At 37.7% G+C, this 63,559-nt stretch overlaps 1 protein-coding gene across 1 annotated transcript; it reads right to left on the reverse strand.

Moving 5' to 3' along the window:
* Positions 1–2,262: 2,262 nt before the first annotated feature.
* Positions 2,263–35,066, reverse strand: LOC128108778 (transmembrane protease serine 11F). The gene is made up of 10 exons (XM_052735822.1): positions 34,897–35,066; positions 34,045–34,199; positions 29,286–29,404; positions 18,672–18,739; positions 16,860–17,023; positions 13,929–13,967; positions 11,940–12,141; positions 8,332–8,591; positions 6,248–6,390; positions 2,263–2,421 (listed from the first exon to the last, which is right to left on the reverse strand). The coding sequence occupies exons 1-10, from the start codon at positions 35,064–35,066 to the stop codon at positions 2,263–2,265; spliced, it is 1,479 nt and encodes a 492-aa protein (XP_052591782.1).
* Positions 35,067–63,559: the final 28,493 nt, after the last annotated feature.

Here is a 63,559-nt window from a genome sequence, read left to right on the forward strand (position 1 = left end):
AACTTTTCAACTTTTTATTATTTATCAAGAATGTCTCACAGTAAGGCCATGAGGTATACAGCTTAGTAACCCATGTGTCAGGTGGAAAACACAAAGTATAAGATCATGTGACTTCTATGATTCAATCAATAGGTCAAATACCGAACTTGAAATAAGACATACAAACACTGTTATAAAAAGTACACTTTCTATTTTTTTTTTTAGAATTCAAACAGCTTTTTATATTTATTCCTCATGTGTTATCATGGAATTCAATCTAACATGGAAATTTGTAAATCAGTATACATAGTTTCACAGATGCTTATACACAAAAAGTCGTCACAGTCTTATGAAATATAAATAAAATGACACATAATGAATCTATTGTCATAGAATTTACAAAGGAAAGAATGAGTTTTTTGGTAGACACATTTGCTTTCACATATCTATCAAAAGGGAGTTTATCTTAAATTAAAGGAAAAATCCAGTACCAATCAAGCCCGTCTTTAAGCTTTGACTCTGCATTTTCTGATGCTGTCGCTAGCCATCAGCTCATGAAGCATGACCTTCCTGTGCTTGTAACTCATTGAGATGCAAGTCAGAGAACTCAGAGGCTTTGAAAGCTGTATTTGTCTTGGCTACGTATGTTACATATAAACACAGTTACATGTAAACTGAACCAAAAACAAAAGTTTTAGCCACTAAAGAATGGCTTTACCACAGTTTCTGTCTGCTAAGTCAGAGTAACACATGCAGGTCTCACATCTGAGGGCTGGAGGTGAAGACAGGTGCATGGCTGTAGTTCTAAGTAGGGTGATCATCATCCTCTAACTACTTGTCTACAGCAGACAGCTCAAAATAAACCTGAGAAACAATGTAAAAGTGATTTTGAAAGTCTGATACTTCATCTATTTTTTAATGATGTAATTTAATGTATTTTGAAATTATTTGCATTTCTTTTAAGAAGTAGGGGCATTTAAAAATATAAATAGTGTGTTTTTAAAAGCCCCCAAACCATTAATATTGATAGTAGCTTGTTCATCCTGCGAACTTACTGTGTGCAGTTGCTATTGCAAATACTTCACTTGTATTAATACACGTAATCCTCAAAAAAATGAGGTAGTATTTTATTCACACTTTACAGATGAAAGAGCTAACTAACCATGAAATATTGGGCCATTTGCATAAAAGCAAATAATTTGCATATGGCAGGGAGACAAAGTTCATGATACATTGGCTTAGCTCAGGCAATCTGTGCTCACTAGCACTATGCCTACCACCAGGCTTTGAACTATAGTTAAGCCCTTTTGGTGGGCAATTCACTTACTTTTATTTAGTGCTCAGTATATAGTAAGCACTATCCTAACTGTTTTTCATAAGGCACTCCCCATCTGACATTTTGATAGACATATGACTTGGCAATGAGTGATGATTTACAAAAGCATTGGTAACCATATGCTCATGTTGATACTTCCAAATAAGTATTTGGATAACACACTCCATCAAAAGTTTAGTGTGCCCTGATACTAAACATTTTTAAGCCAATTCTGCTTTCATTTGCTTCCTTTTATCCTTCTAATACTAGTGGGAAAATCCTTACAATGGTTTTATTTTTTCTCTTTTCTGGGCTGATCACGATTGATATGTTGATGGCAAGATACTGCTAAAGAATAAGTTAGAAATGCTTCTTAACAATGCAAAAGTGCTTCCTGAGGCTAGTGCTTGAGGGCATTTTATGGTGTTATGGCAAGCTCATATGCATTTAAATAATGACAGTTCCTGTGCTTGGGAATAATGCTCTGCTCTGTCAGATGCAAACCCAGGTTAGAGTTCAAGTTTTACTGCAGGTTCCACGCGCCTTCATTCTAGTAACTGAATGTCCAGTCGTGAGTTCTAGAATGCTGGTGTCTTGAATCCCTAGGGAAGATGTTAACTGATGTTTGCAAGATGAGCCCTGGAGCTCTGTGTGTCACACGAGGTAAGGTTGCAGCAGCCTGGCAGCTCTTATGTCCTGAGGGAAGCCATTTGTAAATGTTTGTCACACCGAGGAGTCACCCTTATGAGTGAGGCATTGGTGCTACCTGTCATTAGCCATGTCTTCTTCCTTCTTGGTAGAGAGTTTATGTACACAAAAGCCACCTCATGATATGAAGTTGGCTTAGGTCTGACGAGTTTCTTGATATCTGGCAGAAGCACCGATTTAACCCCCACGACTCTAAGTAATAATGTACAATCCGCAGGCATCCTGCTCTGTGCGCCATGGCTCTGTCTCTTGAGTCTGCTTTAGATGCCGGTCTTGGAGGTTATCCAGTCTCGATACTTAGTCACTCTTGTGTAGACTCCAGGCTTATTTGGAAGAGCACATGATTGTCCCCAACTTACTATGCCCACAATATACCAGATGTCCCGATTGTCATAAACCAGAGGTCCACCAGAATCACCCTGGAATAGAAATAAAGGCTCAAATTCAAGATCATAACATTCATCTCTTTTTCCACAGACTTTGTCCCCCCAAAAAAAGAAAAAGAAGAAGAAAAAAGAAATTGTTATATGGACTACAGAGACAGACTGTGAATAGATTTTATGTGTGTTTCAACTGAGTAAAGTATTTTTTAACTGTAAAGTACATTTTCTTTTTTTAGTAGAAAGACCAATAAGCATTCATATGTAATGGTTACATTATTTCTGGCTGATCATCCTTGTATTTTTTATTTGCTTGGGTAGACATGTTCTACATATATGCTGGGGTTAGACAACAGTTTGTGAACATAAAATGTCAAATATGAGATTATTATTTATAGTAGTAAAGAAGAAGTTCCAAAGGTCACTTTTGAATACTACTGGCTTGATTCTGCGTTACTGCCCAGCTCTTGGTCTCCGTTTCTTTAGCTCATTTACTTCTCATTTACATTTTTTTAGTGAATTATAAAAGCTCCTTTTTTTCTTTTATGTAGTGAGAGAGATTAATTAGACAGATACTCTTATTGAAGGCAAAAATATGTTTTCAGAGGTTGAAATGCCTCAGTTTCAGGCCCATTTCTGTAAATTATGGGCTATGTGATCTTGAGTAAAATATTTTAACTTTCTCTGTCTCTTTTACTTCATTCTTCAATTCACTTATCTTGCAAAAAAGATTTATTTGTATGTATGTGGTGTGGTGTGGGGTGTGCGTGCATGCGTGTGTGTGTGTGTGTGTGTGTGTGTGTGTGTGTGTGTGTGTGTGTGTGTGTGTGTGTGTGTGCAGGTACCTGTAGAGTTCAGAAGAGGGCACTGGATCCCCTGAAGTTGGAACTACTGCTACTGGTGGTTGTGGGCAGCCTGAGATGGGCACTGGGATTCAAATTCAGGTCTTCCAGAACTGCCTAGGCACTCTTAACCACTATGCCATGTTTCTAACCTCCTCCATATACTCTTACCAACCATTTGTTTAGTTCCTATTATATGCCTCATGAATTTTGATAGTTATTGGAGATATAATAATGACCCCCCAAAAAATGAATGTTTCCTTTGCTCACAGAGCTTGAAGTATACATTGAATAGGCTAATATTTAAATAAATCCCAAACAAAGACAAATCATAACTATGGTTACTGACAGAGAAACTAAAATATGAACATTTGATTGTTCAGGGGGTACCCTCCCAGTACAGCCCTTGGGAATGTAATGGTGGTGGTATGAGAAGGTAGAGGGGTTGGATGTGGATCGGGAAGTGGTAATGTATTGTATTCTAGACAGAAGGAGCATTTTCACAAATGCTCCATGGTGTGAAGGAATCTAGTATATACAAGGATAAAAAAGATGGAATAGGGGAGTGAAAAAATGGCAGGAGGATGGGATCAGAGGTGTGAGGAGACTGACAGATGGGGGCAGGAATTACGGACTTCATTTAGAAAGCTTTGTTTTATATTTTTAAGAACAGAAAACAGCGACTGAAATATTTTAATGAGGCACTTGGCATAGCTAGAGCAGCATATTATAAATATTGCTGACGTTTATCTGGCAAACACGCTAACAAAGTTCAAGAGTGAAAATGAGATGACTAGTGAGAAGATGGAAGCTATGTGGCGAGTGGAAAGAAGAGAGCAGGAAGAACAGTACAGAACCGGTGAAACAGAAATTACAACAAAGGTAAAAATCCAACAGATTCAATCAGCAACCTGATACGGGGCATGAAGAGGAAAATGGTCTGGAAATCATTAAAGACTTGAGAGAAGACAATGCTTCAAGAAAGGAGGTAGTAAGCATTATTAAATGCTGTTAATGGGCTTTAAAAACAAGAACAATGTCAAAGATGCCTATTAGAATTTAACATTGATGTCACTGGTGAGTCATTAGGAAGGACTATTTGGAAAAAAATAATAGGGAAAATCCAATACATGATGGTTGAAAGCATTAGAAGGAAGTGAGAAATAGAGACAATAGGCATAGACATTCTTTCCAAATATTATATAGCCAAGCCACAAAATAGGGTAATAGCTGGAGGCATCTAGCTAGAGATTTCCCCGCAAGACATCTGAACAACAATAATAAAACAAAACCAGTTAGTTGCAAGGTAAATGTAAGTAAGAGACTCAGTCAGAGCTACTGTGAACTTTCCCCGAAAGGCCAGTGAAAGCAGAAACTTGAGTGGAGAAGGGGGAGTGGGCTGTAGAGAAGAGGTGACTTACAGAGCTCTCCCTTGAACAAGAGTGGCTTGAAACTACAAGTCAATAAATGGAAAATCTGTACAAATTCACAAATATGGGAAAAATATACTTATAGACAACCAGTGAGCCACAAGAGAAATACAAAAGAAAATTAAAAAAATACTGAGACAAAAATTGAAACAGTATCCCCCAAAAATTATGAGATGCAGGAAAAATAGATGCATAGGGAAACTTACAGTGTGGAACGGCTAGATCAGAAACAAATAACAATCTTAATTAAATATAACATTACTCCTTGAAAAGGGGGAAAAACGAACAAACTAAGGTCAAAGTTGGAAAACAGAAGGAAATGAAGTACAGAGCAGAAATAAATAAAATATATACTAGAAAAACAGGAAAAAGGCATGTACATATTGTTCTTTTTACCATTCTACTCACAATAGCTAGAAAATGGAAGCAGACTAGATGCCTTTCTACTGATTAATGGATAATAAAAATATAGTACAACAGAATTCTGTTCAGCAATAAGGAAACACAAAATTATGAAACTTGCTGTTAGACGGATGGAACTGGAAAATATGCTAGTGAAGTAACTCACACTCCAAAAGGAAAACACCACATGTTCTCTTTGTGGATCTTAGCCATGAATCTTGAGATCTGAGGAACCACAGAAGCCAGGGCAGTAGAAAGGGACCATGGTGGGTGGGGGGGTGGGCGATCTAGCTCTAAAGAAGATGATAGGGCAAAGGTGTTATCAAAGAGGAAATGGGCAAATGGGGAGGAGGAACTTAATTGGAGAGGAGGAAAAGGAGGATAACACAGAGGGAGAGACAGGAAGGCAGGATAAATAACACCAAAGATGTTTGAAAAGCCACAGGAAAATACATCATTTTATAATGTATTATTTTATAAGCTCACTTACACACATGCACACACATGCATACATGCCCACACATAATTAAGTTCATAATATAGGTGAAAGTGTTCCCCCAAGAGCCATACACTATCTAACAAAAACCTCAATTCCTGCCAAGGGAAACCTGCCTTACAGTTGTTGGTCAAGAGGTTCCAAGAAAACGAGTTATTCAGAGGAGTGGTTCTCTGTCTTTGGGGCTTGATTTAAAGAAAATAACAATGGAAGTCAAGCGTGGTGGTGCACTCTTATAACCTCAGAATTTGGATGGTAGAGAAAAGAAGGTTAAGAGTTTAAGGTCATCCTCAGGTACATAGCAAGTTTGAGGTTAACCTGTACTGCTATATGAGACTCTTATCTCAATCTTCCACTCCCATCCCTCACCTCAAAGAAGGAAGGAAAAAGAATAATGAAGCATAAAGTAATTGTGTGGGCCAAAAGAGGGGACAACTGAGTTTATTTTCCTGAAGTGTAGAACAGGGAAAATTATATAGTTCTGCATATATCTTGCTACATTGAAAATCAATAATAATATAAGAAAATAATAAGTATAAACAATAATATAACAATAAAATGCTGTTCTAAAGGGGCTGTACTTTGGGTCTGTGCACATTAAACACTCAATACAGTTTTCCTACTAGTATATGCTAAGCTCAGAAAGAGCCAATAGAAACTTCTTTTAGAAGGATTGACTTCAACTTTCGACTTACCTTACATGCATCTACTTTTCCTTCCATGAATCCAGCGCACAGCATCCCTGGAGTTATCAGGCCGTCATATACATCCTTTCTGTTACACACATCAGTGCCTATGGTTTCCACCCTGGCTTGCCGGAGTTTATTTTGTGTAGGTCCTATTACATACACACAGATAAATAAGCAAAGAAATAATGTGCTATTTAAATATGACTGTGCCTCTGCTACAGACTAGAGGTAAACTGTGTATACCCAGGAGCCAAGGCACAAGTATTTTATTAATATTGGTTTTTGCTGAATTGTATCTGCTCTATCCTAAGTGTCTGCATGAAAGAAATCAAATATACAAACCTCAGAACTGTATCATATTAGTGGTTCTCCCAAAGCATCCTTTAAAACTACATGCAGATATTATATGTATACAAGAGTTTCCATGAGGATACACTCTGCACTCTTCACTGGATGCTCAGAGAGATCAATCACACTGACCTAGTTCAAGTTGCATGATAAATAAATTTGCTGGGTTTTTTTTTTCAGCTAATATTAAAGCAGAAACCAGGACACAACACAGAGAAGCATTCTTCCTGGTGTCACTCGTAGTGTGTTATTTATGGCATTTCATGACATGGAAAGTAAAATGGGTGAAAAACTCGTGCCAGCTGTCTGACAGCAGAGTGGTGATAAGGGCTAGGAGTGGAGGATGCTGCATGGTTGAACACAGATGGGAAGGAGCTTGGGGTTTGGGTGACCTAGGGGTGAATAAACATTAGTTAGTGAAAATGAAATTCGTAAGAAACTCTTAGAAAGTCAAGTTGGATATATATGGGATATATGAGAAAATTTTTCATAACAAAACTATACATTCAAAGAGCTAGTCTAAGTGTTTTAGCATGTGTCCTGTCTCCTACTTCCTTCAGTGTACTCTTTTTTGGGGGGATAGGGTTCAAGACAGGGGTTTTCTCTGTGTAGCCCTGGCTGTTCTGGAACTCGATCTGTAGACTAGGCTGCCCTTGAACTCAGAGATCTGCCTGCTGCTACCTCCCAGTGCTAGGATTAAAGGCGTGTGTCACCATACATGGCATCATCAGTAGATTCTTCACTGAACATTAAATGTGTCACTTTTAAATATTTGATTCATCTCTCTGTGTGTAGCAAATTAGTACTTAGAATTCTTTTTTTTTTTTTTTTCCGTTTTTCGAGACAGGGTTTCTCTGTGTAGCTTTGCGCCTTTCCTGGGACTCGCTTGGTAGCCCAGGCTGGCCTCGAACTCACAGAGATCCGCCTGGCTCTGCCTCCCGAGTGCTGGGATTAAAGGCGTGCGCCACCACCGCCCGGCGAGTACTTAGAATTCTTAAGGTTTGATTTTCAATTTATGAAATTCTTAGACTTGATATCTTTAAAATTTTCTAAAGAGAGGATAAAGGGAAAATAAGGAAAAGATATCATCAAGAATGAGATTTAAAATATATGCTGATCAAAAGGATTTACACCAAGGAAGTATGCAATTTGTTTATAGCTACTCCTGTATGTGTCCTTTATTATATTATCTAATGTACTCTTTTCTTCTTTATTAATCTCTGTCCTTTCTTACTACTCTTTCCATTGTGAACTCTGAGACAAGGTTATTTCATTTACTTTTCAACATTCAGCACCCCATTCCACCAAGGACCACATGTGTAAGAGCTTTGCCATCATTATCAATATCATCATCATCATCATCATCATCATCATTTGTGTGTATGTATGTGTATGTGTGTGGGTCGTAGCATTTGTGTGAGTATGTGTTTGTATGTGGGCACATATGAATATGTACACAAGTGTGTATCTATGTACATGCATGTGGAGGATAGGGGCTGCTGGTCATTGCTTTCTTCAATCACTGTCAGCTAACTTTTTGAGACTGTTTGAGTTTTAGGTTTTCTCACTTAACACTGAATTCATTGATTACAGGTTTGAGGCACACAGTTGGCTTACATGTGGGTGCTGTGGACCCTAACTCATAACCTTTTGCTTGTGCAAAAAGATATAAGTTTTCCCCTGCACCAATATTTTTATGAAAATATTTTTGTATCAAAAAAAAATAGGGTGGAACTACTCACCATCATCTACAATAGACCCAAATCCCGTGACAAACACACTTGTTTTTGGTGGCAGTTTCATAGTCGAATCTGGGAGGCAGACTCTCTGAACCACATTTGAAAACTCTACACGGGTGGTGAGCTGGGCCAGAGCAATGTCGTTTTCGTTGCTTTCTCTGTGATAATTTTCATGGATGATAATCTTGCCAACACTTCGTTTCACTGCAGGTGGTGTTATAGTTGTACCAAAAGTAGCAATCCATTTACTTGGGTCTCTGTTTCTACAGGAAATTAAAGGGTAATATTTGTGATGGTTCTCATTACCTTCTTTAAAAAAAAAAAGATCAAAATCATACTTCTACCCGACTTTTAGAATTAAGCTCTTGAAGAATTCCTATGGTGGAAGAATCGACAGTTGGTGCCACTCTGAGAAAGGGGTATCCTACGGTTAAACCAAATAATTGTACATAATTTATCAATCAATTAGCATGATCAATTTTCAAAATTCAAAGTTGTGCCTTGTTAGAGTTCATTGGGTTCTCACTCTTTGATTTCAATGATTTATGCAGAAACTAATTTGCTCTCTTTTCAGTAATGAACGTACTAGCAGGAAAGTTCCCTCTGCGTCAAAACACCCATCCTGATTTGACAACTTACTTGTTGGTTCTTGTTTACTCTGATCTTCGAGGCTGAGCAGAATGTGTCCACTGTGCCCTTCCTCATATGCACAGAATTGTTTCTCCACCCAGGCCCACACCCCTTCCTGACAGTCAAGGGCTAAGCTGCTCTTACTGGAAGCCAGGCTCACGCAGCCCTTTGCTGTAGTCTGTTCCCTCCCGCTCTTACCAGATCTTCTTTCACATAGATGGTTTTTTCTCTTTCAGGGTTATGTCACAAACTCCATCCAGCCCAATCAGCTCTTACCTGCCATAATTCTTCCCCAAAGTCCATTTCAGTTCTTCTCAAATTATTCACATCACAAATGATTAAACATATACAGAAACCAGAAACTGACCCAGTCAAGGGAAGTTGGGTAGAAGGAAATCACAGAGGAGAACTCAGAAAAGAAATTTCCTCGTTTTTAAGGGATTATTATGTTGGTGAATCATCGACTTTTTTTTCTTTCTGAAATGATTTTTTGTGTTTGCCTGTGTGAGGCTATGTGTACATGAATACAGGTGTCAGTGGGGGCAAGAGGCATCTGATCTGCTGGAGCTTGGGGTCACAGGCAATTGTTTCACACTTATTATGTCTGCTAGGAATGGAACTTGAGTCCTCTTTGAGAGTAGAATATTTTCTTAACCACAGAGCCATCTCTCCAGCCCATGAACATTACATTCTATATTGCCTGCTCTGAAGTCAAAGCTCTCCTTTCCTTCCTTCCTTTCTTTCTTTTTTAGAAAGAGTATTTATTTTGTATTTTGAGATTACCATATAAGTACACCATTCCCCCTTCCCTGAATCATCAACTTTTAAGAGTAGACATTTTCAAAGTGCACTAGACTTCCCAGGGATGACCAGACAGAGCAAGGAGCAGAAAGAGAGTTCTTCTCTCATCTATTTGTTTATTTATTTATTAATGGAAAATTTGTTCGATGTAGACACTAGGACAAGAACCTTCATTTGATACCTAGAATTCTAGGGGAGATAATGACTAGGGGAGAACATGACTCCAGGAGTTAAGGAGATCACAGTTTTGGACAACAAAATAGAAGGATCATCCTTTTGTGTATCATCAAAGACCCACAACGGGCCTAAACATCCTGCTTTGTGAATAAGAACACTAAGAGATACTCAGGCCTTGCTACATCTTGTCTTCCTACATCTTGTCAAAAACTTTTTCTGACTCACATTGTTTCTTTAAGACTGGAGTAAACTTTCCTGGACATGAAGCACTGGGATTGTACTTAAACACCATTTTAAAAAATATTATTTTTATATAGAAATTCATTTATTAAAATATGAAGACTATTTGGATAACTTCTATATTATCTTCAAAATATCCCTTTATTCATTTTCTAAATAGTATTTCAAGTATACAATATACAAAATTATGGCACTCTGAAAACATAATCCCTTTTCTTCAGGATCATCATCTTATCCAGCTCTTTGAATTTCTTCTATCAATATCAAATATGCTCTATTTGCCACATTAAAAAGTCTTTCTTTGACTTCATAATTGCCATTAACTTCCAAATTTCTTTGCCATCTCTCATTTATACACTCCTTAAAAGGAGTTTTTAAAGTTGCTGCACTTGTTCCTTCAATTACTTTTTCTTATCACACTATGAAAAATTACCTTATTAAGGTCAATAGCAATCTTTACTTTACCCACTTCAACATCCAGTTCCTATGTCCACCTCCAGAAACTGCACTAGACTCATTGAAGGGAGTGTTTATATCCATTGCTAATATTAAACTGGCATTCTGATTGTAATTATTACTTTATATAAACAGAGGACAATTGTAAACTAAAGTGAATTAACACTTTTACCAAAACAGAAAAACGAATGTTGAGAGACTATAAGGACTTGAATGTGTCAGAAAGTCTTTTTTTTTTTAATTTGGTTTTTCAAGATAGGGTTTCTCTATGTAGCTTTGGTGCCTGTTCTGGATATCCCTCTCTAGACCAGGCTGGTCTTGAACTCACAGAGTTCACTCACTCTGCTTCCTGAGTGCTGGAATTAAAAGCATGCACCACCACCGCCCAGCCTCAGAAAGTCTTAACAAGCACGTGGGACTTGTGTTCATCATGAAGACACAGTACTAGTTGCTTTGGGATTCATAGATATGCAATAGTGAGTCTCTTCTTCATTGAGGGAGGAACAGATAACTGTAAATTCATTGGGTCATTCTCATTTTACATCTTGTCTATGTAGAGACTGGTGAAGTGTCTTGGATTTATTCTGTTGCTGCCCTTAAAAGAATGATAAAAACGCTTCCTTGAAGCACCAGGGAAAAGCTGCTTTGGGAGGACACATAGAAAAAGACAGTGGCATTGTGCAAGCAAAGAACCTTTCTTCAGAGACCCTCCTGTCTTTTAAGATTCTCTCTATGCTGATGGTAATTCGCAAGGGAGAAAAGATTATGCAATTCATTCTCCAGGTACTCTTGAGAGTCTATGTATGTCTGGATTTTGAGAGCAACAACCACGAAAGCTAAGCTGAGAGCTCACACTATGCTATACATGACCAAAATTCCATGCTATGAGGGCAGAGTGACACCTCTACACACCTTCTGAGTCATGCACTCCCAAGAGGTTTCCTGGATAATGCACTGAGAAGGGAGTGCTTCAAAACAGATTTCGAAGCCTTTTTTATTTTCTTTGTAATCAAATAATACTGGATACTGACAGTGGAAAGTCAATTAATTATTGGAGAGCAGAACAGAAGTGGCTAACTTTTCTCCTTGAGTATGTTGAAGACAAGTATTGTAGTTTTTTCATGGCAAATAACCTGCAATATTATGGGAAAGACAGCACTAGAATCACAATGATACAAACCGAGCACACATGTAGAGCTCAGAGAAGGTACAGACCAGAGGACAAGCTGGTGAGACTGAGCTGTTCCCTTGCATTCAATCATTGACAAAAGAGGACTAGGAAACATACAAAAGCCCAGTCAACTTACTTCCAGAAACAGTGAGCTGCCGTGAGCAGCCATGTGTTGCTGATGAGCGTGGCTCCACACTGATGGCCAGCCCCTATGAGCTGCAGGCTGGCCTGCCATGGCCACTCCCCTTCCATAGCCGTTTCCCTTCCTTGGACAATTCGTTCAGTAGTAGAGGATGCTGGCAACGGCATGTTTGAAGATGACATCCTTATCCCACATCCTGAAAAAGAAACACATAGTAGTTTGTTCTCATGACAACAGAGGAAAGTATCATGACTTGTATTTAGGGAAGCTACCAAGAAAATCCTTTAACCCATTCCTAACAGTCACTGGCATATATATATATATATATGTGTGTGTGTGTGTGTACGTATATGTATATATGTGTGTATGTATATGTATATATGTATGTATATGTATATATGCATGTATATGTATATATACTATTTATTACCCTGAGGTTGAGAAATATTTACCAATATGCTTAGGCATTTAGTTCAAAAATTAACTTTTGTCTCTCAATAAAACATATTGACACATATATTTGTAATCCCAGTATTTGAGATGTCTATACTGGAATTTTGTCAGTATTTAGCCGGTCAGGGCTACACAACACAGTAAGTCTCTCACAAACAAATAATATAGATCGATAATATGAGTCAAAAATAATAAATGAGCTTAGAAATAGAAGCAAAAAAACAGCTTTATTGGGTGCAGAATAGATTTGAAAGTCGGAAAGTGCAGTCAGCTAGACTAACCAAGTGTTCTGTCAAGGGGACATCAAATGTGTATGTGGTCACTTAGCATCCTTTGAGGGAGAGGAATGGAGTTGGGGTAAGTTCATAGATCAGAAACTAATGTGAACCCCGGTGGTCTTAAATTTTGTAAGTCTCTTGGAATGTCTAAGTCAAGAAATATACAATAAACTGACCAATCCGGTGTGCCCAATATCTGTTAAGAAATAATTAGGCTGGGGAAAACAATCTCTATGGTAGATTGAGTCCCTGATATGAGATATCTTGGTGGTAATCTGACCATGTCAGCATATAATTGAAGTACAGAAAAGGATTTTTATTATCCTGATGACCATCCTAGACTCATTTTGTCATTTATTTTTTATCAACACATAGGTTATTTCTAAACATCAAAAATGTCTAGATATTCTTTTAAATTATATATATATATATATATATATATATATATATATATATATATATATATATATATATATATCAACACACTTTTTAGATGAGAAAACCCGGCCTTGGAGAGGGACACAAGTTGCTGTACATCACCTAGCTGGTGAGTGGCAGAGTGGGATGTATCATTAGGAGATTCCACATCCAAGCCAATATAGTAATTTACTGTTGAGAGACAACCCAACACTGAATATAGGTCATGGTTTGCCCTTCGTGTGACAAGAATTGCTTTACTATCTTTCATGCATTTTACTAATTTTAAATGATATTTTTCTTTTTCTAAAATGAAAACTACTCAATAAGAGTAGTTTAGAAAAGCTCTTCTTCCCTGATGTCGTCAACTGATCACACTTCAAACCAACCTTTAAAAAGACTTGTGAATGTTCTTACACCATTGATAATAGGCACATATTTGCTTACAAAACTCAAAATATATGCAAGTGTGATAGAGTGAAGCAGGGTGAAAACCTTAAAAACTTTTTAAAAACACCTTAAAACCTTAAAAAGTAAAAATAAAAACTTCAGCTTGGTCCTTTCTTGAGGTATGAGAGAATATTAAAAACATTTTTAAAATATTAATACAACATCTAAAATATTACACAACATGTATAGAGTATAAAGACTAAAATCACATCGATATACACCTAATATGTGAAATATTAAAAACAAAAATGATAAGACTAAGTACTTTATTTATGAAAGTATAAAAAGAAATGGAAAATCTTGTGATCTGTACTAACTCTTTTGTGATTCTTATCCATTTTCTTTATTAAAAAATAAACAGTTAATTGTGGATTTTGGAACTTACGACTATTGAGAAGATTTCTCATCTTTTTGCTGTCAATAGCTGTAAGAAAAGAATAGAAGTTAGTTGATATGACAACACAGGCCTTTTCCTGGACTATTTTGTTTACATGTTCATGAACAGCATTGCTAATTATCTGAAGTATCCATAATTCAGGAGGACATCGAAATTTTCATAACCAAGTAATATAATACTCTGATTTAATCATTGCTTCAAATAATAGAATTTCATTTGAAAATAAACTCACAGCATCTTATTTTATGATTTTTCTTTTATGAACAAGTAAAACAGTTAGGAATGAAGGAGCAAGGGTAAATGTGCCAATGGCTTTCTCTACCAGGCTGTAGTCAAAGTCAAGGAAGTGGCCTCCAATTTCCATCACAACTGATGTTGTCCCTTAGTGTCCTTTGTCTGTATTCCCAATGGTCAGCGATGAAGTTAGACTCTCAGGGCCTAATGTCAAGGAAGACCCTAGTCTAACAAGAATTGGGAATTCTGTCCATGGACCTTGCTGACTTCTCCCTGAGACCCTATCTCATATTGAAGTGTCTGAGAAGTTTGTGACTCAGCACTAAGAGAAGTGCATGTAGCTACTTCACTTATAACCTGTCTAAAGACCCCACCCATTCACAACTCTTACCCCACAGCTATGCCTGTAGAGAAGTAGCCGGAGACTAGGTAGTGATCCAGTGTAGGCAGACCCTGTCTGATCATTCTTTTTTTTTTAATTTTATAATTTGATTTAATTTTACATATCAACCATGGATTCCCCTGTCCTCCCTCCTCCCGCCCACTCCCCCCCACCTCCCATCAACCCACTCCCCATTCCCATATCCTCCAGGAAGCTTTCCTCCTTTCCCAGACATGGTTCCTCTGGAAAGGAAGTCCTGTAATCCACTGTTGTTTAGGGTTAGAGAGTTCTCTATGACCTGTTCTTCACAGATAGGTAGATGGGTCAAACTCTCAGTACCTGCTTTAGGAAAGAGGGGTTCTAGTTGCTTGCCTTGGAGCAGAAGAGAGAAAATTAGGGAGTGTGAGATCCAGAAAGGACTATCTTTGAAGGCCCTTTAGATTTATTTACTTTAGTTCAAAACTCTCCATGCCAAACAACATACTTTGAAGTATTCTGTTCTGTTATGGAAGTCCAAATAGGAATGTAAGCCCCAATCCCTGCTAAGGATTTCCCAGAGACTTTTTTTAAATGAATGGTATGTATGTAACAGAAGGAAATATATGCAAATGAATATTTAATATCAAGCATTGTCTTAAAATATGCTCATTTGGGTATCAAAATACCCTGTATGATAAAAATGTCATTGTGTATAACCAAAGCCAAAAATACTTTTGAAAACTGTAAGACATTCTGTGATTTAATAATGCAGTAAATGTTTATGGTTTATATTTTACTTTAAGTATGTGATCATGACTTGGTAATAGCTTTATTACCAATAATCAAGATTTTCTCTGAGAATCCTCTTTACAGAATAATGAATATGTCCCATTTTCTTTTGGAGTGAAATATTTTAACAATCAAAATAATCTATAGTAAATAATGTGATCATCATTATTTCTAACTACCTATGAAATATATGGAAAGATTTGACTTAAAGATGTCCATGAAGGACAAGCCCTTCCCTCTTTTATATAAAATCAAAAGTAACTAAACTTAGAAATTAACGAGATAAAGAAAAGGAGCTGGAAGGCCTGCTTTCCTGAGATGTAGAAACAGACTAAGGAGGTAAAGGAAAAAGAAATAAGTCCAGTTCTTGCATCTTAAAACACCATTTAAGACAGCATTTTATTTGAAGCAGTATTCTATTTTGGCCGAGAACAATAGAATCCCTCTTGGCTTGGATTCTAACTAGCTCTAAGGTACTTCTCATTTTAATTTCATAAACTATTTGAACTTCGTTTTCTTCTGCTTTGGGGGAAAACTAGGACTTTCCTGATATTTTCTTTTCTTTTGAGAGTAACAGGGAAATAATGAAAAATATTTTGAAGTTAGAAATAAGTCAGAGGACCTTTTTATAGTTTATATCTCTCTTATTTCAGAATCATTCTTCATACATGTTTGTTTCTTTGCTATAAAATGTAACTCATGGGGCTATAGAGAATTCGGTAGTCAAGAGAACTTGATGTCCTTGCAGAAGACCGGGGGCATTTCAGCATCCACATCTGCCTGTAATTCCAACACCAAGGGATCAGGCATCCTCTTCAGGCCTCCACTGGCATCTTCACACATATGCACATGAACTCACACAGGCACATATACACTCACATTAATAGGTAAAATGTCTCAAAAAACAAACAAACAAAATCCCTCAAAATGAACCCATAAAGGATTATGAGGCTCATAATGTCTGTTTAATTCTGGTTATTTTTGCTGATTCATGTCTCAGGGCCTTGCTTAATGTCAAGCTCCCCATGTAAAATGTTGAAAATAATGCCTACCCTTTTGATGCATTTTAAAATATCCAATATCGTTTGGTTAAAAAACTTAGAAATTTTGTCAAAAGCTCTCTCTCATAAGTTTAGAAAAAAAGTGTAATTCTAAATTTTACCTCACAGGGAATTTTTAATTTAGTTTTCTTCCACACTGATATGCTTTTATTTTGTGTGTGAGTATGGACATGCATGCATGCATTCGCCATGAACGTACAGGAGCCCACAGATGTCAGAAAGTCATCAGCTACCTTGGAACTTGGCTTACAGGTAATTGTGTTCTGTCATGTGGATGCTTGGAGCTGAACCTGGATCCTTTGCAAGAACAGAAAGCATTCGTAAATGCTCAGTCATTTCTCTAGGCCCATTGATATGTTTATTAGTAGTGAATTTGTAAAATGGGAAAATACATGAACCAGATTCTTCTGACAAATACAGGAGATTGCAGTCAAAGAGAATTGGGAAAATGGCGAACAACAACAAAATACTTACGTGTGAGGCTAAATGATGGTTTATATATAGTCAAAGGCAACTGCTTGATCTTCAGACTTTGATATAAAGTTGTTTCAATTTTTTTCTTGATTCGTTCAACACTATCAGTAGATGGGTATCGAAACATGAGCACCATAAGAATGTTCACACCCTGTTCATCTGGACTGGAGCAAAATAGAGAAATAATTCCATCTCTGTGATCTCCATGAATTAAAAGAAACATTGTTGATAGGTGTTTATGCACAGGAGACTTAGCACTACATCCAGATAAAGGGAACAAGATAGCATACATGATGATAATGAGTGTGGCAAGCACTGTAGAAGGGAAAGCAACATGGTAGAAATACTAAGATTATTCTCACTTTTCCTCAGTTCAGAGAGTCTTGTGAGGTACTCATGAAACCACACTTTGTATTCACTTAAAGAATTAGCTTTTTAAGGCATTTTGAATGAAAGTGGTAAGATAGCTGAGGTCATTAGCCTCCTGAGCACAGAACTATACCACATTTCTAATCTATCCTGATGTTTACTGAAATTCTCTCATGTATTCTGGCCAGAGGGATGTGGTCAGAAATGATGTCCCTTACTGCCAAGGTTTCGTGCTTCTCTTGTCTGAGGCAGAAGTAGAAGATCTTGTGACAATGCAATACTATAATGCCCACTGGCAACCACTCTTTTGCCCCCACTTTTGACTCTTTAGGTTGACCTATGGAAATGCAATAAATATTGTACAAAAACACTGATATTTTGGTATTTTATACAAATAAAAGAAGAAAGGAGACAAAAAGAAAAAGATGGAAAAAGACTATCACTCAGAAGTTAAACAACCATACATATCCTTTCTATTATCCACCTATCATCTCTATCAACCCCCCATCATATCTATCTATCTATCTGTCTGTCTGTCTGTTTGCCTATCTATTTATCTATCTATCTATCTATCTATCTATCTATCTATCTATCTATCTATCTATCATCTATCTATCTATCAACTCTATATCTCTTTCTATCTATCTATAATCTATAATCTCCATATCTATCTCTCATCATCTGTCTAATTATCACCCATCTATCATCTATCCATCTATCTCAGTGTGAAATCTAGGCCTTTTAAACATCATATTAAAACACACACAGGAGCTAGTGAGATGGCTCAGCAGGTAAAGGTGCTTGCTGCCAAACCTAATTATCTGAGTTTGATCCTTGGAATCCACATGGCGGAAGTAGAGAACTGACTCCTATAAGTTGTCCTCTGACTTCCATGGGCATGCTGGCTGATGCACATGCCCACATATGCACAGGATTTTTAAAAATGTAAAAAAAAAAAGATAGATCTTAGTCTCTGATAATAACTCCATGTTTAATTTACATATATTACATTTTGACAAAGTACTAAAACAAAAAGATGTTTTTAAAAAACAACAAAAAATTGTTCATATTAAGGAAAAATATTCCATAGGAAGTGACAGTGATGGTTACAGAGACTTAAAGAAAGGAAAAAGAAAAGGTCCTACATTCTGTTCTATTTTGCTCCTTCTTGACGGGGGCAGGTTGGTGGTAGTAGAACCATCTCATTTCCTCTCCTTTCTGTGTAATGTTTCTTACCTAACAGCAGTGAGTCTCCTTTGAAGCACCTTCTATCTTCCTATTGTGACTAAGGAGTCATTGAAATGGTCAGACAGCATAATTCGTGTTGCTTAAATTTTACGAAATCTCTTTGCTAAAATGATTCTCAGGGTGGCTGAGCAGCCATGTCAGTTAAACGTGCATCTCTGCGTTATTGGCTTGAAATTACAGATCAGGTCTACATACCTAATCTTGATCACATGGGACTTGATAAATCGACCCACTCCAGAAGAACGTCGAAACATCCTAGACATCTGATAAAAAATAAATAAATAAAAACTGTTAGTCCTGAGAAACATATTGTTTCTTATCTATCAAGAGTTTTTTTTTTTGTGAAGAATAGGTTTTTAGCTGATTTTCATGATGCATATTGGCTTTCCACAGTGAGAAGACTAAATCTGTGTTCAAATCCTTTTGGGACTGAACAACCTTTTCAAAATGGCCAAATTTACTGATCCTCTCTAAAATGGGGTGATTGTGATATCTGCCTTACAGAGTTGATTTGGGAAGTAAAATTTGGAGCTTGAATGATGGATCAGTGGTTATGAATTCTTTCACTGAAATCATAAGGATACAGATATGGATCCCAGTACCTGTGAGATAAGCCCGGTTTCCTTGCAGACTCCTGTAATTCCAGCTCTTGGGGGCTGAGGAGGCTTGCGGCTTTAAGCCTCTCCCCAAAAGCAAGCACCCTGGGTTCAAGAAGAAACTGTGGCTCAGAGGAATAGATAAAAATGATATATATAAGAGGATACTTTATGTGATACCCTCTTCTGGCCTTGTATGTTCACAGAAAGGTATACATGTACACTCATATAGACCCATACATGCACACACAAAGACAAACGAATAGAATTTTTAAAAGTAAATAAAATTATATCATACCTGTGACGTCTAGCAAACTACTTACAAAATAATTTCAGTCTTAATTACCAAACAAATTAAAGTATGTGTTATTTTTAAGACATCCTCCTCAGTCAAAAAAAAAAAAAAAAAGCCCAACAGCTGTTTGCTACACTCTCGTAGCGTCTAGTCTACCACTGATCCCAGTTTTGCTGATTTTGTCGATGATTACTGAATCAGTTGACCATTTGAATGACTGTAATAACTCTGACACCTCACTCTGAGTCATCTCTCTGAGACATTCAGGGCTAAACATCTAATACTAGCACTAGTAAACAGTTTCACAACACTTCCTACCATGAGCATGACATTTCTCAATCTTCCCAGATTGAACCTGTGAAGGATTTGAGATGTTCAGAGAACTTTTTTCCTAAAGAGCCACGATTCCCTAAAAGGAGGCTTGCTGAAACGTACCATCAAAGAGCACTGGGTTAACCATCCAAAGTCAGTAGACACAGGTATGTGTTAAAGGAACCAAAGTCTACTTATAAACTAAGTCTTACACCCTACCCCCAGTTACTACACCCTCTGGGGACAAGGGGTTCTGTGTTCCTGCTCCATATGGTTTCTTCCTCTTCTTCACTCCACAAAATTAGTACAACACTCAGAAGACTCTACCTTCTAAATATTAAACCCATTTTCCTTGTTTTGGTCTAGTGACGGAGTAATGCTGTCTCCTGAAAACCCTGTGTTATATGGTCCTACTTGTTCCTGCAGTGTTCCCTCACAATGCAAGGGAAACTGACATCTATAAAACAGAAAGATGAATACATTAAACTCTTGTTTCCAGACAGTATCTCCCTCAGAGTAAGCGCTATTATCCTTCTCCTTTTAGGTCCCATCCTCGACTCTCACTTGAAAGCTGCCTCTGCCTGTCTGTGGTTTTACAAAAGAGAATGTGAACACGCAGATCGACTCTAGAAGCTGGCTATCATGAGGTATCTATCAGTAAACAAATGGACAAAGAAAATATATTGTGTTATAAATGCATAATGGATTTTTAAGTCATATGAAAGAATGCAGTAATGCTATCTTCAGGATAATAGATGGAGAGAGTAAAGTAAGAAAAATAAGCTAGATCAGAAAGACAAATACCACATTCTTTCTCATATGTGAATCCTAGATTTTATGCATAAAATACCTTAAATATATAAATATATGCACACATAGCATAAAGTGGTAGTGTAAATATCTGGGAAAAGGAAGGAGGCAGAGAAGGGGGAGGGGGATTAAGGAGAGGGGGATTGAGGAAAAGGGATTGGAAGTGAAAAAGGTCAAAGTACACGATAAATGTGAATGAAAATGTATTTCTGAAACCAATCACTGTATACATAAATATATAGCAGTCAAATATTTTTTCAAAATTGAAAACAGAATGGAGAGATGGTTCAGCCATTAAAGGCTAGGCTCACAACCAAATTACCAAATTTTTTTTTTTTTTCAAAATTTGTGTGTTGCTGGGTGGTAGTGGCTCCTGCCTTTAATCCCAGCACTCGGGAGACAGAGCCAGGAGGATCTCTGTGAGTTCAAGGCCAGCCTGGTCTACAGAGTGAGATCCAGGACAGGCACCAAAACTACACAGAGAAACCCTGTCTCAAAAAAAACAAAAGAACAAAAAGTTTGTGTGGAAGTACCCAGTATACAACTCAAAAAGTCAGTTAGTATAAACTCAATGACACTAACAAATTTATGAACAAAAAAATCAAAGAAAACAAGAGCCATTTATTTTATTTAAAAATGAACTATTTTCTTGGAAGCCATTGTTATGGTCATTTTTCTAAAGAAACTGAATTTTTCTTATTGGTATATTTCCATTGAGAACTCAATAATATGATATCTAGTCCAAACTACTAATTCTATCCTTAGGTTTTTATGGTCCAACCCTAAAAATAACTTTGGTAATGATTATTTCACTTAAAAATCTGTGTCTAGACAGATGGTAAAAACTATTCTTTACCTTAAAATAAGATCGTAATTATCTCCCTTGGCTTTACTTGAAACAGTGGGTGTGGTTCTTAGTAGGCTAGTGGCTGCTCAGTTACTGTTTGGGTTTTTATTCTTTTCTCCTCTGGTAAGTAACTGTAGAAAGACTACATTCTCAAGAAAGATCAACTGCTCCTGGATACCAGGAGATACTGCTTGAGAATTATCTTTGAGGTCTAGCTATGAAAATAAGGCCAGTTGTACAGGTATCTTTCTACTATAAGGGTGACTATGGGTCAATAGAGGAAGAACACACTGATAGAACAGTCTGCTCCAGGAAGGCTTCCTGCTGACTCCAAAAGTTTCCTTCCTCAAATCTCCAAAATCCTGATCATTCAAATCACACAATTAGCAGTTGTACACTGACTGTGACAGGTCTCAGATTGTTCCATCCTGTCATTACTTAATTTTAATATTGACTGCATTCTTTCCCATGAATAAGCTTCCATTAATAATCAAGATTATATGTTCTTTGAAGGAAGGCACTGAGCTGACCTTGGCATTATTTAGAGTTTTGCAGAAGGTATGTGTGACTGAGTAATTACATATTCATTAATGATTGACTATCTACAGTTATGGCTAGTCTTAATCAGCATTGTAAAGGAAAAACTGCTCTTATACTGCTTTTTTTTTCTTCTTATAGCTGTCTTCTTCCTTATATATCACTAATTTATTCATTCAGTACAATCAAAAGTCCTCTGTGTTCAAGGCATTGTAGTAGACACTGGATAAAAAGCACTGAACAAAAATAGTGCCAACCTTAAACTCAAAATACAGTTAGAAAGTAATAAAACAGACATTGATTATCAAGAGTCATTAGTAAAGTAATATAAGATAAACAGCTAAGAAATTGTAAAAGAGAAAGGTTCTCCAAGTAGGTGATGTTGGGGTGATATTTCAGATGATGAGGAATCAACAAGGTTGAGATAGTCTTCTCTGTGGGAGGAACAGAATCGGCAAAGATCCAAAAGAAGGCCAATATGGGCCGAGCAAAGTGAACAAGGCAGAGTGTGCAGAGACAGGAGGAGTTAGAGCAAGAGCACGTGAGCATTTGGAAATTCGGGGGTGACGAGCTTAGATTTCATTCTGAGCATATTCAGAAGCCATTAAGAAATTCTAAGCAAACAAATACAATACAGCATTTTCAAAAAGTCATTCTGATTTCTCTGTAGATGTGAGAGGGATCCTGAGTGGAAGCAGTGATAACTGATTTAAATACGTGAGCTATTATTCCAGCTAGTCTAGAATGGAGATAATGAACTAGACATAGAAATGTGACTCATGACTTGAATAAGCAAAGAGATAGAATTGTTCACTGAAAATTCAGAGTGAGAGAACACTAGAGGGAGCAGTCTTCAAGAGGGGCATTTAAACTAGATTAATTTGAGATGCCTCCAAGAGTTCAAAGTAGAAATGTCAGGTAGACCATTGAATGAGGGTGAAGTTTTATCTATGTAGTTCAAATGGAACTAAACTTATCTCCATGGCTCGCAAAATTGGCAGAGTTTCAACATCTTGAAATTCTAAACATCTTTAATTCTAAATTTGACCAACCAAATAAGACTGATTCTTCAAACATTCATCTAAGGATGGTCATGGAGAAATGCCCTGCTGCTTCAGTTAGTAACTTAGAAAAACGCATCAAGCAGGCATTAGCTGTATCTTCCAAGGAGAGAAAAAATAAGGAAGGACATTAGACTAAGGACATTGCTTGATCCCCTGAAACCAGCCATATCAGAAACCAAGTGAGTCTCTGCTGTTGCCCACTAGTCTTCATTTTATTTATCTATATTTCAACTTACACTTGTTTAATGCTATTTAGCCCTGAATGTGTGCTATATGTCAACAGAGGAGAAATACAAATAAATAAATAAATAGATTAATTAATTAATTAATTAAAGGAGAAGCAAAGCCAGACAATCTCTCAGATGATCTAGAAACATTGACCAATGGAGGTTGATTCTTATAGTTCCTTATCCAACAAATAATAACATCTCTTTTCTTTCTTTAGAAATGTCTTAAGACAGGCTGGAGAGATGGCTCAGCCATTGAAGGCTAAAGCTCACAACCAAAAGAAGAAGAAATTTCTATGGCATTAGATTTGTTTTTTACAGTGTGGTAGATTGTGATGAAGAATTCATATTTATTTAACAATAAATTCATAATCGCATTAACAATAAATTGTACTGAGTGGGTAGATGTAGCAGTTTCTGTAAGTGCCGGCTGATAACACCTCACACCTGTACTGCCCCACAACCGTGTCCTTGTCTGACCTGGGAAACTTGCCCAGTGATGTCTGGGAAGTTATTATCTACCTTATCAGGCATCACCTTTTGGTGTATGACAAACAGCCCAGCCCTACTATGTCTGCACAGAATCACCTCTGTGATGTAACCTAAGTCCCAAATCTTCCCCACAAACCAAGCTGAGTCTGGACTTTTGAAACCACATCTTTGCTTAGATTCTTCCTGTGTGCATTCCTGCTGTCTCTACATTCTAAATAAAATTTCCTAGAATTATTAGTTTAAAAAAAATCATTTAATCAGAAATCTTCATTAATCAGGAACTTCCAGCCACAGAATTTGCTTGTTATCACTCAATATAGACAAGAATAAATTCTCTGGAATCAGAGAATGCTGCACTAAGTATCTATTCTTGCTGGGGGCCACAGGATTATGCAGTGAGAAATTCAGCCATCATAAAAAGGCCAACCCATCAGAGCCAAGGGTTCTAATGGAGGATTTAAATAAAAAACACAAAGCGTATTGGCATTATTGCCTTTTGAATGGTTTGGCTGTTTCCTGCTGTAGATTTCTTGTGTAAAGCCATATGCTTTTCCCCATATATTACAAATTTGGCATTTATTCCCATGGCATAGCAGTGTTTTGACCATTTACTGGGCACAAGTTCTCTCATGTGCTGGTATATTGGGTGACATCCCCTCCATTCTGTGGGACCTCCAGTGAGAGAATTCGAAGTCAATAAACTTGATTCCCACAGCCTAATCTCCACTCCATTCCCTGAGACATACATTAGAAGCCAGCTCCCTGCGATTATCTCCCATTCGGCAGGACATGTGGTCAGGATAGGATCTTTCAAATAGATCACATTTGGGACCTTCCGAGATAAAGGAACGTCCAAGCTCATTTGATTCCTGGTCCCTCCTGATTATGGAAATTGAGTGCCCTAAATTCTCCTGCAGCTGACTTGGGAAAGTGCTAACCTCAGCTGACCCCCCAGCTCTACCCTAAAAAGCTATTAATCCCCCTCGTTCTAACTGCTTAGGTGATAGATATAAACTGTTGCACATTTATTTAACACTAACCCCTACTTTAATTATATACACCTAGGAATGAAGCATCATGCATGAACTCCCTCAGAATGGAGGACCCTATTAAATCAGCCTTTCTGCTTCTCAGCACTGCCCAGCGTCCTTCTCTCCACGCCTCCCCAGAAGCAGAAAAGTGCTGATGGTGTCACTTGGGACAGCTCCTATCTGCTTCTTGTTCCTGAGAAAAAAATGATAGCTCTATAACGGTGGTGATGTACTGTGTACCCTGGTAAACTTGCCTGAGGATCAGAGGACAGAGCCAGCCACTAGATTAGACACAGAGGTCAGGCAGTGAAGTTACACACCTTTGAGATCTCATGTGTTTGCTTGGGAAATACACACGCCTTTAATCCCAGGAAGTAATATGGCAGGGCAGAGAAAGGTATATAAGGCGTGAGGAAATAGGAACTCACTCTCTTGAGGCTGAGGATTTCGTAGAAAGAAGAGCCAGTGGCTGGCTGTTCTGCTTCTCTGATCTTTCAGCTTTCACCCTGATATCTGGCTCTGGGTTTTTTATTAAAAGACCATCTAGAAGCTGGGAAGTGGTGGCATACACCCTTAGTCCAAGCACTCAGGAGGCAGAGTCAGGAGGATCTCTGTGAGTTCAAAGCCAGCCTGGTTTACACAGACTCAATTCCAGGGCAGGGTCCAAAGCTAAGTTGAGAAACCCTGTCTCGAAAAACAAAACAAACAAACAAACAAACAAACAAACAAAAGACCATCTAGATTCGAACAACAGTAACTTTTCGATTACCAGAGAACTGCCTTTGTTTTGTGTGTGTATATAAACTGAAAGACTCTGCAGCAGAAAAGAATAAAAAAAGTTGGCAAGAAAAAGCACAGAGTGAGAGATTTTTTGCCCTCAGATCTTTTGAGTCTTAAGCTGGCTGTAGCCTTTCCACTGAACCCTGGGAGGACATTGAGGCTGGCCCGCAATAGCCCTCCATACATTCCACTGTGTCCTCTTCTTGGAAGTTCTGCTGTCACAGGTTCCCAACATTTGGATGAGCCTTAGCTCTCAGTCGGGAAAATATTCAATGAACTTCAGCAGAGAAGTGGTTTGCATAGTAACTTTTTATGTTCTCATGTCCTTTTTGTATTTCAAATGTTACATCTTGACTTAGAAAGAAAATAAGAGGAACATTCAAACAGCCCCTCAAGCTTTATCATTGTTTTAGAATATTTTTTTAATCATAAAAAGGGTTTCAGTAAATGTTCTTATGGTACATGGGATTAGATAAAGATAAAGTGAACGACTTTAACTAAACCAGTAATACTGAGTATGAAAACAATTGTTATCTTGTTTTTTTTCTTTTTTTTGAAAATATAATTTAATTACATTTCTCTCTTCCCTTTCATCCCTCTACATCCTCCCATATATCCCTCCATATTCTCTTTCAAATTCATGGCCTTTGTTGTTGTTATTTTTTTTTTACTAATAGTTATCACATATATGTGTGTGTATGTATATGTGTGTGTGTGTGTGTGTGTGTGTGTGTGTGTGTGTATCGTGTTCAGTCCACATAATGCTACCTGTATGTATGTTTTCAGGGTTGACCATTTGCCACTGGCCAACCAACTGATGTGCTCTTCCCTAAGAAGGAATGCCACTTCCATTCCCAGCTATCTACGGTTGCTTTATTTTAATCTGTCTTAGCTCTGCCCCAAACAGTAGAGTATTATACAAGTGGTCAATCAGAGAATTGCTGTGGAGTATTCCCTTTGTACACTGTAAAGATTTGTCACTCAAATTGGTTTAATAAAATGCTGATTGGCCAGTAGCCAGACAAAAAGCATAGGAGGGACAGCCAGGCTGAGAATGCTGGGAGGAAGAAGGGCAGAGTCAGAGGAGATGCCAGCCAGCTGCTGAGGATGCAGGAGGTATAAAAAATGAGGAAACAGTACATGAGCCACATGGCAAATCACAGATAAGAAATATGTATTAATTTAAATATAAGAGTTAGGTAGTAGCAAGCCTGAGCTATTGGTCAAGCATTTATAATTAATATTGAGCCTCTGTGTCAGTTATTTGAGAACTGGTGGGCAGGACAGAAACTTCCACTAACAGAGAAGTCCATGGCAATCACTGTGTGGCTCTGAGATTGCAGGTAGTCTGCAGACAGAGAAAGGTGCTAAGAACAATGACTAGTCTTAATATTTCTACTGAGGACTGATATAAGGCATCTATTTAACTGTTCATAAATTATTGTACATAGTCATAATGCTGTATTTATCCCCTCTCTTGGCCACTAATGAAACATAACATATTATCTATTATCATTATTTGACAGAATCCTGCAGAATAGGATTCTATAAATATTCATTAAATACATATACAAAAAATTAATTTTGAAATCCATTAAATGGATAGAAAGATAAATGAATGAGTCATAAGCTACACTTTTTCATTTTTATCTCAAATATGTTTGGAGTAGAAAGAATATCTTAATAATTAAAAGGTTGTAGCCTGCATAAAAGAAAAGTGAAAGAAAAATCACTAAAACTGGAAGACTACACAATGAGAATAGTTCAATATTTTGAATAGTTTCTGATGTTACTAAATGAAAACTGGTTAGTTGTCATCAGAAAAGTAATCAACTAGGAAACTCTCAGTTGTTTATTGTGTACAAGTCTTTACTGTACAAAACTCTTTAATTCTGTGTTATCCTTTGAGAAAGTGGATGTAGAATGAGAAATTATGAAGAAAAGAGCAAATAAAATATTCAAAAACATAGAAGTAGCATTAAGGAAGGAATGACTTCTAAGAACTAGGAATTTTGAAAAAGTGAATGTAGACTACATCTAAATGAATGGATTTGGGTTCAAGGTGACAGACTTCTCTTTAAAGACCTCATTAAATTTATGTTAAATATAAAAGTAGGTAATAAACCCAAACACTAACAAAAAGTAGGAAAGATTTCCTTAATAGATGAGAGAGTCATTTCATGTCTTGAATTCAGACAAAGAAAAATAACTGGCTAGAGAGATGGCTCAGCAGCTTAATACTGGCTGTTCTTCCAGAGTACCTGAGTTCTATCCAAGTTCCCACATTGGGCAGCTCCCTACTACCTGTCACTCTAACTCCAGGGGTTCCAGTATCCCTGTTCTGCCTTCTTGGTCACCTGCACTCATGTGGACATGTGAACATAGACATATGAACCTATACACAACTTAAAAATAAAGTAAATCTTTGAAAAAGAGGAAAAAAATCCTGAATTTAAAATTACAAAATGTACCTAGTATTAAATCTTAAAAAAAAATACTAAGCAATTATTTATTTATTCTTTCTTTAGCCCATGGAATCCAATTAGTGCTGCCTATATTGGAATGGGTGTGAGGTCCTGGGAGAACTTGGGTTGAAAGTGAAGGATGAATATAATCAAGATACATTGTACATATATACACATTTTTCAAAAAAAGAATAAACTTCTAAAAATGAGTAATATCTTTAAAGAAACAGTTTAAAGTTTTATTGAAATGCATCAAAGAAGTTCTAAATGAATTAGTCATTTTGTGCAGGCCTCTACATTTGAAGCAAGTTAAATCAAATTCCAACAAATGTGTGTGTGTGTGTGTGTGTGTGTGTGTGTGTGTGTTTTATACATAAAAGCATAATTCAAGATTAGCCAAGATAAACCTAAAGAAGATTATAATCCTAGATTATATGTATTAGATGTACTCGGTGTACATTCTGAAAAAATGTATTTGAATCCAGAAATCTGTGAATATGATATCATTAAGTTATGAGAGAAGACCTGAAGATAGATTTCTTGGACACTGAATCCCATATTAAAAAGCCTCATCAGAATGAAAATTTATAGAGAAATTAGGAGGAAGACCTTGTGAAGATGGAGACAGAGATTAGAGGTTTTACTATTTGCAACAACAGATTAAGGAATGCTTGGAGTAGCCAGAAGTTAAAACAGATAAGGAGTAGCCCTTGCTATTGACGGAGTGAAAAATAGTTGCACAATTAAAGAGTTTATATGCCTCAGTTAATATGTCAAAACTTCATTTGTGGAGGGGCTGGTCTGAAAGATAAGCATGAGAATGACTATTGTACCACAGTAGTGCTAAGAAAACTGCTTTTTACATTAGGGAAGAAATGAATTTAATTCCTTAATTCAAACACACGTGTGAGTCAGTTCCATATAGCATAAATTTTAAATGTTAAAGAGAAAGCCAGGGTTTTAAAAGCCAATGATATAGAATCAGAAATGATTTCCCATACAAGTACAAATGGTACTTATGAGAAAATAATGATATCAATAACATTTTAAAATTTAGATCACCTGTCCATCTCAATACAGTATAACAATAATAAAAATGCAAGGAAGAAATTGAAAATGTCATTTTCAATATGTATTATCAGTGTAGGTTTATATACAAATGGTCCAAATCTTTAACAAATATTAATGGAAAAGAAATGCACATGGCAGATAACTATGGCAAAACTTAATTACTAAACAAGGAAATGAGAATTAAATCCTCAATGAGATGCAGGCTGCCAGCATGGCAAATTTTAATAGTCAAATTGTAAAATTCTGAGAAGGTTGTAGATCAGTGCTTCCCATTGACCTTACCATTCTCTCAATCTGATGACTTCTTTCTATAAACTCTCTTGATGACCTCATCCCATAATTCTCTTTGTACTTGATGTTTGTGACTTGAAAAGAGGCAAGGTAATAGAATGACTTATCATCTGAAAGGCAAGGAGAATGGAAGATCCTGGGTTACATGTACTAGGTTTTTTGTTTTTCATCTAGAACAAAAGTTACTGTAGAATTCAAGAACGCCACCTTATAATTTCATCATGGCAGTCAGCCAACACAGAATATTCAGTTCTCAAAGAACACTGACTGATACTCCTCTTATATATCCATATGCATATCAAAACTTTCCTACAGTTAGACATGTACAATATAATGAAAAGTCAATGTCAAATGAAATCGTAAAAGTCATGTGCATTCCTTTCTCAGAGAACTGCTAACATAGGTTTATCAGGGTTTTGATGACACAGTTGCCCAAGTTTTGAAAAATCTATCCTCTTCGTAATTCCCACTGCCACCAGCAATCTAGTTTATGTCGTGTCATTGAGAGCAAAATCTACAGCCTTCTTAAGAGTATCCCTGCCGCTTCTCCCATTCTCCACACAGCAGCCAGTTGTGTCAAGAGCTGTCCTAGAGACTGCCAACTTGGCAATACCACTTGCCCACCAGAGGCCTTTCCTTTTTCCCATTACCATGGGAATGAATGCCAACTCTTTTACTTTAACACACTGCATCCTCACTTGCATGGAACCTGCCTTCTTTTTCATATTCTTTGCTACATACTCAGAATTTATGTTGAAGCAGCAGCAAAACTGTTTGTGTTTTCCTATATTTAGTATCCCCCTCAAGATTTTGCCTCTCTATTACTTTCTCAGGAAATCTCTGTCGGAGGGTGTTCTCTACTGGTTTCCTCCTATTCTTGACATCGCCTCTTTTCAAGATGCTATTTGCCGCATTGACACTGAGCTACCAACCTCAACTGCACAGCTATACTACAGTTTGAAGAGCTCCTACTGTAAAATTCTAAAGATTTATGCTTTTTTTTCAATAGGATGTCAGCCTCTGGAGGGGAACTTTGGACTACTTTTTATTCAAAGAGGAATATCTATTTCAATACTCTGTACTTATTAACTACACAATATTTTATGTTAAAATTGACATTTTAATTCAATTATAATTCCATTTCAAAACACTTTCTAGATTAAAAATTATATCAAAGACCTGGAATGAGTAAGAATTACATTTATAAGAGAATAAACATATTCTAACTCTAATACCTACAAGTACTTGACATTATTATTTGTTTTTTTTCTGTTTTAACTGTTGTTTTATCTGGCTGAGGTGGATTACTACCACAATTTCATATCTTCTTTTTCTTATTTATCAGTTAACCCTAAGAATTTTTTTGAGACATAGTCTCTCTACATAGCCCTGGCTGTCCTAGAACTTACTCTGTAGACCAAGCTTGCCTCAAACTCACAGAGATGCACCTGTCTCTGCCTCCAAAGTTCTGGGATTAAAGGTGTGCCTATGCCCAGCTAGTATTTTGTATCTTAAAAATATAGTTTAGTTATCAAAGTTAAAAGTTGAAAAAGATGCATCAACGATGCCTTTTTACCTAAATAATCTATGCTCCATTTCCATTGTATTTATGGTTTCACTTTCAAGATCATGGCTTAATTCTTTGTCATGGATGAGTAGATGAATGAATAAATACTAAGTTCTAATCAATCACTGTTTACATGCAGTGTCCTAACACCCCAATCACATCTTCACAAGATTTCATAGCTGAGTTCTTTTATAAGAGGCTTTATTATTTATTTCAATGACAGGTATTTTTTCAGAGATGTCTCTATGTATATTTCAATGCATTTTAATATATTATAATCTCAAAATATAAAAAAAAGTGATTTAAAAATCAATTAAAATGATGTAAAACACGAAGTTATGAATGGTTGTTGTTATTTTATTATTTTGCTATTGGAAATATTCCATGTCATCAAAAAACAGAACTCCTACATCCCTGGAAGTAGAGTTGGTCCTGCATAGAGAGAAAACAAGTAGGCTGTCCCAAAGCAGATGAGCACTTTAGAGCTTTGAGAAACCAAGTTTTAAAACAGTTTCAAAAATTAGGTTTATGAATTTTGTGAAAATTCAATTTTACAAACTATATCCTTCAAAATTTTATGTGACATTATATAGCAGTTTCACTTTTACACCATAACAAGGGATAAAATAATTAATACAAAATTATCCTAAAATTTTTAACTATATAAAATTTAGAAAAACAGCTAGTATGTAATTCCAATAAGTAAATACAACAATTAAAAAGTCAAGTATCCTCCCTAAAAAAGAGCAGATAATTTTCAAACCCATGTGTTTGGACTTTCAGTTCATTCTATAGATCATATGATATGGTAGTGAGTGTGGTTTTATTCATTAATCATTGAAGATACTCATATAGTTATTAAAAATATGGTCATTTAAAAATATTCCATAAACTTTTTCACTGGCAGTTTTTTTCCAATATGCAACTGGCAATGAACACTAATTTATGAAGTATTCAAAATCAGTTTTAAAAAAAGAAAAAGAGAGAGAGAAAAAAATTGAGAAAATGAAAGAAAGAAAAATGATTTGATAAAAAATGAGATACATTTTTTAAACAAACAATTATAGGAAACACAAATGACCTATTGATTCATGGATAGGCCCTCAACATCACTGCTGATCAGACAAATGCAAGTTAAAATAAAAATTTCAGTGCTAATGTTACCTGCACCAAATTAGCAATTATAAGAAGGCATGGAAATTACTAAATGTTGATGATACGTGACAGTGATAATTGACATACAGTGATAAAAAATAAACAGTTAATTAAAAAAAAAGATTCTCCATAGTCTAGCCCAGGGTTTATACAGATAATTATACATTTTCATGTTTCCTAGGCAAACCCTTGTACATGTTCACATGTATACCAAGATATATGTGTAAGGTACATAGTGGCTGGTATTCTCTTAAAATCTGTAACATTCAGTAATCCCCAGGTACATAAAAAGGTAAGTAAATTGGGGTTGATATAGCAATACAAATTTATTCTCATATAATTCTGGAAGTGAGAAGTCTCACAGCAGTTCGTAGGTTTAGGACCTCCATGCAGTGGAGTTTGGTCTTTCTGGAAAAATCTGTCTTGCCGTTTTCTAGAGTGACCTCATCCTTTAGCTCCTCGTTCCACATCACGTGACCCCGTTCCCCTTCTCGTTCAGTGCCTGCTCCCCTTCGACTTCTTTTTCTCCTCCTTCTTAGAAGCACCCTTGCAGTTCTATTTAGGGACCATACAGAACATCTATATAATATCCCCATCTCGACATGATTATTGTCTCTTCTGCTGTGTAATGTTCACTCAGTCTGAAGATGAGGACATGGACCTCATTGGACGAGGGCCTATCACAACCTTTATGACAGCTTTTTAAAATGCTTTTAGACACTATTTTTATTATTCTTTCACTGTTTCTTTCTGAGGCACTGGGGTTCTTTTGAATTTATTTGCTGTTTTTAAGACACGGTCTTATTCTACAGCACAGACTGACTGGGAATTTATGTGTGTTTCAGGCTGACCTGGTGAGCCTTTTGTCCCAGGCTCCCAGGTCCTGAAACTAATGGCATAAGGAGGGTATTTTTAATTTTAGGTTTATTGACTTCTAACCCAAAATGTCAATAAGAAAGATAAAATTACAAGAGATATTTTGATTTGGGTTTGTCTAAATCAAATGTTTCGATCATTTATGTTTACAAATATGCAAAGACAGAGGTAAGTGAATCTTAGCTGTGTATCATTTGGTTTTATCTGTGATAGCATTTTTCTATACAGTTAGAAATTAGTTCTGAGTTTTTCATTCTCCCTCCATCATGAAAGTACTTTACTTTCCTTCAGATAAAATGTTGACTTTGACTTCTTTAAGATGTTTTGGGGTAACTTTTTTATATAATAAGCTTTTACTCTCCCCCTCTTCCCCCGTCTTTCTTTCCCTTCTCCTTTCTTCTAACCTCCTTTCCTTCCTTCCTCCCTTCCCTCTCTCCCTTCTTTCCTTCCTTCCTTCCTTCCTTCCTCCCTCCCTCCCTTCCTTCCTTCCTTCCTTCCTTCCTTCCTTCCTTCCTTCCTTCCTTCCTTCCTTCCTTCCTTCCTCTCTGTCTCTGTCTCTGTCTCTGTCTCTCTCTCTCTCCATTTCCTTATTTCTTTGTGGTATTGGGGATTTGAATCCACAACTGAGCACCTCCTAGGGAATTGTTCTTCTACTGAACAATATCCTCAGCATTCTTTAATTCTTAAATTTTGAGACAGGCTGTTCATTTGATGAGGCTGTTCTTTATCTTACTCTGTAACCCAGGTAGTCCTTGAACTTGTAATTCTCCTTCTCCAGTCTCCAGACCAGCTGGGACTACTAGTTAACACTACTGAGTCATATCTATTATAAGCTTTCTGGAGGTGATTCATCAATATATTGATTCTGAGAAGGGCAGTCAAGCCCATAACTTGATGTTATTTGTCCTTATTCTGAAGAATTTTTTCCCTTTTTTAAAATTCTTCTTTGTGTTGCATTTACATGTGCTTATCAGCATTGTGTGTCTATTTAAAATTTTTAGTATTTAGAAATGTGTAATGCAGCCTTTCTGTTCTTAGCAAACTATACTTTTACATCAATAAAATATTATATTTACCATTGAATGTCATCAAAATGTCCAATTTTATGCAACAGAGTGCACTGTACAATAGGAACCGAGCCAGGAGACTTACCTTCAACGACGAAGTGAGTGACAATGCCAATTGTGATTCCTACGATTGCTGCAATTGCCAATGTGAAAAGAGAGAGTCGAATAGGGTCCCAAAATTGTTGTTGTCTTCTGTGGTATTCAATTCGTGGGTATTCAGTTTCTGAAAATTCAACTGGTCTGAAGTAACAGAATGAAAAATGACAGCAATTCAGTAGGCTTAATCATGGTCCTTCCTCACATGTATTTCCCTCTTTCTTTTTTTATTGAAAATAGATTCAGTGGAGAGAAAGTCTAAACTGGAGGTCTCCATTGGGTCCCTCAAAAGTCAGGGAACCCTGCAGAACAGAAGAAAGAAAGATTGCAACAGTCAGAGGGGATAGAGAACACCGGGAGAACAGGGCTCACCGAATCATGTGCATTTTCTCATGTTCATTCCTTTGTCTAATGATTGGTATTGCTAAGGAGCATTGGGTTACTTGAATTGCAACGAGAACACCGTAATGTGCATACCCTCCCCAAACCACAAGCACAGTACATTAAGTTCTATCAATGTGATGATTTCTTTGGCCTGATTTTTGTGTGGCATACTGGAAATTTAAATGCTTGGTAATGAAATATAAATGCTAAATTAAAAATTTATACTTTATAAATAATGTTTAAGTCATTTAAAGAAGGGAGATTTTAAGCACAGCTTTGCATAGTTCCATCAGTTGTAACTGATTAAAAATAAAAGACTTTAATAAGACTTAAAAAAAAACTATCTTAGAAATTAAAACAATCCATCCCTCACCCAGAATCCACAGATTGAGTGGGCCCATCCGCTAGGGAGGACTCCTCATGCTGTGGCTGGAAGCTGAATCTGAACACTCCTCACAGGCTCACCTGGGGAACTTCCTCAATACTGTGACCCTCAGTGGGGCTGGGCTCTTCTAACTCAGAGGTCCCCTCCTTGCCAGTGCCAGGGGCTGAGCACACTCCAGATGACAATTTCTGCTTCCCCCTGTCCCCTTGGTAGAGGTCTTCAGGGTCTTGGCCCGGCACCATCTAACCAAATTCTGGAGAAATGGACTTTAGAAGCTGCACTCTCTGCTCCCTGGGGCCTTAGGGAAAAGAAGCCGACCCTGGTGAAAGGGAGAGGAGGGGACTTAATTTATTTCTTTTTCCTTTGAGCTATCTCCCTCTCTGAGTCAGTTTTCATTTCCTCCAGGTGGCATGGTTTTTATTATCTGGGTAACAGCAAGCAACTGAGAAAAAAGAGAAAGAGAGATTAAAAAGGAAAGAAAAGAAAAGAAAAGAAAATTTCTTGATGGTTTGTTTTTAAAGTAACTATATGAGTTAGAGAGAGAATGTTCAGTTTAAGAGCACTTGCTGCTCCTCCATAGGACCTAGATTTGGTTTCCAGCACCCACATGGTGACTCACAACCATCTGTGACTCCAGTTCCAGGGGATCCATCTTCTTCTTCTGACCTGTGCTGGTACCGCATTCACGTGGTCCATAGATACACATGCAAGCAAAACACTCAGACACATAAATAAATAAATTTATTTGTAAAATAAATGCAAAATAGTTTTTAAAAAAGTAACAACATAGCCGGGCGGTGGTGGCGCATGCCTTTAATCCCAGCGCTCAGGAGGCAGAGGCATGGGGATCTCTGTGAGTTTGAGGCCAGCCTGGTCTACAAAGTAAGTTCCAGGACAGCCAAGGCTACACCGAGAAACCCTGTCTCTAAAAAAAAAAAAAAAAAAAAAAAATAGTTAGAGCATCACTTGCAAGACATGATCAGGGTTCTTTGTATTTTATTGGTATCCCCAGCAAAATCTCACAACTTATGAGTTGTACTTGATGACATTCCAGTATTTTTATGACATATCGCTCATTTGTCCCAGTTTCCCTGGTACACTACTTCTTCTTGGGACAGCGCTTCTTTTTCCAACAAAAAAAAAAGTTGCTATTTGCTTAATTTCTGATTTCTCGAATAACATTCAGTGCTATGGTTTTTGTATTTTTATGAAAACTTTTTATTTGACAAACATGCATTGAAAATGTTCACTAGTATAAAAGCAATCCTCATGTTGTTGCTTTTGACATTAAAATGCTTCACAAATCAACGTGTTTACCTAAAGGTTTTGATATGTGCTTTGCTTTTAGGATACTCATACTTTAGTAGAGGAGAAAGACATGGAAACAAGTTGTTGCAGCTCAGTTTTTTTAAAGATTATATAACAAACAACCCTTTGGAGGGATATGATAGGAGGTTTTTATCAAGAAGGTTACAGTGTGTGTGTGTTTTCATTTCTTTTTGAGACAGGCACTCACTACATAGCCCTGACGGACTTGGAACTCGCTATGTAGACAAGACTGGTTTTTAACTCACAGATATCTAGGTTGATCCCTGACTGTGCCTTGAGGGTTCTGGGATTAAAGGGGTGTGCTGCTGTGCCCAGCTTAGGCTACATTATTAAAACTTTGAGTAATCACTAGATACGAAGAAAAAGAACAGAGAAAACAGAACGTGAAAAAGAAAAACTGAAAGGGTGAGGTGTGAAGAAGGGCTCCCTACTAATAATTGGTATCAGAAATAAAAATATAAATAAAATTAGGCTTTTGCCTTGAAAACTTTATGTTCTGCAAAGTGTATGCAGACAGGAAGCCTTTTCCAATACTACAGTACTGAAATAGGATGGAGTAGAATAGGCTGCCGTAAACTCAGACGTGTGAGGTTCATAATCCCTGCAGATAGGTGGGCAACCAAAGTTGTGATCAGGTAGTGAACATAACATAACTCACACAGGTGTGAAAGGAATGGGGATTAGGCAAGACAGGGACAGGTAGGTCAGGATAGAGGCGGTGTTTAAGAAACAAGAGAGAGGTGGCGAATGCCTGGACTGAGGTTGCAGCGTGGGAAGGAAAAGAGAACATAGATCCAGCTTTAATCCTTGAGCCTTGCTGAGCGACTGATTGGGTGTGGGACAAAGAAACGACTTTCGGCTCATTAGAATGGATGTCCAGGCAAATTATTGTGCTCCTAGGAAAGATGAGGACAGTTAAAGGGAAAGAAAGTGCTTCCAATTAGGTATCAATAATGCTGATAGGATGCTCGGGCCGAGTCAGCTGGAAATAACGTCTTTACTTTTGTATCACCAACGCCTATTCATATTTCAATGACGGCAACTCTTAAGGTTGAAACTGCACAACCCAGAAGAAAAAAATCCCCCACATTCCCATGAGCATTGCTTTGCTTCTCACTCACAACACACCTATTTCCAAATCCATGCCAGTAAGTATTCTTGATTATTTTGTGTATGTACCTAGTATTGTCATTCATTTGCATCCTTAGTCCCCCCTTTCTCCACTTTTTCTTGATTTCATTCCTGCAGCCTGACCCTTTCAAAAATCAGGAGAATCAAATTTTACCAAATTCCTTGTGACGATAGCTAAGCATCACATCATAAGATACACCATTGTAAAAGAAACCCTTTTTCGTTTATCACAGTCACGTTAATTTTGAAACATATTTCTTCTATCATTGACTACTTGTTTTCCTCCTGATGGGGCTCAAATGGTAAATTCTGTCCCATGAAAGTTGAAGTGGGTTTTACCTAATACGTCTGTCCGGTGAAGTAGAACCTACAGGGACAGCAGGAAGATGCCACCCAATCACTGAGGAAGTAATGCTCATCATCTTACGGTTTTGATGTGAATTTCTTCCTCAAGTGGTCCATGTGTTGGAGACTTGGTCCCCAGATGGTGGTGGATCAAGAAGAAAACATTCTTTGCCATGCCATTCAGCCACAATCTTCACCATCACCACATTCTAAGAACAAGGGAGCTGCAGGTACACTACGCCCAGACACCTCTGAAACCCTGAGTCAATGAGTCTTCCTGTAAGTTGTTTATCCCAGAATTTTTTTTTAATCAATGTAAAAAACCTAGAACACTCAAAGCAGGGAAAAGGTTCATAAAAATTCACCTAGGTAGCACTAGGGAGAACTGGCCCTGCCCCTCACCAACTGCACCGTTCTGGAGAGTGGGCCCTGCACCTCCCCAGGCAGCACAGTAGAGCTGTCCCTGCTAACAGGGGTGTAGGTGAGCTGGCCTTACATACGCAAGAGTGTAAGAGCTGACCCCCCCCCCCCACTTGCTCCTTGTCCCTCGACACCTAGCCACCTACTGCAGGTGGTAAAAGCTGATCCTGGGGTCATTAGAGTGGGAAAGCTGACCTTGACCCTCACCAGCTGTAGCACTTGGGAGAGCAGGGACTGTGCCTAGCCCAGGCAACATAATAGAGCTGACCCAGTTGACAGAGTCATAGGTGATCTGGTGCTGCCTGGAATGCACATGGAAGATCTGCCCTGCCCCCTTCATTTACTATATGGTGGAATGGGTGAGGGAGAGATGACGTCTCCCTTTTCCCACCCCTCACTGCCTAAGATGGGTGGGAAAGCTGGCCCTGAGGTCATGAGAATGAGGGAACTGGCACTGCCCCCTAATGGCAGCAGCACTCCGGAGAGCAGGCAGGCCTTGCACCTTGCCTAAGCAGCACAATAGAGCTGACCTTGTTGGCAGAGGTGCAGGTAAGTATGCCTGGGGGGCATAAGAGCAAGCAGACTGACCCCCATGTTCTCTCATCTGCCATGTGGTGTCATGAGAGGGAAAAAACATCCTCCCTCCATTCATCCCTCACCACCTGTGGCAAGTGAGAGAACTGGCCCTGGGGCCACAGAGTAGGAGAACTGGTTCTGCCCCTCACCAGCTGCAGCCCACCGGGGGAGTGGGTACACATGGCACCTGACCTGGGCAGCACACTAGAACTGACCCTGTTGGTGAGGGTGCAGGTGAGCCAGGCCTGTGGGCATGAGAGCAGGAAAGCTGTCCCCAACCCCACCCTTGTATGCCATGGGATGGTAAGGGTAAGGAAAATATGCCCTCCACTTCTTGCCACCTGAGAAAGGTGGGAGAGCCAACCTCGGGGGCATAAAAATGGAAGAGCTGGTCCTGCCGCTCACCAAGCACAGCAATCTGGAGAGTAGGTCCTGCACCTCACCTTGGCAAAACAATAGAGCTAGCACTGGTGGTGTGAGTGCAGGTGAGCAGGACCCAGGGATGTGAGAACAGGAGAACTGGCCTCACTCCTTGCTGTCTGCTACATTGGGTGAGCTAGCTGGGGCAGTGCTGGAGAGCTTACCTGGGTGATGGTGATTAGGGAAAGTTGGCAGGCTGACCCAGCGACCACCCAGGCACAGAACCAAGACTATGAGTTAGCCTACCCCTACAACTGCTGGAGCATGTGAAGGGGTCAAACCTAAAGAGCAGGGGTTGAGATATAGATGTCTCAGTTAGGGTTGGTCACCGAGCAGTCTCTTATTCTTTATACTTTTAGCAGTTGGAGTTCTTAGTGTTAATCACAAAAAAAAAAAAAAATGACAGAGGGATGAAAGATGCACTTGTCTACAGATATATTGATCAATAACTAGAAGGTGGTGTAACTGGTGTCTATTTAGCAAAATAATAGTCATATGTTCTCCCCTTGGGCCTATGACTTCTTTAGCATAGGTTTTGGGGTTTTGTTTTTTGGTTTTTTTTTTTAATCCTTTAGAGCTGTGCCAGGCATGGGTTCAATCTTGTGAAACTGGCCTTAAATACAATCAGAAAGTATTTGGTTACTCTTATAACATTTATACTACTGTTGCACCAGTAAGCATATCTTGCCAGGGCGGTCATTATCATAACTCATGGGGTTCACAGCTTGGTGAAATCAGTCATTACTTTTCTCCTTTAGTAGCATGTGTTGCACCTTCCAGTACTATGGAAACTAGCCAGTAGGGATGAAGCCTCCAGGTCATTATTAGACTTGTGTCTCCATAATCTATGACTCAAGTATGTGATGTCTTCATCAATAGGCTCTTACCATCAAGTTCTAGAAGGTAACCAAGAGCAATGGCAATAGGCTGTAGTGTTTGAGGGCACATGGTACCCCACTGATCAACAAGTGCAAGAGAGGTAACTGGTTCTCGGCACTGGGCTCTTTATTTGATAGCCTATTGAGAGGAACATTGTTCCATTCTTACAGGGCACCTTCATCTAAACTCTTGTCTATATATGTTGTTTGTGTATCTACAGCAGTAGGTTCCCATGTGCCTTTTTCAAAGGACATTAGTGCTAGTTTTCCTTCCCTATACTCTTGCCTCTACCCTACCTTCCTGTCCACCCTTCATTTAATCCTTCTTGATTATTACTCCTCAATCCCCCTTTATACTACCTATCTTCTATCTCCCCTTCCTTGAAAGATATTTTAAAATAATGATATAAATAAAACTTGACAAGAGACCATAAGCTTCTTTCAGAAAAAAGAGCAGTATGTCATACCACTTTTTATATAGCCCTGATATATAAGCCCTGACATAAATAATACTGCCTTTCATATGAATGAATAATAGCAAATAAGAGAAATGAAGTCTATACCTAATTCCAGGAGAAAATGTTTATATGCAAAATCTAAAGAACATTAAGAATTAGTCTTTAGATTCAAACAATGATTTTAAAGATGATCACTAAAAATAATTATTGATAAATTAACAAAGAAAACGGTCCATATATTATATATATATATGTATATGTATATATATTATATGTATGTGTTGTGTAATATTTGTACACTGTATGAAGGTGTATTACGTGATTGATGTAATAAAAAGCTGAACAGCCAATAGCTAAGAGGTGATTATAGGTGGAACTTCCAGGCAGAAAGAACCCCGGGAAGAAAAAAGTCAGAATCACCAGCCAGATGTGAAAGAAGCAGGATGGGCAGTACGAAGAAGAGGTAATGAGCCTCAGGAAGAACCTAGATTGAAAAGAATGACCAATTTAAGTTATAAGAACTAGTTAGAAACAAGCCTAAGTTAAGGCTGAATTTTTATAATTAATAAGGGGCTTGTAGAAAAAAAATCTGACTATATGGATATATGTAGCAAATGAAAAAATAGATTGAAGAGCTAAGAAAAGCTGAAAGGTTACTTTGATGGTCGCAGCAGTCTGGTTTGGTTCAGCTGATGGCACCATGTTGAAAATGTAATCAGTAACAGAGTATAACCTTCCCTAGAGGATAGTATTAAGTGTATCTCCCCATCTGTGAGTTTCCACATTCCTTCCTCCACACACACAAAAGGTAGAAAACTTAGCCTCAACTTGACCCATCAGTAAAGCCTTGGTACTGATCCCCAACATGCACAGTAGCCTCGAGTCCAAAGAATGAACAGTTTAGCACAATAGGAAGAATGCCCTCAAAACCATGGAAACTGACTCTTTCACTCTACAGGGCAGACCTGAGGTCCAGCCAGCCAGCAATCTCCGATCCCTAATCCTACCACTCTGCCACCAGTGGCCCTACTCTACCCAGTGAATGACTCCAAGAACTTGAAACTGGTCCACTAGGGCAGTGCATACCCCCAGCAATGTCACACCATCGCCTCCACATAATCCTGTGGTGTATCTCATCAAGGTACTTTCAGACACACTAAATCTGATTATATCTTTTTAAAAAAATAACATGGCACTATATCTCAGTACTCCCCAGAACCAAAGTCAAAGCACCTTGCCCAATCAATACTCATATTTCATTGGAAGAAAATGCTTTTCCTTTCAAAGATTCTCCATGAAATTGAAAGAAGCAGCTATTTGACTTTACAGGTATCAATATAAAGACTCAATAAGTGCCTTCAAACAAATAGAGCAATATTCTAGTAATAGTCCCCAATGTTAAATCTTTAAAGTGCTGAAAAGATAATTGAAAACAATCATTTGAAGGAACTGAGCCAGAAACAAGATGAACAATTCAGCATTGACAGTACAATAATGGTCTGATTGACACAAAGCAAAAGATAAACAGGCTACAACCCACAGCCCCAGAGAAGCTAGGTAAAGAGGAGGACCCTGGGAGGTACATGTGCTGTGGGATGTTCTGTATGCTGTGAATGTGTTGCTCTGATTGGTTGATAAATAAAAAGCTGATTGGCCAGTAACCAGGCAGGAAGTATAGGTGGGATAAACAGACAAGGAGAATTCTAGGAAGGGGCAGACGCCAGCAGCTACCAAAGGAACAACATGCCAGCAGACCAGTAAGCCAAGAAGGCCACTTGGCAACTTGTAGATTAATAGAAATGGGTTAATTTAAGATATAAGAACTAGATAGCAAGAAGCCTGCCATGGTCATACAGTTTTAAATAATAGAAACCTCTGTGTGTTTACTTGGGGTATGTGAGTGGGAGAGATTTGTCCAGACCGCTGCCAGGTCAGGACACAGAAAAACTTTCAGTTATAGACATGCATGGGTCACTCCAGGAAGGAGAAATGGTTAAGATCTTCTGGGTAAACTGGGAGGGGGGAGTATAGAGGGAGGGGATGGGGAGTAGGAACATGAGGGCTTGAGATGGCCCCGTTTGGTGAAGGACACAGAGGGAGAACAATGAAAGAGATATCTTGACAAAATGAGCCATTATGGGGTTAGGGGGAAATCTGGTGCTAGGGAAATTCCCAGGAACCCACAATGATGTCCCCAGCTAAGACTCATAGTGATGGTGGGGAGGGTACCTGAACTGGCCTTCCCCTGTACTCAGATCAGTGACTACCCTAATTATCATAATAGAACCTACATCCAGCAACTGATGGAAGCAGATGCAGAGACCTGCAGCCAAGCAGTTGGCCAAGCTCCTGAAGTTCAGTTGAAGTGAGTGAGGAGGGATCATACGAGCAAGAGGGGTCAAGATTATGATGGGAAAAAACACAGAGACAGCTGATCCAAGCTAGTGGAAGCCCAGGGACTCTGGACTGACAGCTGGGGAGTCTGCATGGGACCGCACTAGGCCCCTTGAAGGAGGGTGACAGATGTGTGGCTTGATCTGTTTGTGAGTCCCCTGGCAATTGGACCAGGACTCATCCTGAGTGCATGAACTGGCTTTTTTAGAGCCCATTCCCTATGGTTCCGTGCCTTACTCAGCCTTGATTGGGGGTGGGGGGCTTGGACCTGCACCAATTTGGCATGCCAGCCTATGTTGAATACCCAAGGGAGTCCTTACCCTCTATGAGGAGTGGGTGCTGGTGGGATAGGGAGAGGTGGGGGGAGGAAAATGGGAGAAGGAAAGGAAGGGGGAACAGAAGAGTGGTATGTAAAAATGAAAAAAACTTTAAATAAATAAGTAAACATTAAAAAATAATGGTTTGAATGAGTTCAATACATAAATGTATATAATGTATATCATGTACAACATATAAATATATCACATATGCATTGTCTTTAAAAGAATCAGACTAAAAACATATCAGGGAAGCAGAGCATTCAATAGTTGAAATAAAACACAGTTGACAGTCCCAACAAAAGAGTAGACAGAGCAAGTGAAACAGTTTCTGAACTTGACTACAGGTCTTTTGAACTAAATCATCAGATGTGGAAGTGGGGCAGGAGCTGATTGCTATGCTACAGCATGTAAAATGATGCAGCATTTATGGTGCACTGATGTTGGTATTTTCATGATGAGACAAAATAATTGTGTTAACCTTACGTATTTGAAAGAAAAGGAACAAAAGTTAGAGGACTGCCAAACATGCACTTGGTTTTGTCAGAAAGCATGGGAGGGGGACATTCTTAGCTGTGAGTGACTTCAGTGGCATTAAGAACTGGTGAAATGATGGGGCACTGAGGGACTGCCAAGTACACTTTGGTCATCAAACTAAGCTCCCTATCACCTAAAAATACCCAGCTTAGCAGACAATAAGGATGAGAAAAACTGCAAGGTATGGAAAGAAGCTGTATAGCACCTTGCTTTACTGTTAGAGTCTGGGATAGCTTTGCATGTGAGGGGAAATGTTATCCTACTACATTTTAATGACACTAGAGAATGAAAACATAAGATAGTTCAAGAATTTGTTCATACTAATTACATATGTTTTTCTGAAAATTATTTTTAAAGCTTTAGAGCTACACACATCCAGTATTGGATTCTTCATAGCTGACTTCAAAAATCATCATGAGCATGTCAGAGCACTAAGAAACAAGTCCCTCCAATACTGTAATACAGAAAAGTCAGCTTCACCTCTTATAACAGCTCCATTTACAATTGTGTTTAGCAACTTAATTTACTTTGTATGAATATAAAAAACATTGGGTAGTTTCCCCTATGTTCTTCAAAAATCTGTCAAGCTCTTCAAATATTTTATTTTTTAAATTACTATTTGAGATTAATTAGAATTACCATTTTTTACCCCAAGAAGATATAATGGGCTATCATGTACCCTCCAAAAATATTGAGAACAGATCATGTTCGATGTTTCACCTAACTGATTATCCAATAACAAGTGATCAGTTCTAAAAACATATACATTCAAGTAATACTAAATGGACTCAGCATGGTGTGTGTGTGTGTGTGTGTGTGTGTGAGAGAGAGAGAGAGAGAGAGAGAGAGAGAGAGAGAGAGAGAGAGAGAGAGAGAGAGAGAGAGAGAGAGGGAGAGGGAGAGAGAGAGAGAGAGAGAGAGAGAGAGAGAGAGAGAGAGAGAGAGAAAGAAAGAGAGAGAGAGAATAATTAAAGAATAAAAGACAATGAATTTGAGGAGGAGTTGGAGTTGGGCAGGACACATGAACAGGAAGAGCGAAGTGGGAAGCCAGGAATGTCAGAGGTAGAGGAAGTACTGAGTGGGTGTGTGTTGTTGATATAAGCATAGTCATGTCACACACCCCAATATCTAGACCCATGGAAATGGCAAATCCTTCTCTGGGTGAGAATAAGAGGCATAGCAGAACCTTCCTCTCGTTCAAGTATGAGGGTTTTCAAACAAATGTTGACAGTGTGTGCAAACCATCAACTGAAGCTTCCTTCTCTGGGATGACTGAAGCCTGAGATTGTGCCTCTGCTGCCTTGTTCTACTGTATACAATAAACCTTCTTCCTCAATTTAGATATATAAAATAAGTGTGCGAGTTTCCAGGTTGCTGTTATAGATGGTGTGTATCCATCACAGTGCATGCGGTCCAGACAGGTCTCAGCTTTTCTATACTTACGTTTGTATGTCTGTCCTTTCTTCATTCCCCAAACAATGTAGGACGCATCAGGGAACATTACAGTAATGTAACTATATTTTAATTTTTAAAAAACCAAAATTAAATATATATGTGCATGTATTGAGAACAGAACATATTAAATGAGTTAAATTATCTCATTCATTGAGCACATGTTCATTAAACATCTACTGTGTTCCAGACATTATTTTAGGTACAAGAGATTCAGCATAAATGTATACACACACACACACACACACACACACACACACACACACACACACACATTTTGGCTTCCAGTAGGAAAGAAAGACATAGTGGACAACAGACAAATTTATACAGCAATGTAAAATACTAGGGAAGAGGAAAGAATTATCGTAAGAGAGGTGGTTAGATTACAGTGAGCAGGAAAGAACATTTTGAACGGACAAAGGAAGATGTAAACAAAGTGAAAAATAGAGCCATGTAGATATCTAAGGTTCGTTCTTCAACCAACAAAAAAGAATGATGAGTCTAAGGGCTTAAAGTTGGAACAGTGAAGTATTTGCAGAGAACAGAAGTTTGGTGTGGACAATGTGTAGTGCATATGGGGAAAAGAAGATAATGAGGACATTGAAACTTCTAAAACAGATTATAATCTGGAGACCAGCAGGTCATAGTAAAGACATCATGTAATTCTCAATCAGAAGGGAAGCCATTATGGAGTTTTGATCTGTGAGCTGGAATAATTTCTTTACAAAGATCACCTTCTCAAGAATGCAATGGATCAGGGCAGGATGTGATGAGTGCAAACAGCAAACCGTCAAGATGACCATAGCAGTGTAGCAGTAACTCTGGTGAGAGATGATGATGGCATGGACTAGGACATTACCAGTAAGATAAAAATTTGTCCCTGATAGAATTTCCAGAAAGAGTTAAAGAGGTTCCTAGTCTCCCTGATAGGTTATTCAACCCTGAATGGTCAGCCGTAAACACATGTATATCTCAAAACACACACACACACACACACACACACACACACACACACACACACACACACACACATCTATGATGAATAATTTGGGAGGAAGGAAGTGGGGAACAGGAGAGGAGACAAAGGGGTGCAAATGATGTAACTACAATACAAATTACGAAATTATATAACCTAGCTGTCATCATAGAGCCTTTATCCAGTGACAGATGGAGGCAGATACAGAGATCCATGGCCAGGCACCAGGCTGAGCTCAGGGAATCCAATGGATGAGAGAGAGGAGAGATACTGCAGGCGAGGGACGTCGAGATCATGATTTGGGAGGATGTGTAGAGATGACGAACCACAATAGTGGAAACCCATGAACTGTGGACTGGTGGCTGTGGAGGCCCCATGGGACTGGACTAGGCCCTTTGGATACGGAAGACGGTTGTTTGGCTCAAACTGTTTAGGGGGCACCCAGGCAGGGGGATCGGGATCTGTCCCTGGTGCATGGGAAGGCTTCTGGGAATCCGGTGCCTGTGGTGTGACACTTTGCACAGCCTTGGTGCCGTGGGAAGGGGCTTGGACATGCCTAGGCTCAGTGAGCTGGCTCTGCTGACTCCCCATGGGAGACCTCGATTTGGGGGATGCGGGGATGCGGAGTGGCTTGGGAAAGAGGGCTGGGGGTGGGAGGAAGGAGGAGAGGGGTCTGTGGATAGCATAAGGAGTGAGTAGAAAATTTCTTAATAAAGAAAAAAAGAAATTTCCCTCCCTATTTTATTTTATTTATTTTTTTATTACTCACTGCCAGAAGAGGCAAAATAAAAATATTTGAAAATAGAAAGTAAAAAAAAGTTATTTTAAAAACTTAAATCATAAAACTGACTTTAGCCTGAACAGAGTTAGTAATATGTAGTAATCCAGTAGCCTTACCATACTATGAGTGGAGTAAAATCTATTTCTCAAAATAATCTCATACAGAGTGCTCATCTATAGAACAGATGCTAGACAGTTGTTTTGAGGTAGAGAAGGAAATTAGAATTGTTTCAGTATGAAATCTCACTACCAGTCAGACCTCTGAAACACAATGGAGACTTCTCTGTTGAATTCCAAATTGACATACAAAACCTTCAGCAAGACCCTAGGATTCATGTGTAATGCAAAACTTGGAAGTTGACCTGTAACATGGACCTGATTCACCTTTGTCAGCCTTTTCCCAGTATGCACCCAGGAAACACATCTTTGTTTTTAACTGTCATCTCCATAAAGTCTTTTCACTTCCAGGGACAAGCAGCCAGGTGCTGGTTATAGCTATGAGTCATGGATGCATTGTCTTTCTCAACGCCTCCGAAGAGATATGCATTAGTCAGTTTTCTGTCACCATGACAAAACACCCAAGTCAGTAAACAAACTTTTTTTTTAAAAAAGGCTTATTTTGCTCAAGTAGTTGAAGTTCTCAGTATATGGTTAGTTAAGTCCTTTGCCTTTGGACCGGTGGAAAGGCAGTTCATCACCATGAGAGTTAATGGCAGAAGAAGGGCAGCCAGGAAGTCAAAGAGAGGAAGAGGAAGAGTCCATGAGGGCATGACCTCAGAGATTTAATTGCCTCTCACTGAATTAATCCCATTTAATTTCACCTCTCAAAGGTTCTGTGAACTCTCAAAAATGCTAAGCTATGCCTTTTGTAGACATAAATACAAATAAATCAAAATATGCCAAGGAAGAAAAAGGAGACAGACAAGTTAGTTTTTGAAAGTGAGACCTGCTTTCTCTAAGACTAGCTGCTAATACAAATGTATTAAGTATAGAGGAAGGGACTGAATTTCCTTCTCAGTTTTACCAACCAGCCATATAAAATCAGATTTTACAGGAAAACATAACCTACAGTTAACTCATTTTAATCACCAATGCTAAAATTATCTGTATTCTGACAGCACTGGGTATTGTCCTGCCTAGTCTTCAAATTCCTTCCGAAATTCCCTGTCTTTTCTCATGTTATTTATCCTGATGATGGTTTTTAGATTTGTCTTCCCAGCTTTTACAACCATCCATTGGCTGTATTTTCATAGATACACAAAGAAAAGATTGAATCCTTTAGTCACACTCCATGCATTTAAAAAGTATTTGCTACCTACTGTGTGCCTTGCACTGTGGTAGGCACAGATTATTCACTGATAAACACACTAAAGTCCTTGTTCTTCAATAGATAAAAATAATCTGTTTATTTACACTTTCTTCTACCAGTCAACCTGAAGATTACATGCCCCACAACCTACTCTCACAAGGAAATGCTAGGGGCATGCTGATGAAGCATTTGCTATGTGTTTATTGTAAGTCGATAAAAATCAACAAGAGTTACATAGGAGCTGATTGTTAATTAGAAAGCCACAGTTCTCTGAGAACTTTAAAATTTCTGTTCCTCCTCATTTGGAATGAGGACTTTGATTTATGAACCAAATGACAGCTATGGGCAGCTCATTTTTTATAAAAGTGCCAAAAACATGGGCTGGAAAAGAAATGGTACAGGAAAAAAATGGTACAGGAAAAATTATATATCTACCTACAGAAAAATGAAATTAGATCCCTATCTTGCATCCTAAACAAAAATCAATTCAAAATGGACTAAAGTCCTTATTTTAAAACCAGAAATGCTGGAACTTCTAAAGGAACACATAGATAAAATACTTCAGGACTTTGGTATAGGCAGCAAACTTCTGTATAGAATCTCATAGAAGCATAGGAAACAGCCCCAAACTGACAAATAGTATTGCATAAAATTCAAAGCTTCTCCATAGCCAAAGAAATCACAGAAAATGAAAAGATAGCCTGTAGGATAAGAGAAAGATATTTACCAACTATACTTCAGACAAAGCATTTAGTGCCTAGAATATATAAAAAAAACTACAAAAAAAATTTTAAGTTAAAAAACTGAAAATAGGTCAGTTCGGGCTTTCTCTTGACCATTGCCAGTAGTATATTGTGGAGGTATGTTTTGTGGATTTCTGGGGACCTCTCTAGCACTTTGACTCTTCCTATTCCCATGGGGTCTTCATTTATCATGGTATCTCTTTCCTTGTTCTCCCTCTCTGTTCTTGATCCAGCTGGGATCTCCCGCTCCCCTAAACTCTTTTCCCTGACCCTTGCCCTCCATTACTCCCCCTCACATCCAGTTTGCTCATGTAGATCTCATCCATTTCTCTGTCGTTGGGCGATCCCTATGTCTTTCTTAGGGTGCTCTGTACTAGGTAGCTTCCCTGGAGTTGTGAGTAGCAGTCTAGTCATTCTTTGCTTTACATCTAGTATCCACCTATGAGTGATACATACCATGTTTGTCTTTCTGAGTCTGGGTTACCTCATTCAGGATGATTTTTTCTAGATCCATCCATTTGCCTGAAAACCTCATGATGTCATTGTTTTTCTCTGCTGAGTAGTATTCCATTGTGTATACGTACCACATTTTATTTATCCATTCTTCAGTTGAAGGACATCTAGGTTGTTTCCAGATTCTGGCTATTACAAACAATGCTGCTATAAACATAGCCAAGCATGTACCCTTGTGGTATGATTGAGCATTCCTTGGGTATATGCCCAAGAGTGGTATAGCTGGGTCTTGGGAGAGATTGATTCCCAATTTTCTAAGAAAGAGCCATATTGATTTCCAAAATGGCTGTACAAACTTGCATTCCCATCAAAAGTGGAGGAGTGTTCCCCTTGCTCCACATCCTCTCCAACATAAGCTGACCTACTCTGGTGATCAGATGGCAGAACACCCTAACGGTCATGATAGAACTCTCATCCAATGACTGACGGAAGCAGATGTAGAGATCCATGGCCAGGCCCCAGGTGGAGCTCCAGGAGTCCAATCAGTGAGAGAGAGGAGGGATTATATGATCAAGAGATATTGAGACCATTATTGGAAAAAGCACAGGGACAAATAACCAAACTAGTGGAAACACATGAACTATGAACCAATAGCTGAGGAGCCCCCATGGAACTGGATCAGGTCCTCTGGATAACTGAGACAGTCGATTAGCTTGAACTATTTAGGAGGCCCCCAGGCAGTAGGACCGGGACCTGTCCTCAGTGCATGAGCTGGCTGTTTGGAGCCTGGGGCCTATGCTGGGACAGTTTGCTCAGCCTTGGTGCAGGAAGGAGGGGACTGGACCTGCCTCAACTGAATCTACCAGGCCGAGCTGAATCCCCAGGGGATTCCTTGCCTTGGAAGAGGTGGGAATGGGGGGTGGATTTGGGGAGGGCAGGACAGTGGGTGGGAGGATGGAGGACAGGGGAATCTGTGGATGATATGTAAAATTAAATTAATTATAAAATTAAAAACAAAGAGTACTTGTTGCTCTTACAAACTAAAAAAAAAAAAAAAAAATCTGAAAATTATGACCAAATAAATGGACCAATGACCTAAACAGTTTTCAAAACAAACAACAAACAAAAAATAAAAACAAAAAACAAAGAAAAGAAAAAGAAATAAAAATGGCCAAGAAACATGTTATAAAAAATGTTCAACATCTCTAACCATCACAGATATAACAAAATTAAAACCATTTTGAGGTGTCATCCTACCCAAGTCAACACGGCCCACCATCAAGCAAACAAACGCAATGCATGCTGGGAAGAATGTAATGAAAGGATTATCCTTAACATCTGTAGGTAAGAGTATAAACTAGTGCAGCCACCATGGAAATTTGTGTGGAAGCTTCTCAAAAGACTAAAATTAGAACTACCATATGATCCACACCACACCACTCCTGGGTATATACTCAGACATTTTTACGTCCTACTATAGAGAAACTTGCACATCCATATTTCTAGCTGTTCTTTTCACAATAAAAAGGAACCAGAACCAGCCTAAATGTCCACCAACAATTAAGTGAATAATGAAAACACGGTACACATATACAATGCAGTTTCATTCAGCCATAGGGAAAACTTGAAATCAGAAAATTTGCAGGTAAATAGATAGAATTGGAAGATGTTAAGTGAACTAACCCAGGCTCTCTCACATGGACTCGGCATCTAATGTAAAAATATTCACATGCCGATGAAAATAAACATATATAACAGGTGGGAAGCTAGAAAGGGGACCTTGTGACTAGAAAAGAAAAAAGGCTTTCAGAGGCGGAAGTGGGAAGACAACAGCACAGTGTGGAGGAAGGGAATGCTGGGTGCCAAGGGTACAGTGACAAGGTGGAGGGGGGGAGGCAAGGAGTTGATGTGGATATCAAGCAAAATGGAGTAGGGAGGAAAACCCTATTACTTTGTAAACTAATTAATTTTTAATTAACAAAACAATATCACTCTGAATTAGAAACAGAGCCAAAGATGTACAGCGAATAGATAGATGGGTATGTTGGTTTGACTCAGCATGACATCTGAAAGAAAGAGAAGCTTGTCAAGGATTTAAGGACAAATGAGAAGATATGGGGTCTACTTAAATATACTTGAATCACCTGTGACGGTATTACTTAAATCTTCATGATCATTCTTACGTGACTTTTTAATTGAGCTTATTTTTCTGTTTATTTCTAGTGGTATTAACGTGTTACAAGGCAATACAGTACAATTAATTTGAACCTTGTAAATCGAATGGATCAGATAAAAATTCCATCAAGATGAGGATTTAAATATTTAACTATCCTGAGCACTAAAGAGATGTACATAACCAGATGTAAATTAAGTGTAATGCAGCCTTCTGTGTGCAGCATAAATATTTATGCACTGATCAGATGTTCTCACAACAGCAAACCTGAGGGGAAATTCTTCCAGTGTCTTACACATGTCCTAACACATTTGTATTCAAGCTGGAGCACAAATAAACATTAGAGATTCAGCTTGGGCACAATCCACTCTACTTCTTGCCAAAATGCCTTCATTTCTGGGCATGTCCATGAATAGTTCTATCTCTTTATTAGTATCTCTTTTGCATGAGTTAACTGAGGTTAACGATCACATACGTGTAGTGATACACATGAAGATTGGCAAGCTACAGCAGGAGATAAAATACGTGATATTCATTTCAAACGCAATTTTAAACACTCAAAGGGAAAAAAATGAACCTCATCAAAACTCAGAGGCGCACCCTTCCACAGGGCAAAATAACATTGCAGTTTATTAAATCATGCTAGTTTTTCATTAAAGTCTAACTTAAAATCCTTCAGCTTTGGCTAATCTTGCTGAGGCTTTACTTTGGATAAACTAAAGGTGTTTTTAAGAAGTTAGGAGGTTAACTGCCCCATGCTCCAACACTTCTTTCTAGTTTTGCATTTACTCTCAAAAACCAGTAAGTTAGATAACAGCCTGAGTACCAAAGTTACACACATAGGGACTAGCTTAATGATAGGATTCTACGTATGTGTATAATCACTTACTTATGTGTACAATCACAGTATAAAATATTATATATATATATATATATATATATATATATATATATATATATATATATATATATATCTTGTCTCCTGGTTAATCTTGCTTAAGAAAGTATTTATCAGCCATTAAAATGTTTAGATCTGGGGTTTTGCATCACAAATCTCTTCCTCTTTTCTATTTTTCTGATTCCTTTTGCTTTTGAGACAAAAATCTTGCTGTGTAGCTTGGACTGACCTAGGTCTGTGTATGCACACATGAAATTGTCAAAGAACAAACTTAACTAAGAAAAGCCAGAAAACTACTGATAAATATTTAATTATGATGAAAATTGGTATAAGAAATGGAGGATGCTCCTACTCTACAACAGGGAAACCTTATCTCATGTTTAAGGATCAAGTATGGCTTCTTTAAAGACAAATAAACAAGACAGCCCGCAGGTCATCTCATTGACAAGATCCAGGAACAGCAGAAGCAGAGGGGCCAAAGGAACAGCTCAGGGGTTCATAAACTGAGCCACCAACGTGCATGAAACCAGCTGAGAAGGGGATAATCAAAATAATTCCAAAAGAGATTTGGATGTGAGCAGTAAACAGAGTCTTCTCAATCTACCAAATTTTGTAATATATAGAGTTAATCAAAGACTAACAATGTACACATATCGAGTTATGCCAAATTTCTCCAAATATTTTTTAAATCTAATAAATGTAAAAATGTTATAAAAAATCAGTAATAATAGAGACACTAAACAAAGATTACACATATGAAGGAAACAGTCACTGCGATGACTATACAAAAGCATCTTACATATTGTTACTTTTTTATCCTTTCCACGTGCTTTTTATAGTCTGCTGTGCTGCAGCCTAGGATTGCATGCTGCTTTATAGTTCATGCATGTGTAGAGTTTACTTGGGAAAGGCAGACTTGAATCTTGGCTGTTTGAATGTGCTAAAGGCGTTTGTAGTGCAATCACTTAGAAATCTTGTTGACCTGAAACATCTCAGCCCTGAATAAGAATCACAGTAAACTCGGGCCCGTAGTATTTTGACAGTCATATTGGAGGGAGAAAGTAAATATATCACCTGATTTCCGACCTGAAATAGAACTCCTAATGGAAAGTCCTATTGTTTTCTGTACCATGACTGGGATATGAGTGACTAGGTCTCAAGTACCATAGCAAAATGTAAGAGCACTGATTGTGATTTGATGCTGGGTAGCTGTTGCAGTTCTATTATTACTGTTATTGTTATCATCATCATTATTATTGTTGTAGTTATTAATTATTGTGTGTCAGACATGGAGTTGGGCTCACCTTGTCTCTGGGAAATACTAGCAACTATAGACCTGGCATGATAAAAACTGTAACTAAAAATGTTAAATTACAGCAAAATGTGTATGAAATCCTCTGTTCTCCTTCCATGTGGCACGAGTGGCTGACTAGATCTACACCTCTCACATCAATGCGGTATTTTTTCAATTTTATGAAATAGTTCAATGATATCAGTAAACTATCTTTTAAAATCAAGTTCATATCTTACAACCAAAAGTAATCATTCTGACCTTGAATCCAAGAAAAAATTCATGAGAAATCAAACGCTATCACCTGTGACTTAGACTGAAAGATTATCACAAGAGGGAAAAAATAGTTCAAATTGTGACTTGTAAAGATTCCATAGACTGTCAATCACACTCTCTCTAGAAAATTGTATTTTAATGTTGAATGTTTTTATATACTATCCCTAAAATCATTAATATTTTGTTTTGTATTCAAAGATTAGTTACATAAAGTGCTATTAGTTGCGATGAATTTAAAGTTGAAATAAATACTGGCTCTGTTTTCCTGTGTTCATCTATAGTAGACTCTAAATGGAGAATACTATTGTTATCCAGTTTCTGGCAAAATAAGTACACACACACACACACACACACACACAAAAATACACACAGGCACACATACATGCACACACATGCACATACATGCACACATTTAAAATGCAATTATTTTCCATGAGCAGTGATGTTCTGCGCTTTGCTTTCTATATGGTTGTCTGAAGAGATTTGTATTTTACTAGTATTTTGCAATCTAGTACAGAGGGAGGAGCTGTGATTAAGATATAAGTGCCCTAGATAAAGGACATCAGCAGTGTTCTCATTTACAACTCACATGATCTGCATATTCAATAAACAAAATTAACATGTCCCAGAATTTCTCTGTCACATTACTGAAGGGTCACATGTGAGAGATAATGACTAGGTTAGAAGGCTACATGCAGAGACATCTAAGAGCTTGTCATTCTTGTCATTTTCCCTTCAAAGCTGTGCCTTATTTACTTCTTATTGTTTTGTTTTCAATACATCCCGATCGCATTTTTCCTCCCTCCACTCTTCCCAGTCCCCCCTCCACCTCCCCTTCTCCCCCAGATCCACTCCTCCTCCATTTCCCTTCAGAAAAGAGCAGGCCGCCCAGGGATATCACCTGAACATGGCATAACCAGATACAACAAGACTAGGCACAAAGCCTCAGATCAAAGCTGGCCAAGTCATGCAACTCAAACTAAATTTTACAAGACATAATTTTTTTGAAAAATGATTTTTGCATTTTTGACAACACATTAAGGGACTCACTGATAATTAATAAAATCATCTGATCTAATCTATACAAGTTTTTAAAAGCAATGCCATGTAATTCTGGAATAACAATAAGGTAGCTGGATTATGACTTCTGAAATTTTAAATATAACTTACAAACTGTGTTTTGCTTAAGGCTTAAAATTAGATTTTATCCCTGTGAGAATGTCTGAAAGTCTTATTATTGGTTTCATATTCAGATAGATCCTACCTGTATTTCCATATATAAATTAACTGGTATTTGCTTCCATATTCTTTTGAAAACCTATTAATCAACTTACTATGTTTAGCTATAAATAAAGCTACAAAAAATACAATGAAATGCATTATTTCATAGTTACAGGCATATTAATACTTCATTAAGAGTACGATGAGGTTTTAAAACTAACTTCCCTGTATTTTTTCCAATGCAGAAAACAGTTAAACATTACAAATGCAACATTAGTTTTCTCGACATTACTATGTGAATCAATGAAAATAAAATACTAATGAACTGATTCTATTCTGACTAATATTTATGTCAATTATTCTAATGTACAGGCAACACATAACCTAAGCATGTAATTTAGTTCTGGGCACCAAGAACAATTTAATACATGCCTTGTTTAATGTATTAAATCAATTCCAGGATGACACTTATAAAAATAGTACATTTTCTTATTAATTTAACAAAGTGGACATTTTAATGATTCCTGAATTCTTGATATAGTTAAAAACATCTTTTTTAATGTGTCTGGGGTGTAGGATGATGGATAAATCTAAACTGAAATGTACAAATATCAGAAATACCTAGCTGAGTTTGTTCATGTTAATAGCAGCTTATTTCTCCATGTTTCTGAATAATAAGTGGTAACTCGATGTTAATCATCCAGATTTCTAACTAATAGAGAGCACTGTGAAAGTTGGAGAAAACAAGTTCCCCACCACTTAAAGCTTGAGTCAGCATCCCTAATTTTGTAAATACAGTAGAGAGCAGCGAGTAAACCATTTCTTATATGTTGTCACAGCTGTACAACTTACATGCAAAGAGTGTTTAATGTTCTTTCAATAACTTCTGTCGAAAGAAAATGATGGAGCCAAATGAGTTAAAATGTGATAAAATTAATGGCTTGTTGATTTTGAAAGAGTAGTAAATATAACTGAACTCTTGCTGCTCTGATTGGGCCAAGGAGTGAACAACACTAGCAGTTCCCAGGGAAAGTATGTTGTTCCAAAACAATGATGGATGGAAGGCAAGGAATCCAGGTCCATGTCCTCCACAGAGGACACATTTCTCAAGCTAACTCTATACAAATGTTTCTGTACATTCTGTTGAAGATGCTTGCCTCAATTCTCTCACCTAACGCCTCTCACACTCAATCGTAATGGCACATTGGTTAATGTATTTTTAGAGTGTGTTATGGCACATAAACCATGAAAACAACAACTGTTCCTTTACCTATATGGAATATAAGCTATGGAAATAAGATTAATCATTCCTTTACCTGTCAGAATGGTGGCAAAGAGCATGAAAGCAATTGAAGGTTGGGGTCAAAAATCAAGGTACAATCCAGAACACGTAGCTGTCTGGGAGTAGAACGACATGGAAGAGTGAATGACGGGGGAGGGAAGACAGGTAGGAAGTCATAGACAGTGGAGCAGGAAATATCACACTGATGTAGTAGAGAGTTAAGGTGATACTGTGCATGGAGTTTCGAGGCGGTATCTATGCTGATGCATCAGTCCTCAGCGTTCTGTTCAGGTTTATGTATATGACTGAAATGTCTTCAGTGTAAAAGATGGGAGCCAGCCAAATGACCTGATTCTTAATCTATTTTTGAATACATTCATCAAAATAAAAGTGCCTCCTCCTTCTCCTCTTCCTCCCTCCTATCCCTCCTCCTCCTCCTCCTCTTCTTTTTCTATTCCTCCTTGCCTTCTTTCAGTTTGTATTGCTTTTCTGATGGTTTGATACTGGTGTATGCTCTAAGTCCTCCACCTGTTTATTCACCTGATTAGTAAAAGAAGGAAAGAAGGAAGAAAGGAAGAAAAAGAAAGAAGGGAAAATGCTCCAATAGAGAGCAAGAACAAGAATCCTCCAAGGATGCTCTCAGGTGAGGGGATAAAAGTCAAGGCAGTTGTTTGCCATCATATAGATCAAAGGATTTACCTGTTTTCAATTTCTCTACAGTACCAGCATGTATCTTGTACTCTCTTTTACAGTTTTTTTTTTCTATTCTCAGGACTTATTTCTTGCCAAAATGCTTTCTCTTATCTTATTTCCTGGAATGTATCTTCAAGATTGTTTTACATACCACTATCTAAGCCAACATTTTAAAACAGCACATAGCACTGAAACATGTATTCTGAATGTTGAATTAGACACTCTAAACATAACACTCAAAGAAAAATAAAACAAAACTAAGAAAATACTTAATAAATTTGAGTTATATTAAATTGTTAGTTTATAATGATTTTAACCTACAAATGGAGTAATGACTTTAATTTTCTTACAGCCTTTAATTGTGCATTGTATTGTACATTTTCTAAAGTTGTATTTTGCTTCATTTTTATTTTATAATGCAAACTATGCCCCAAACATGGGCTGCTTTCTTACTTAATTGCAATGTCATATAAACTAATGACTGCCTCAAAGTCACTTGTTTTCAAGTTTTGAGCAATAACAAGCTTTTAATTATAACATTAAAACTTTGTAAAAAAAATAAAAAGGTCCTACATTTTAAACATGGACAATGACAGAAAACTTGCAAACAAGATTTTTATCATACACACAATTGAAACAATATAATATACAGAGTCCAAAACAACTACAAATGTCTCAGATGTTACTTTGAGTTGATATTGAACTAGGATTTTAAATTTTTTTCAAGGGTTCAGGATGCATCACGATAAATAATTAAGTCTTAAAATGTCTATGTTTCAAAATTATGAAAACTTTCTACTTCTTTCTAAATATCTTTATAGTACCGTGACCTTAGGAGAACCAGCCCTATATTATTTCCCACAAAAAAAAAATACCATTTTTACAGTTTGCTGCAAGTGACTGCTTTAAGCAACAACTCTTGACCCAGATTGTTTCTACGTTTTTTTTCTGCATTTGTTGAATGTTGCTAAAAGATGCTTTTTGGGTCTTTTCGAGTATCATTTGTGCAAAGTAATAAACGACAGCAATATTTAAAGTTGTTAAAATGCGTTTCAAAACTTTGATCTTGATTTTTTTTTTTTTTTTTTTTTTTTTTTTTTGCAAAATAAATGAAAACCGCATCCTAGAACCGTGGTTCTCAACCCGTGGATCTTGACCCCTTTGGGGGACAAATGACCCTTTCTCAGGGGTCACCTAAGACCATCCTGAATATAAGATATTTACATCATAATATGTATCAGTAGCAAAAATTGCTGTTACAAAGTAGCAACAAAAAATAATTTTATGGTTGGCGATCACCACAACATGAGGAACTTTATTAAAGGGTCTCAGTATTAGAAAGGTTGAGAACCACTGTCACAGAGTATTAGCATATAATCTAAAAGTTGACTTTAGCAGGTAAGTAAATAAAGTGAATCTTTCAAAGGAAAAGGTACACAACCTTCATCTCACATTTATGATGTTTATAACTCACTTCTGTTATCGTATTTCCTCCTTAGATTTGAAACACCAGAAAACAGTTTTTTTTCCCTCGGGAGGCAGAGGCAGGTGAATCTCTGTGAGTTCCAGGCCTGCCTGGGCTAGAGTGAGTTCCAGGAAAGGCAAAAAGCTACACAGAGAAACCCTGTCTTGAAAAACCAAATATATATATGTGCATTTTCTTATTCTTTTACATAATCTTGTATTTATATGTCTGCACATATGATAGATACACACAGCATATGTATATAGATAATTTAGATAGCCATGTCATGTGTATATAATGTATTATTAGTATACTATAATCAATATTTGTTGAATTATGAATAAAATCAAAATCTAGTCAATTAACACTTATCTGATGTTTTCTTCTCTTCAGTGATGTTTCCTTCAGCAGAACAATACAAGTTTATTAAGAATAAAGCATCTCTATTGCTACGCTTTTTATTTATCTTCAGAATTTCTGTTACGAATATCTCATTAGCATTGTTAATCAATGTTATGAGTCATGAACCTGAGTGTTTCATTTACTCATAACCTTTCCTATTTTTCTCAATAATCATTCTTTAGCTTTAGTCATATATAGTCATGAATACCATACAAATATTGAGGGTCTGCAATGAGACAGGCAATATGTTTAACACTAGGAATACAGAGAGCATTCTGTTTACCTGGAAAGACATGATTGAAGGCAATTAAATTTATAGAGAGAGGAGTGTCTATTGGCAGATACTCAATGTTTTATGTGGGCCTGGGGTAACGACTGTGCTTTAGGAATGACTATTGTAGCAGCTTAGAGGAAAAGAATATCACAGCAAATGTCATTAGTATTGTGAAGGAAGACTGTGGGATGTCACTAAATGTGGGAAGGTGCATTCCTTATAGGCGAGGAAGCAATCCATGAGCAGGTGGAACCCCACCTCTCCCCTTATCAAGCTTTGCTGCCGTAACCAAATGACAATAGAGTCACCAAGTGAGCTGGTTCCCTTAAAGCTCTAAATAGCAAATTTCATCATTCCTTCTTCCTTCCATTTTTATCAGACTCTCATAATGAAGTTTAGAGATATTTAACCTGACACAAAGACCCTCCCTAAACCAATCATCTCAATTTAATTAGATGATATCCTGGGTCTTCTTGGAAGCCTACTTAAAATCTCATGGCTTCGAATGACCGTCTTAGTCCAGAATATATACTTATTTTCCTCCAACCCATTTCTACATGTTTGTAAAGGCGACCATCATTTCTTACATTTTTAGAGATCCTTTCATGAGATTGGGCAGACAGATTTATTATAACCTCTGTGTGCTTCTCATTTTTATGAATGTCACATTCAGCCATCACGGTAGAGTTTATTGACTTGTCTCTCGACACCAGATTCTACTTTCTTGTAACTGTATCTCCTGTCATTACCTCATTTGTAGAGGGTGAAACGAAACAAAACTAGACAACTATGCTCCGGGATAATTTAAACGGGGCTCTTATACTTTAAGGAAATTGTTGTTCTGTATGCTAACTAGTTCGTAACTCTTTGACATCATGGAATATAATTATTCAAATGGACTTCAGTATTATTTCACTTAATGATTGAGAAATACTTTTGACCAAGACCCACAGCAAAAAAAAAGTTGTACATCAAATACTCACACATCTTAAGTATCTCCACAATGAAAACCTTACTATTTAAAATACTACTATATGAAATAGTACCTCATTAGTATTTTAACAAAACAAATAAACTAATAATGCCAAAATTAAAATAATAGCAAACCCCCAAAATTGCTTTGTATTTATCCTGGAAGATAATCACAAATTCTGCTAATGGTTATGACCTCTCATCCCTTCTATTTTGCTATTACGTCTTCCTAACTTTTATGTATGAACATGAAGTCTGGAGAGGTAAAGGACTTTCCCAGACAGGTGAGTGGAAACCTGGCTCTAAAACATGTGTAAATAAATATTCCCCTTTCCTCTTCAGCATTAGCTGGGGCCTTTTCTAAGATGCCGTGGCTCTCTCACTCATTCACTATCTGAAATGAAATCCCTTGGTCAAAGTACCTTTGCTAATGAACGCATTGAATCCACTAACTAGCCTCGTACTGTCTTCATGATCAGTCCACAGTTTGGGCTAGGATGTCTGTTCTAAGAACTTTTGTCAGCCACAATCCTTCCTCCCCAGCTTCCTTTCCGTGGTTCTGCCTAATGTTTGTCTATGGGTCTCTGCATCTGCTCCCATCAGCTGGGTGAGGAAGACTCTCTAATGACAATTGGGCTAAGCACAGATGGGTTTGTGCCTTGTCTTGTTACATCTTGTTATTCCAAGTTCAGTTGCTATCCCTGGGAGGGCTGCTCTTTTCTGAAGGGAAATGAAAGAGCAGTGGATCTGCGGGAGAAAGGAGGTTGGGGGTGGAAACTGGGAGGAGTGAAGGAAGAGGAGGCTGCAGTCAGCATGTATTGTATGAGAGAAGAATAAACAAAAAGAAAAAACAAAAACAAAAACCCCAACTCTTGTCTAGAGGTCCTTACTCAGAACTATTCACTCTGAATCAAATCTGAGGAGGCTTCAATGTAACATAACATAGTAAAATGGTCAGAGTAGACAGGCAAGTATAACAAAGGTATTAAAAAGCATCCAGAGGAGAAAAGAGATCATAATAATATGTCAGAGTAGGAACGTAGGTATAGGTGATGCCATAAACTGGGAAGGGAAGAGAGGCAGGCTGTTGGAGAGGCATGCCACTGAATTCTGAGATAAAGGTAGATGAAGACTCCAAGTTCTTTGATATATCTTTTTACTTTGAAATTGTTAACCTATCATATTCACTTCTGTACATTTTATCTTGCTAAATAATAAATATACTTTCTTATACCTAAAAATAGGACTATCCTGGTGAATTATATTATTAGGATAGGATCTGTCTAGGTCATCCTTAGGCATGAAATGAACAGTCTTCCTCGGGCTCATGCTGGTATTGGTAAGTAAGTTGGGGCATGTAAAAATTACTTATCATTTAAGAATATGACAGTCCACATGCTTAAAGTATTATATTTCATAGAAGACAAACTCAAAACTAAACAATCACAAGGATCACAAAATCAGAATTATGTTTCACACACTGATCAATGGAAACATATGGGAAATTTATACAGAGAGAAACTAAGCACCTATTTGAGAGATAAAATAACAAGTTTGAGCTATAAGGAGTTTGGAAGAAATCATTGATCACATATTAATTATCCATTTCAGTCTAAACCAATAGCACAAATACTACTACATAAAATCAATAATTTTAATAAAAAATGAAAAGTGATCTTTTATTTTGAAGTTCAAGGTTTTGTTAACTCAATAATTGTTCACACATGTGTATTTTAATTTAACAATTTCATTCATGTGATATATATACAGTAATCTAATTGTAGTCATCCTTTTACTTGGAATTAAACAAATAAAAAATTCAATATTCTTCCCTATTCTATATGTTGTCCCATAATACGTTTCATTAAAAAATACACTTAAAAACATATATTGAGAATAATAAGAAATCAAATTAACTATGCTTAATATTTTACTCTTTGAAGCAGAGCTTTGTCTAAATGTTAAAATATAATACTGTGAATATACTATATTTAATTTCTATTTAAAAAGAAAGCATCGCGTTGGTCCCTTCTGTTTCATTCAAAAACCAATGAGACAAAACTTCAACATAAAATATAATCTCACAGAGTTAAAAGAACTTCCACCAGTCAGAATCTGCATAGCCTGTCCCAGGAGATGTAAATCTGTCCCCAGTGTCAGCTCACTGAGAAAAGCTGAGTACTTACGCGTACATCATGGACCCAAGACTGGGGAGGCTTCTATCCAGTCACCATCTGATCTCTATCAGCCAGGTCAGGGCTGGGAGGCTGGAAAATAATGACAGTCACTGGGGACAAGGAAGGAAACAAGTCCAACAGGTTTACTGACTGAGGGTTGTTGGCTTCATGGAGCCTGATAGGAGCATGGTCTGGTTGGTGCCAGCCATTGCCACACAGTGCAGTAATTGTCAATACCTGCAGCAGAGGGCTCAGGTGCTCACAACTGATGATGATTCAGAAGTGGCCCTTTTCCAGTCAGGGAGGTATGATCAGAATTGAGGTGTGGACTCAGGTTCCTTTTTTGGTTTTTGTTTTTATTTAAGCAAAACAAAATACTAGAGGACACTGATGCCACCTCCTCCTTTCTTGTCAGAGATCTTCTGTCTCTTCCATCTCAGGGGGAGCAGAGTGGTTCTGAGTTCTAGACCAGGGTAACTGTGCCTGCGTCCTTGGATGTATGAACACGGACAGTCAGATTAGCTTATTGAGAATGACTTTCCCCACAAGCAAAATAGTAAAATTAATTTTACCTAACAGTAGCCGCTTTAGCTCTGAAAATAAAAACAAATTTCACCAAAAACAGAAAAGTAAAACAAAAATGTCATTTCTCTTCTCTCATCACCAGAAATATTAGTAGATTTCAGAGGCATAAATAACTCAGTATTTAGAAATAGTCTTCTTATATAATTACATACTTGGAGCATTTAAGAATGTATCAATTTCTCATCAAATTATATAAAGTTGCCAGGTAAATATTACAATTTTAAGGTCTACCTTTGAAGATACAAAACCAAGCCAGACCCAGTGGCACGGGTCTGTAACCACAGTTGTTCAAGAAGGTAGTTGAAGAAAGGTTGTAAGTTAAAGGCCTAGAGCAGCAGTTCTCACCCTGTGGGGTGTGACCCCTGTGTGGGGGGGGTCACATATCAGATATCCTGCACATTGGATATGTACATCGTGATTCACAACAGTAGCAAAATCACAGTTATGAAGTAGCAACGTAATAATTTTATGATTGGGGGTCACTACAACATGGAGAACTGTATTAAAG

The sequence above is a fragment of the Peromyscus californicus genome, unplaced genomic scaffold, assembly GCF_007827085.1.
Source record: "Peromyscus californicus insignis strain IS unplaced genomic scaffold, ASM782708v3 Scaffold_13__1_contigs__length_99412109, whole genome shotgun sequence".
Classification (NCBI taxonomy): Eukaryota; Metazoa; Chordata; class Mammalia; order Rodentia; family Cricetidae; genus Peromyscus; species Peromyscus californicus.

Excerpts from the sequence above, each read along its gene's own strand:
- LOC128108778 (XM_052735822.1), bottom strand. The coding sequence starts at position 35,066 with ATGGTGCCGGGCCAAGACCCTGAAGACCTCTACCAAGGGGACAGGGGG. Across the intron at positions 18,740-29,285 it reads GTCATCAGATTGAGAGAATG|ATGTCTAGGATGTTTCGACG; the intron begins GTAAGGTCAATG and ends ATTTTTTATCAG. Across the intron at positions 17,024-18,671 it reads TCCCATGTGATCAAGATTAG|TCCAGATGAACAGGGTGTGA; the intron begins GTATGTAGACCT and ends ATTTTGCTCCAG.